Here is a 72089-nt window from a genome sequence, read left to right as displayed (position 1 = left end):
TATTATCCTAATGATGATGCCATATTTGATATGGTTCTCAGTTCATTTTGTAAAATTAATGGATTTTAGAACTTCAAAGGTTTGAACACATGTATCTTGGTATAGCATGTACCATGGAACTCAAAATTTCATGTTTGTTTGACAATTCCCAGCAGGGCCTACTATCAAACGTCGTTACCTCTGATAAGTTCTTGGTTTTTGTTGAATTCTAGCTGCGTTAAGTTGTTGGTACCAAAAAATTATTTGTAAGTTACATTTTTTATTAATTTAATTTTTTGTTAGGACAAAAAATTATGCAACTTTTAATATTTATATGATCTTCTTGTAATTTGTTTTTTACAAATGAAGCAAGTTATGATATTCAACAATGATAGATAGTTTTCTATTTTGTCTTGAATCAAGGTTTTTAGAGACAGAGTTTTCAGGTCATTTGAGACAGAAGTTGAAGTGCCTATCCAGCCAAGCTTATTGAGCTTGTTGGTTTCCTCAAAAGTCTAATAGACCTTGTTATCATAGAAGAAACTTTGTTCAGCTTGCCATTGTTGAATGGTAATCATGTTACTGCTCTAAGAATAAGTTCTTTGTGAATTGTCATTCTCAACATGATGGAATTTCTGATATTAAATTTATTGATTTTTTTTGTTTGTAGACAAATTGATAAATATCAGCCGAAATTTAATCACAAGTTTGTGGGGTTTTGAGTTTGAATATGAGTGAGGATGTTCGGTTTAACAATATCGACATTGTCAAATGATCAATAAAAATTTAACAATCATTATTATAAATTAAACGAAACTCAAAATCGGCGAAACTCAATATCGGCATTGTCTCATCAAACAATGAATTGAGACATAATATGATACAATTATCTTATCATGGCGACCTAATGGACCCTAAAAGATTTTTATAATCTATTTGGTGGTGATGATAGGATATAAAACAAGATAAAGATATAATTTTTAATGCTCATGTGATAAGTTGTTTTTCTATTATACTCTTTTGGTACATGCCTCAATAATACATGATAAAATATATATCATATTTAGATGATAAAAGTACCTCTAAAACAATCACATACTTGTTTTTCTATATTATTAACTTTGTAACATCTCCTTTAAAAAAATAACACTTGTAACATCTGTTAATAGATAGATATAAAACGTCCCACATTATAGGCTAGCTAATAGCGTAGTGACAAATTCAAAGAAAAGAAAAAAGTCCCACATCGGAAACCTTGTGAAATGTTGAAAGTCAGTGATCTATAAAATCAACATATGACGTATTGTATATTTCATGAGTTGGGATAACATGGCTGGATTTTAGATATGAAAATCTGCCACTATAAGGTTAGAACATGGTTTCAAAGAGGAAAACCTGGGTGATGACAAGGTAAATCCTAGGGGGTGACTCAGGTCATATGTGTATAGGAGAAGAGTTTTAGAGAAGAAGAACAACCTTTTTAGTAACAATCCCATGAAATATCAGACCATACAAGGGACAGAAATTTGATTAGGTTCACTTTCCTTTGTTGTCCCAGAATCTATCCAACGTTGGAAAAATATTGGATATCACAGGAATTGAGATAGAGTATCAACTATAATTCTATATATTTCTGAATCAAACACTGTCAGCACCTTAACATGTCCATTTCTGGATGACAGCCAACAAAACATATTAAACTATAAATCTTTAGAGATCACTTCGTAGCTAAAACGAATGTTGGTTCTCATCTCCTCCATTGCTTCTCATGATGGATTTCTGATTGGACTGCGATTAGAATATTATTGAAGCATTTGTTGGTCTAATAGACCTTAAGGGAGTTTTTGAATGGTCCACAACTCAAAAACTAATGTTGCTGCTAATGATTGGATGTTCAAAGTACCGCCGAAGTAGGCTATCGTTTTACAATTCAAAAGATGAAACTGTTCTTATCATGTCACAGTTTTTCCACTGTTAAACATCTACAATTCGAGACGATTGAAAAAATACACTTGATAGAGGTTAAGAATAAATTCAAAAGTGGAATTTCAACTTATCATGTTAATTTTGTTTCGGGGCATTCTATAAGAGTAAAGGGATTTTTGAAATAACATGGTTGAATTGTAACGTGAATGCAGTTTGCCAAGTGTTAGGTACAAAACATGGTATAATCCATTAAGGATCATAATTCAAGTTTAAATTGAATCTTCAATTATAGACAGAGGCTACTTTCATGCAGTCATTACCTCTCATAAATTCTTGGTTTTAGTTACACTCCAGATGAGTTTAGTTCTTGGTTCCAAAAAATTATTTGTAAGTTACATTTTTTGTTAATTTAATTTTTCTTAGGAGAAAAAACTATGCAATTTATAATTTTTATATGATCTTTTATGTATTTCGATTTTTAATAAATGGAGCAAGTGATGATCTTCAACAGTGACAGATTGTTGTTGTCCATTTTGTGTGTTAATCAAGGTTTTTAGAGACAGAACTTGAAGTGCCTGTCCACCCAAGCTTGTTCACCTTATTGGTTTCCTCAGGATTCTGTTAGAACTTGTTATCATACAAGAAACTTTGTTCAGCTTGCTATTGTTGAATGATAATCTTGTTGCTGCTCTAAGAAAGGAGAAAGTTATTTTCAATTGTCATTCTCAACATGAGGGTTTTAAGCTATAGTCCTTATATGTAAATTATGTAAATTGTTTTTAAAGGTATTTCTGATATTAAATTAATTAATTTCCTTGTTTGTAGACCAGTTGATAAATATAAGTTGAAATTTAATGACACAACTAGGAGGTCTTGGATTCGAATATGAATGAGGATGTTGGCCTAACAATATGGTCAATTGAACATTTGAAATTTAACAATTATTATTATAAAATAAAATGAAAGGAACCCAATATCGGTATTGTCTCATCAGACATTGAGTTGAGACACGATATGATACAATTAACTTATTATAGCGACCTAATGGACCATAAAAAAAATTAGAACTTGTTTGATAGTCATGATAGGATATAGAGCCGGATAAAAATGATAAATACAACATATCATGTGTTCGATGCACATGATAACCAGCCAAATAACATTATTTTTTTCTTTTATATTTTTTTGGTAAAACATTATTCGTCCTATTATATTTTTTGGTACATGCCTCATAATTACATGATGAAACATATATCATATTTAGATAGATACAAAATGTCCCAAATGGAAGGATAGTCTATACTTGTAAGTAAGCTTATCGTATGGTGACAATTTAAGAGCAAAAGAAAGAAGTCCCACATCGGAAACTTCTTGAAACATAGAGCGTGACGATGCTATAAAACAAACACATGACTTACATCTAGTAACACATGGCTTCGCTGTTGCATCTCCTCCGGTATGCCTTTTTAATTGTTTTTTGAATTTTTTTGAATTGGAGGTTGAGAATTTATCTTAAGTAGCTCAGTTTTATTTGAAAGTACCTCTTTTTCAAATATTACTGAGTCACTTATGTTGATTTCTTGAACTCCTCATCTTATTATCTCTTCTCTATTCTTAGAGTTAGAGTCATTTTTGGTCTTTATAGACCTTTGTTCATTGAAATGTTTTATTTTTAAATTAAATGTATTCCAAATACATGTCTTTGGAAATTGCTCAACATGTGTTTGAAACAATCTCTTATTATGGAGACAGATAGTAATTCATGGAATTCAATAATATGTCGATTGTTATGTTTTGGTCAACACTTGTTCAATAATCATATGATTTGCCATGCAAGCTAAAGCTTAGGCAGGGTTGAATTACTTATGAAATGCACAGTTTCAAATAAAAAAACAGCAAGTAAAGATAAAAAGGAGTTTATAGTTTCATATGGTTAGAAAAGTTTTAGAATATTCCTCTTAATCTTGAAATCATCATTGAAGCTCGGATTGGACGGCTGATACTTAACTTGGTTCTTCGGGAGTGGTCGGAGAGCAAATTAAGTCGATTTAGCATAGCTTTTGATAACGATATTTTATTGATATTTTGCTTATTTTCTATGTTAAAGTATTTTTAAAAATGGATAAATACAAGTTTTAAACATTTTTCTCGTCATTGTCAATAGTTTTTAAAGTGATCGATATTATACACTCAGATGGAATTTACTTATGATTTATAAATGTAGTGGATTTATTTTAGGGAATAACGTTGTGGATATGAATTAGAAATTTGATTGTATGTAATTCAGCATTGGTTTTGATATGTTGTAAAGTATGGTTTTGAGATGTGTTTTTGGTAAATTTTGATACTAATATGTACTCATTTGGATTTATTGATAATTTAAAAAGTAGTGGATTTTTAGTTGAGTTTTGATTTTACATATTTACACACAAGTTTTGATATTTTGTGAAATATATTTTAGAGATGTGCTTTGAAAGTTAGAGTTGTAATAACGACGATCTAGCTGCATCTAGTTATGTGATTCTCATTTACTTCTATTAAACAAATTTTGAAAAAACTAACTTTCAAACCCGGCACCATCTCAAAACTGCGAGTAATTCCACTATCTATTTCATATGCGCCTGTTTCGATTTTGTTGAACTTTTTTCGTTGATCTTCATTAATAAAAGGCTTTTGCTCAACAAACTGAGAGAGAAAAATTGAACTCTGAAGGGAGACAATTTCTTTACACTTCTCTTCAATCTAAGGGTTAATATGTTCTTCTCTCATCTCTCAAGACATCAATCTTACTTGATATGTCCCTCAAATGATAAAACACATCTCAATCAAGCCTTTGTAACTTGATTCAATAGCTTAGCATTAATAATAAAACAACTTGTCATTTTAATTGAACAGTCTGTGGCATTGACATTAAATAGCTAATCAAACAAGAATTCTTCAATTGGACTATGTTTTAACTTATAAAGCTTGTTTTTCAATGATCAAACAGTTGGATTTACAGAAGGAAAATGATTAAGATTTAGAGGGTCATGTGAATTATTAAGTGAAAATGAGATCAGGGGAATTAAAGGAATGAATGATGTTAATATAATTAAATTATAACATTATTATAAATTAATAAGGAACTAAGCCTAACATTGCACCTGTAGCAAAATCACAGTTTCAAGACAAAAGTACAAGTCCCACATCGGAACTTAGTGAAATATAGTAAGAGTAAAGTTTAGCTATAAAAGCAGCGCATGTCCCTCAGCTTTGTAAATTACTACAAAGTTCCATACGAATTTGGGGTTGACGTTGAGAACTTATTGATGCTGAAACATTTGGCAAATTTGAGAGTAAACAGATTAGGGAATACCTATGTTTCAAATTTGTCATGTTTTAGTGTTAATAACTTCTCGCACGCCACATTTTTTTTCTTCTTCTTTCTCACACTCTTAAATCATGGTAAGTTTTCGTTAGTCTTTCTTCTTCTTTCACGCATCTTAATTTGTGATATTTGGTTCACATGTATCTCAAATGTGGGTCCTTGAAGTGAAGTCTATAGCATAAATATATGATTAAAACTCTATAACATATGCTTATTATTCATTAGTGACTATCTTTTCTGGCTATATAAACTGCATCTATTTGTTATGAATAGATATATAGCAATTTATATATTGAAGTTGAAAACTACCTTTGTTAATAAAAACAACTCTCTCCATAGTGATCAATACCTGAAGTTTTTCGAATACCGGTAACCTATTTGTAATCTGTTCATGTCATCACAATCACAGTTTTCCCATTATGAGACAGCCAGTTATGAAATGGAACTGCAAAGTTCTATGAAATTTTGTTTCTAACGAGACGACATGTTCAAAATAGGAGTTAGAAATAGTTGAACTATATAAGACAATACCGACACATTTTAGTGGGTATGAGTTTTTGGTGATATTTTGAAATTTAGTATGTTAGGCACTGTACAATTTTAGATAGTTGAAAGAGTAGACTTGATAGAGGTTAAGAATAAACTTTAAAAAAGTGAAATTCAAACTTATCATGTTCATTTTGTTTTAGGGCATTCTATATGTTCAGTGGTACTGTTCGAATTGCTTGGTTGAATTATTGTGAAGTGAATGCAATTTGCCAACTTTTAGGTGCAAAATTTGGTATAATCCGTGTTGAATTATACAAGACTTGATGCCTTTTCCGAAGCTAGCACATCATTTTTATCAATTTTATTTGGCATGGAAATTTTGCAATTATTTAATTGACAATATCTGTGTTAGTCTAAAATAACCATTCCTGCTGGAAAAACTAGCCATTGAAAAGTAAATTTACTTGTTTCACCTTCAATATTCCTATTCTATTGCTAGCAATTGAGGGAGTGACTCTTATGACTCACACTCTTAACAACTCAGTTGTAAGATTTATCCCAGAGACTTTTTTGGTCTCATTTTTGTGGTCCAATTTCCTGCTTCTTCTCCTCAACACACAAGAAGGGTTGTCGGGTTGAGAAAGACCTTCAACCACCTCTAAGCTCATAAACTGTTTGAGGAAATGTGTGATAGAAAGAGGAAGTCTCATGGAACGTAATAATTGAAAAATTATGTCGAATTTAGCAGAAATTCTTCAATTTAACCTTTGCCAAAAAAAAAAACTAACAGCATTGCATAGTGACAGTTTGAAAGCAAAGAAGTCCCACATCGGAAACATTATGATGCTTACATAGTAAGTTAGCTATAAAAGCAGCCTATGGCATTCAATATTTGTCATCGGTAGACATCACAAACATTTTGTATTGGGGTTAAGAACTTATCCCCATTAATCTACTTTTCATTTTGAGAGATTTTCTCAAAATGTAAGTAAATAGTGGATGATAATTTCTAACTCCTCAATTTGAGAGTTGAAATTTTAATTTCACATTTCTAATAATTTCAAATTTCTCTTTTATCCAACATGCCTTTTTTTTTTCAGCTCATAAGGAACATTCGATTTTAGGCTTCCATTTTTTAGTTCTAAGATCAAATTGTTGGTTCAAATTTGTTCGTACAAAAACGTATTATATATTAATCAAACGATTTGGAAAGAAATAAAAAGTTAAGTCATTGTGGGTATAAAGGAAAAATATAAGTGTTTTTTTTTTTTGAGCAAGAAAAATATAAGTGTTAAGTCACTAGAACTTTGCTATCTTTTAGCGTTTTGTTGTTCTGCCTACACTTGTTCTTTGTATTTATTTTTATCAATGCTGTCAAACAGAGGTGCTATAACATAACATTGCATTATTTGACCAAATCACTATTGTTCTGCGATTCATTAATTAGTACAAAAAATGTCCAACAGGGGCTATCGCTGCGATATAACACCGTTGCATAACAGAATTTGAAAAAACTCTTATTTTGTGCGATCCAAAATCGGCAACACTGTTTCTGATAATTAGATTTGTTTAGAATGGATAAGATGTCAGAGCAAAGTACAAAAGATAACAATTTCTCCTAGTTACATTCATCTATCTATTATGAGATAGTTGAATCCTATTATTCATGTGTTCGCTTCTCTGCATTGAATTTTACTGCTTGCTTACCTATATGCATTCTATTTTTTGTGTGATAATAATTAGAAATGTGAGCTCATTATTATTTATAGTATAGACCGACTAGTATATTATAATATAAAATACTTAACATTAATGCATGAGAAAATTTAAGGCCTAAATTGTCTTAGTTGTCTAGGCCTTACCACCAGGGCCATGATTTGTAGAATGGTTATATTACTAAAAGAAAAAACATATCATCTAATAATTTAAGCAGAATTCTGTGTTAAAGTTCAAATAGTATAAGATAAATCATATAATTATTATAATCTTTAAATCCATTGTTGGACATGATAATGATCACAGAGAATTTTTTTTAAAGTTTTCAAGGGTTTAGATTTACCTCATATGTAATATGTCTTTTTGCCAGTTGTGGTTGCAATTAAGAAGCAGCAACCATTCTTATGGGGTCACAATTTTTCCGTTGTTTCACAATTAAATGCACTTTGTGTTTTGTCCATCTGTAAAGAAATAAATTGCTCTTGCACAATTTTAATTATCATGTATGTCATTGTTGAATTATTTTTAGCATCAATCTGAATTTCGTTTTCTTCTGCCTTTCTGTTTCTGTACCTACACTCTTAATTCGTATGTTTTTTTTTTCAATGTTGATACCGACGCTATAACATAGGAGAATTTGAATAAATTTCCAGTGTTCTGTTTAGTTAAAAAAGATGTCAAATACTGGTTATAGCGATGCTAAATTTAGCATCATTGGAAGGTATGAGTTGGTCTTGAGATTTTGAAATTTAGCATGTTAATTTCAAAACGTGGAACTTCAACTTATCATGTTAATTTTATTTTCTATAAGTTTAAAGAAATTTTTAAATTAAATTTGTCGAACTATTGTAACGTGAATACAGTTTACCAACTGTAAGGTGCAAAACATGGTATAATCCACGTAAAGATTTAGAATTAGACTAGGGAGTAATAAACTAAGGATCATAATTCAAGTTTAAACTATGGACTATCATATAGACTTAAAAATGAGAGGAAAAACATGCAATGACATCACTAATTGCTGTAATGGTTTTATGTCTGGATCTTATTCATGCAATTAAAATGTAACTCAGGCAAACTATATCCTTATGAAATTCAGTTTCAAAACTGAAGTAAAAGAATGCCTTATATTCTTCTGGTGTATTTATTTAAATATAATAACGAGGCTCAAGTATTGTGTCCTTAATTGTAGCCAGGTATCATGATCACCCACCTCTATAGTATGTGGCATAACCATCCTTGAAGAGTTTTATTAGAATTTTTAGAAATTGATATACTCTTTGAAATCCAATACTTATGTACTTGTAAATGTTAACATTCAACACAACTCGTCTACATGTTCATTATGATGTATTATTTTGGCAAGTCTTGGAGGGGTGATGTTAAATTAATCGGTCCAACAAGTCACTTGTGAGCAAAGCGTCTAATGTTGGACCGATAAATGAACAAATGGTGAACAAAATGCTCGCATTTCCTTGCTTCATTTGTAATAAGATGAGGATGATAATATTTATCTTAATTGAACATAGGTGATGATATACATTAGGAATAGATACATTTATAACAGCTAAAGTTTGTAAAACTGGATATTTCACCATATGGATTTAAGTATAACTGGATATTTCACCTATGGATTTAAGTAATTGAAAAATTGAGTCAAGTATCTCATCTCAGGAATTTTGGCTTGATGTCTTCTGCTTTCTTATTTCACATCTCCATGATAATTGGATTCTCCATAGGGATTTTAAAAACATCTATTGGATGAATTGAGTTATTCTTCCCAGCTCCAGCTAGACATCGATTGGACATATCATTGTTTATATTCAACATTCTTATTCATTTTCTTGGTTGATGTTTTTGGTTATTGCTTGCTCCTTTTCAATACAATACTAGCCTTAACATAAACAACCACTGTTTTTATTTCCATTTTATAGCTAGGGATGCTTCTGACACTTCGTTTTTCATGCTCCTAGGATAAGGCTTTATCTTGGAATATATAGTGCTAATCGCAACTTTGTGCTTGAGTTGTTTGTTGAACCATTTACTGTATCTTTCCATTGTCCTACTCTCAACAAGACAATTGGGAATGATGTGAAATTCGTCAATCGCCACCATTCTGCCAAACTCTTCCATGAGATTGCAAATTTTAAATTTTTCTTAAATTAGAAAAATGTATTTTTTGCCTGCTGTGGCTAACAATTACCCTTTGCATTTGTCGCATACCGCACAAACCAGAAGCATTAATTGAACATATTCAAGGTTGAAATTTTTGAACAAGTTATTACAGAGACTATATCAGCCAAGTGATGAGTCCAAGTTTTTGAATGGTACATACCTCCGAAGTAGGCTATTGTTTTTCAACTGTTAAACATTGAATGAACTGTGTTTTGTCAATGTACAAAGAAATACACTGCTTTTTTTTTTTTGAGGGAAAAGGAAATACACTGCTCTTGCCCAATTTTAATCATCGTGTATTATTTTTAGCATCAACCAGAACTTAATTTGTTGTCTTCTGACTTTCTGTTGTTGTACCTACACTTTTAATTTGTATGTTTTTCATAGTGACCATTTAAGAGCAAAAGAAAAAAGTCCCACATGGGAAACTTTGTGAAATGTAGAGAGTGACTGAACTATAAAACCAACACATGACTTGCTTTCTGTGATATATGGCATCGCTGTTGAGTCAATTGACAGATGCATTATATGTTGCATCTCCTCCAACTTTTCTCAAGTATGCCATTTTATTTTACTTTTTGGGAGTTGGGGGTTGAGAATTTGTCCGGAGGTATTCTACGTCCAATTTGATAGCAGATAAATGAGGGATACCTCTCTTTCAAATTTGACATAGAGTTACTTTGGATAATTTCTTGAACGCCTCATCTTATCATCTCTTCTCTATCTTTGGAGCTAGGGTCATTTTTGGTCTTTATAGACCTTATGCATTGAAATGTTTTATTTTTAAATGTATTGCAAATGTGCATTTCAAAATTGCTCAACATGTGTTTCAAACAATGTCTTAGAAAGACATATATTAATTCATGTAGTTCATTAATCACGAGTTTTGAAAAAGTGTCACGACAATGTTAATCATGGGTTTTTTTTAATCTGAAATTGTACGTATCATAATCTCTAGTAATAACGCTGTCGCAGCTTTAGCTTACATGACAAAACACATGATTGGATAATCAAATCTACTTTTCAAATTGATTGAATAGCCTTTGGCATTGGCCTTAAATAGATCATCAAAGATGATTGGATACAAATTTTAACATATAAACAAGCTTGGATTAAAAATATGCTTGTAAAAAAATACTCCCTCCGTCCCTTAATGTAACCCCCCTTTGCATTTTTCACATTTCTTAAGAAAAGTTGTCAGTGTAATTAATGTGTCTGTTTTGTGTATTAATATTACCAAATTGTCCTTTGTTTGTATGTGTATTAAATTTGACTATTCATATTTCAAGACAAGTTAGTAGTATTAATTAGGGATATGTTTAGGAAAAAAGTAATAAATGCATCTAGTAATTTGAAAAGAGGGTTATATTTAGGGACAAAAATAAAATCAAATGGGTGGTTACATTAAAAGACGGAGGGAGTAAAATGTCAAACAGGGTGTGTTTGATCTACTAAAAACTAAAAGACACAATATAACAATTTCAGTTGTACAATGTTTGACTTGTAAAACTATTTCAAGGACATAAAAAACGAAAGACAAGAGACATGACAAAAATTAAAATTCTTTTCCCTCACTAAACCACATCACAAGTTTTTGTCCTTGTACAAATTGTCTAAATACCAAAAATAACCTTTTGTCTAATAAAAATTGTATAAGACCAATAATTATTCAATAGCATAAAAATTTGTCTTAGGTTGTTCTACCTTATGTTGTGTTATTCTGTCTTGTGTTATTTTATCCGGTACTTATCATTTAAAAGATCAAATGTACATGAAGTCTTACATTCAACCTTTTTTAAGATATCCATGAATCATTTAACTTTTAGCTTAAAAGTTTTTTTTCAATGATCAAACAATTGGCGTGCAAAATAAAATATATACTTCGGTTTAAAAGAATGTAAGATAGATGTTCATTTCTGGGATGGAATACTGTGGTTAAAAGATGATTGCTAAAAATACTCAATTTTCAAGACTCTTTAATAATAACACATTTATTAGGTAAAACTTATATGAGTTCCACCACTTTAAGTCAAATCCATTGCTAAAGTGTAAGATCTACGTTGATTTAATTAAATTAAATAATAAGTGCTAAAACAATGTTAAAAAAATAGTATTTCTAACACTCTTCTGATTATAAATGCATGTCTAGGGGTGTAAGTGGTTCGGATAAAACCAACGAAACCGAAAGTCCAAACCGAACCAAACCAAAAAAATATCCGACATATTGTTTGGTTCGGTTCGAAACCGATCCGAACCAATCAAAACCGATCTAGTTTGGTTTGGTTCATGGTTTTTCATTTCGAGATCCGTGAAACCGATGAACCAATCCGATGATAACCACACTCCTTATTTTACTAATATTATCCTACGTCACACAAACTTATGGTTAAACCCAAAATTAAACATAAAATATTTTTTAATCCATTCATTTTCTCTCATCTTCATCTCATCACATCAGTCAGACTCTTTCATTTCTACTAAAAAAGAAACCTTAGCCGCCAACCACACCAAACTCATTGTTCATCGCCACCGGTCACCGCAGGGATCATTCATCTCTTGGTTAGATTTATCATGTTTATGCCATTGATTTATACTCATTACATTTCATTATTTTCCATGTTCATTTTTTATGCCATTGATTTATACACGTTACGTTATATTTCATTGTTGATGAATGATGCATGTATGCATCACGAAAGATTGAAATATTTGAGTTTGATGAAGTTGTTTTGAAGAATGATGGATGAATGAATCTTGAAATATTGAGGAAGGTTAGTTATAAAAAGTTGTTTAGAACTATGAAATATTGAGTAAGGTTAGTTATAAAAAAGTTATTTAGAAAATAGAGAACATGAAAAAACAAAATATGAAATACAATTATACAAAGTTCTATGAAATATCTTGTGACAATATGAATTTTTTTAATTGTATTTTAAAATAAACCGATCAACCGAACCAATCCAAACCGAACCAAACCGATTTGTTTGGTTCGGATTCTTTTTTGAAAAAGTGTGAAAACCGAACCAATCCAAACCGATGAAGATTTCATCGGTTCGGACATTTTTTTGACTGAAAACCAATCCAAACCGAACCGTTACACCCCTGCATGTCACATTATTAATAGCTTCAAACAAAATCTCTTTTTTTTTTTTGAGTGGACAAACAAAGTCACTTAATGTTTGATTAAAATTTAACAATTATCTTGTACCAAATTTTTTTTTTTTAACAATTATCATTATAAAATAAAAATAGAAAGGAACTTAACAATTAAAATTTAACATGTATTAATAGCATCGTCACACTCACGATTTGAAAACAATAATTTTAGGAAAAGATAAATGATATTGTACAGTAATTTTAGGATAACTTCTTAACAACTTTCTTTCTTATATTCTTACTGTATCCTTATTTTATCTCTCTTTTTTCTCTATTATTTTTCTATCTTTTTTTCTCTGTTATTTTTCTACTAACAAGAAGAGAGAAGAAGAAGGTTGTCCCAAATGAGTATATTTTTTAGCTTGTAATCATTTCTTTTAATTTAAAAAATAATTAAATTTGTTGAAGTAATTTTAGAAAAATGAAAGATGACATCGCTGACATGTATATATGAGTTACATGTCCATCTCACTTAAGGGTCCGTTTGATTCAACGAAGGGGAGGGAGGAGAGGGGTTTTATTGGAAGGGAGGGAAAGAGAGGGAAGGGAAGGGGAGATATTTCAATTAAATATAAGTGTCCGTTTGTGAACCAAACATATTTGATTAAAATCCCTCCCCTCCCCTTGTGAACCAAACATATTTGATTAAAATCCCTCCCCTCCCCTTCCCTCCCATCATTTGAACCAAACAAGGGGATGAGAGGGAAGGGGAGGGGAGGGATTTTAATCAAATATGTTTGGTTCACAAGGGGAGGGGAGGGATTTTAAAACTATATTACTTTTTTATCCCTCTAATATTAAAATAGTATCACGATTTTTAAATTATTCACTTCATAAAAAATTAAACATGAAAACTCAGTAACCGAAAACTCCATAAATAATCATACACAAAACTTCTGACAATATATTGGGTATTCACAAATATTAGAGCACTGATTTATAAAATATATTTATAAAATAATCTAGGAAAATATAAAAATATTTATAAAAAAATTATTGTTAGAACTGATTTATAAAATATATTTAAAAAAAATCCAGCACAAAATTTGTTGATAATGTTTTAATATATAATACAATTAAAAAATATTAAATAAAACAAATGAGAACAACGTTAGTACAAAAAAATAATATTAGAAGAGAAGAATAAGTGGTTCTACTTTAAAAAAAAAAAAAAAAAGAAGAAGAAGAAAAAAATGATATAGGCACGTTAAGAAAAAAAGGGTAATAAGCAATATATTGAAAACACTTAAATTTTAAATAAGGACGATTTTGTCATTTAAAAATAAATATGAGAATAATTATGTCAATGTAATTAAAATTACATTAACTCATTTATCTTTCCCTTCCCTCCCCTCCAAAAAACTCCAATTTGAGGGGGAGCAATAAATGAGCTTATGAGGGATTTTGCTCCGCTTCCTCTCCCTCCTCTCCCCTCTTAAAAATTGAACAAAACACAACAAATTTAAAATATTCCCTCCCCTCCCCTCCCAATCAAAAGCCACGAACCAAACGGACCCTAAATGTTTGCCACGTATACAAAGATTGAGGGTCAAACTCAACAAAGGGACTAAATGTATGAGATTTTTAAAATAGGCGACTAAAATTGCAGATTCATTTATATAGAGGGAGCAAAACTGCATTTAAACCAAAAAGAAAAGAACGATTGATATAAATTTACTTAAAATTTTAAAAATTATTATTATCTATACTATATATAAAGAAAACTACTTCTTTCAGCACTTTTGGGTTGAATTTTTCTTTTCAAAAATACCCTTAATTTTTAATACAAATAACAAATGTAACAAATAGATAAGAATCAATTTAAATGTAACAAATAGAAAAAAATAAATTTAAATATTAAAATAAATGTAACAAACACGATATGAATATATATTTTTTTGCTTTTTTTTTCTTTATCATTTAAAAAGTGTAACAAAGTAGATGGGTATATTTACACTTACTTTTTCATCATTCCAATTATACACTTAAACAACTTTATCTATAATAAAATTGTTATTGGTGTCATTAAAAAAATAATTTAGATTATATTTTTTTGTTATATTGAATTATTGTCGGCGTCGTTGAAATAGATAATAATGGTTAGTTTGATTTTTTTGAACTTGAAAGCAACAACCATTTATATTTTTTTAACATTTAATCAAAATCAAAATTACATAAAAAAAACACCGTTCATAATTTTCAAACATTAGCGCAAAAAAAGAGCGGAAAAGACGGGGTACTCACGTGCCCGTATTTTCGCTAGTATTTATAAAATAGAATAAAAGGAATGAAGTCCACATGGAATAATATCATTCCATAGTTATAGGCTGTAAATTAAACGAGTTCCACGTCGGAAATCTTGTGAAATGTAGAGAGTGGGTGTGTTATAAACTTATAAAACAAACGTATGACAACCTTACTTTACGACATTGCTTGGCTGATGAGTTAGTAATTGCATTCAATGCTACATTTTTTTTTTTTGAGGTAAGCATTCAATGCTACATATCTTCCTGCCATTGGGGGTTGATAAATTATTAGCAGAGACTGTTAGTAAATTAAACAAGGGAATACCTTTGTTGGTAAATTAAACAAGGGAATACGTTTGTTTGAAGTTTACGATACAGTCTCTTCTAATAACTTGTTTAACGCTTCAATTTTGGTCTCTATTTTCAGACCCTATAACATTATCTTTAATTTTTGTGATTCAATTTCAATGTTGTTTTTGAACTCCTCTACAAAATATTTTGGTGACGCCTACAAAGATAGATCATGGTAAGACCACACAAACCAGAAGCTAACAATTAAACATCTTTAAGGTCAAAGTTTTTGAACAAGTGATAGGATTCGGTTTTGATGGCATTAGAATTTAGAAGCGAAATTTTGTAAATGGCCTGCAACTCAAAAAACTAGCGTTGCTTCTAACCATTGGAAATTCAGAAGTACCGTGAAAGCATGCCATGATTTACAATTCAGAAGCACTTTACTATCTTTTGGCTCTGTTTCTGTACCTACACTTGTTATTTGTAATTTTTTTTATCAATGTTGTTAAACAGAGGCACTATAGCATAGAAGAATTTGATCGATGTAAGCCATTGTTTGATTTGAATATATAAGAGAATACAGAGATTGAGGAGGAGATGTTTGTTACATAGGGAAAAAAATTTGTGCTTGACATAATCTGAAATTGAGGCACTGGCTGATATTATTGATCAGAGACTATTCCCTTGTTGTCACAATAGATCCTCCTACATGTCTGAATTCTTCATTTTCTTCAAACAAGCACATATCTTGCGAAGGTTAGTCTCCACCGCGACATATTTCAATCATGGCCACTGACCTCACAAATTATAAAAATTGATTATTTTGATTTTGCTCACAGTTTTAAGAACATTTGTCAGCAAGCATAAGGAAGAGGTGCTTAGCCATGGTTGGTTATAACCTTGTCTCGATAAACAGCTTAGGAAAAATGTTCATTATCATATCTTTAATGCCCCGCATAATTTCTGATTTTCAATTCAGATTTCTTTTTATAAGTATAAACTATCATATTAAAATGTTGGGTGAATGCGTCGTGGGTAGCCAATTTTCTTCATGGTCGATGAGCACAAATTGTAAAAGCGTTGTGCTAACATCGTGTCTCTTGGTGTTTATGTTGCTTGGTTGTGAAATCAAATTTGTTGGATTTATTTAACCATGATCAATTGTTAAGTTGTTGCCACTACCACTTTTAGCTCGTTGTTATATGTTCTTTATGATTCCTTCCCACATGTTTATTAAGATGTATTATTTTGACAAGCCTTTTTGATGCTGGTGTTAAATTAATCAGTGCAGCAAGTGCAGAGATGTATTAAAAAAATTAATTTATATTAATTTCATTAAAAATTTAACGATTATAATTATTAAAAAAATAAAAGGAATAAAGCATGGAAGGATATAATTCTGTACTTGTAGATAGCTAATAGCATAGTGACAATTTGAAAACAAAAAAGAAGTGCCACATCGGAACTTTGTGAAATGTAGTGAGTGAGTTTTGTTATAAAACCAACGTATGACTTCCTTCACCGCAACATATCTTAGCTGTTGAGTTGACGGTAAATAATGTCCTCTAGCCTTGTTCATTAGAATGCCGTTTACTTTTTTTGTTGGGGTTTAAGAACTTATAAGGGAGCATTTTTTGAGTTGAATTAAAGAAAAACCTTTAATTTAAACTCGATCAAGTTCTCTTATAACTTCTTGTTCACCTCATCTTCATCAGTAGTAAGATTATCCCATTTTACTTTTATGAGACATTATTGTTTTCGTTATCCTTAAACATGGGTTGTGTATTGCAAAGGCGAGTCCTTGAAAAATGTTCACTGGTGTTTGTAACAATAATCATAGGTTTTGAAGAGAAAGATCGAGCCTGTTATGTCACAAACCACATGATGAAAATGTTTTCACTGCCTTTGTTGTCTTCGAATTGAATCCAACATTGGAAAAATACTGGAAATAAACCTTTCTATGTTGGTGTTTGGGTTGGAATTGGCTTACAGAGGTAGCTGAAAGCAACGCCGAGCTTCAAATAACTTTAGGAAAATGCTTAGGCCTTGAAACTGTTTGAGAAGCGAGGTTTCATGGAATTTAATGACTGATTCTTTCTTATGAACAGGTTTGAGACTATGATACTGTTTTGAAAATGTAATCTGGTGAGTATGTTACACGATACATTGGTATATATATACTGTTCAAATACTTACCCACTCTAGTAATTCAGAAATTTTCCTATCTTTTATTTTTTTTACTGAAGGAGGTTATTATCTCTGAGTTCATCTTATTTGTTTCCTATCTTTTGTTTCTTGCTCAAAATTTTGATTGCTAAATGGTGTGAATTGTTAGTTATATTTAAGATCTTTAGATAAATATAGAACGTATTTTCACTCTTCAAGACGGAGTGCTAAAAAGATTTTCGAGATAAATATATCACTTGATGATTGATGTGCTTAAATTGTTAAGTATAGGTGTATTTGAATTGATTTATTTGAGCTTATAATCTACGAAGGGTAACTTATAATCGAAAATTTTGATGTAAATCTAAATATTATAATGTGTGAAGTAGAACCAGTAAATGGTGAAGAAGCACTTAAAGTTTGATAGAGTTTTTCATACTAAAAACGTGTAGAGAAAGTGAGGGTTCAATCCTTAATATTTGTTACCACATGATAGACATGTGACCATTTTCAACCTCATCAAAAGTTGTATCATAAGCCACCTTTGATTCAACATATTTTATTCTTCTAACTTAACAATGGCAACCTGGCACGTCGTTGTCGAGCGGTTTCCAGTCCGAAATGTGACAAGAATGTTGTTATCATGTGGGTAACACTTGAAGTTGAAAACTACATTTGATAATCGAAGCAACTCTCACCATAATAATCCATGTAGTTTGAAGTTGAAAAAGTATAGTATTTCCATTGAAATGAAAACATGACATTGAAACTCTTTTAGGTGATATTTTTCAAATAACAGCACATCCTCTTAGGATGTTCTTTTCTAAATCTAACTTGAAAGGCTTATATACTTTCCTAATTGTTCTGTATCATCCCTTCAAGTTGGGAATACGAAAACAATTAATATTTAGCTAACAAATAATAAGTAACATAACACCTTGAGTCCTAACATTTCATTTCTTAAACCTCAATTGCTAAAAACCAGCCTGAACTATTGACAATGTTGAGAATTAGAAGTATGGTAGAGTCCAATGTTGAGATTAAACAAAGCTTATGGGATGTCTATGTTTTAAATTAGCAGAAAGTCTTTTTGATAACTTCTCACACATCTCATTTGAGGGAGTGACTCTTATGACTCACTCTCTTAAAAACTCAGTTGTAAGATTTATCTCAGAGACTTGTTTGGTCTCTATTTTTGTGGTTGAATTTCCTCCTTCTTCTCCTCAACACACAAGAAGGGTGTTGTGTGAATGTGTGAGTTATATCCAACATTGGCCTTAAGTGGCCTTAAGATTTTGGGATTTTGGGATGTCTCTCACTTGTGTGGTTGCTATGGCGTAGATGTGATGCAAAAAATAATTTTGTTTTGTTTTACTTCACTTTGTTTTACAAATGAGATTGATTTCCACATGAACCATTACTTTATCTTGTTTGTTTTATGTTGAATTGTAGGGCGTGTCTTTTGCACGATATATGATATGTTTTACGTTAAACAAGACTGTACTTAAGGAATTGAAATATATTAGACCATACCGACACGTAGAAAGATCAAGCCAGTCGTGTCACAAAAACAAAGCCTTAAAATGTTATTAGGTTCACTGCCTTTGTCGTCCTTCAAATTTTGGAAAAATACTTAACATCACAGGAATTGAGTCAGACCTTCAAATTTTAGAACTCAATAAATGGTTTACTTGATTTGGAAATATGGAAATGACAAATTGCAACTACTTTAGGACTATAATCCATTGGATGATTATAATTTGGTGAGTTACTCTCCAACTAGTTACATTTTCTTATTTTCACATTCACAACATTTTCTTTCAAATATGGTCAATGGAAATGACAAGGCACTCCTATCCTATCTATGTATTATAAAGCCAAAAATTAGCGAGTCGTTTGTGACAAAAAGCTGTCTTAAAAAAATTGATCCATTTAACTTTTTAATACAATATTTATTTCTTTTCCAATTATAATTTTAATCAATACTATTTTCATTACTCTCAATTCAATATATTCTATTTTACATTTATGTTAATGAGGAATTCACCAATACTTGACAATACATTCAAAACTATTTCTCTTTCTCGTTCACTTATACACATTTTCTTATTATATGTGAAATGAACAAAAAGTTCACTTATAATTGGACGGAGGGAGTAATAATCTTAAGGTTTTGATAACGAGTGTCTCTATGACACTCTTTAAATATTCTAATTTGATTCATCATTCTTTAAAAAAGTTAAACACTTCAATTTTCAATGCATTGAAAATAGAGATTTTCATAGAAATTTATCACTTAAAGGTCCTTAAAAGGTGTCCTGATGACACTCGTTAGCATATTCAATAATCGTAATCATCATTTACTATCTTATTGTGTCTCTCGACAATAAATAATCAATGTTGCTTTTATATTTCAAAATAATAACTACTCACTCTTTCCCTTAATGTAACCACCCTTTGCATTTTTCACATTTCTTAAGAAAAGTTGTCAGTGTAATTAATGTGTCTGTTTTGTGTATTAATATTACCAAATTGTCCTTTGTTTGTATGTGTTTTAAATTTGACTATTCATATTTCAAGACAAATTAGTAGTATTAATTAGGGGTATGTTTAGGAAAAAAGTAATAAATGCATCTAGTAATTTGAAAAGGAGGTTACATTTAGGGACAAAAATAAAATCAAATGGGTGGTTACATTAAGGGACGGAGGGAGTAAATACAAACAAAATGTTCTTGCAGCAAGTTATGTATAACAAGGCTTCATCTAATAATGAAGCATATTGTTTTCTTATCATAAAAAAGTAGATTGTTTTTAAAGGAATAAAATATCTATTTTTTTTTCTTTCAAAAATCTTAGTTTAACAGATAAAATTATTGAAATTTCAAGGTCAGATGCCAGGATCTGGATTCAAACCCTGACTCTTCCACTTATGTGTGAGTTTCCAATAACTATTGTCATTTTGTGTGCAAGACATCAAAAGTTTCATTTGAATTTTGAACCCACATAGGGAGGGTTCGAGTTGACATACGTGTGCATTACTTCATCTAAAGAGTTTATTCTATACTTGCCACCGATAACATAGTCACAATAGATAAAAAGTCCCACACTGAAAACTTTATAAAGTATAGAGAGTAAGTTGCCTATAAAAGCAGCGCATGACAACCATAACGTGCATTACTTCTCTAAGACTCTAACATGTTGATAAGCGAATGAGAACTTATAAATCGGCTTTGATATGGTTGATATGAAATTTGAAATTAGGGGAATACCTACGTTAATTTCAAATCTACCATGCAATGTTTATTTATAACTTCTATAATAAATAAGAAAAATTACGCAAATGTTGATATTAGTACCTGGTTTCGTAATTTTTGTTTGTGCCTTCAAATATTTATAGGCCTAAAAACTGTTTGACAAAATGCGTGACAGGAGGAGTAAGGTTTCTTGGAATGTAACGACAAACATATCCACGAATTTGCACGACCACACACACATTTCCTTTTGTTGCAACTAGCATGGTGTAATTTTTTATATTTTTACTGGTATATTTCTTTTTAAAAATCAAAGATAAACTTGTCAATAAAAAAAAAAATCAAAGATAACCAAAATGGAAACCGCTGCGTAATTGTTTCTGCGGCATCCCGAGTAGCCATCACCTTCTCATCATCTGTACAAACAGCAAGCAATGTCGTTGTTGTCGTAATCACCACGGTTGCCGCCACGACTATGATCACAACGCCACCGGAATTTTCTCTATTGATAACTTCTCACACATCTCATTTTTTTTATCTCTATTGAGAGAGTGACTCTTATGACGCACTCTGCTAACAACTCAGTTGTTAGATTTATCCCATCCATAAGAAAGACCTTCAACCACATATAAGATCATAAACTGTTTGAGGAAATGTGTGATGGAAAGAGCATGTCTCATGGAACGTAATGTTTGATTCTTTCTTATGCGCAGGTTGAAGAGTATGATGTTGTTTTGAAAATGTAATTTGATGTGCAACACTCGCTTGGTTCATATGCATTGCAAACAAGGTGTTTCTTTGAAAGAATGTCTTATAGAGAGAGAGAGAGATGTGAATTGAATAATCATGTTTTCCTGTTTGAATTTTTGGCTTAATATATCTGCTCTGAACCTATTTAGATTCAATTTTCATGAAGACTGAAACAATCACTGATTTTTTTGTCATTTCATAGTTAGGGATAAGGCTTAGTCTTGGAATATATAGTGCTAATCGCAACTTTGTGCTTGGGTTGTTTTTTGAACCTACTACATCATCTTTCCTTTGTCCTACTTTCAACAAGACAATTGGGAATGGTGTGAAATTCCTCAATCTCCACCTTTCTGCCAAACTCTTCCATGACCAGGAGAGTTTACATCCACTTCTCGAATTCCGAGGAATTCACAATTACAATGGAAAGGTATCTATTTCTTGGCTACTATATAGCTTTGCTAGGTTTGGCTGGTTTTTACTTATTATTGCCTACTACACATTCTCTTAAAAGCTATAGTTTTTAATGTTTGATTTTAGAACTTATTGCTCTGCATAGAGAAAGCAAATTGCTGGTTTTTGTAAGGTTCACTTATTTATAATGATCAATTTATACTTGTTCAAACTTACTGACTAGTTTTAGAGGTTCACTTGTTTATTTAGCAGTAACTACTAGTCCATTACACAATCAATCTTTTTGGCCTGCTGTGACTAACAATTGGCCTTTGAATTTGTCACAAACCAGAAGGTTTAACTGAACAAGTTATTACAGAGACAATATCCAGCCAAGTGAAGAGTGCAAGTTATGATTGCAGTATATAAGGGAATTTGTGAATAGCCTGCAACTCAAATACTTGTGTTGCTGCTAACCAATACAATTCAAAAGCTGAAACTATCCTTATGATGTCACAGTTTTTCCACTGTTAAACATTAAATGCACTGTGAATGTTTTTTTTTTTTTTTTTTTTTGAAACGGCAAAATATTATTAACCGACAAGCCCGTGCGAGAAGCACTAATAGACTCGGGTGGAGAAAAAAATACAAAAAGGGGAAATCGGTTGCCATACAATCACCAGGCTCGAACAAAAACCCCTTTAAAAACCACCCAAATACAAAAGGATCAACCCAAAGAGTAATGACGCAAGAGTATACATTTGACAAAACACGTGCATACCCCTGCATCAACACCAGAAAACCTCCCTAACTAAAGAAAACTAGGTGATCCTCTGCTAAACCTCAGCCGCTGTAGCTCCAAAAACCCTCCCAACACAGCAAAACAGCACACAAGTCTGATACTGAACCAAAAAACCAGCAGCCCTTCTGCCACAGACCGAAAACAGCAGATGCTGATAACACCTACCAGCAGGCAAAAACCACAGCTGAACAGCAAAAAACCAGCAAGCCACAAGCCCCCAAAAACCAATAAACCAACAACCGAACAGCACCAAAACGGCTTAGAACAAACGCTTAAGGCATTCTTGTGGATTCCAACACCATTCATAGAACATACACGGAGCCATTTGGATTCTTTCCAACGACCACCGCCAAGTCAACACCTTGATATCGTCCACAATTTCCCAAACCTCCGGGTTCCGATTATTAAAAATCTTATCATTCCTAGCTTTCCACAAAACCCAAATCGTCGAGTGCCAAATTAATCTAAGCCCCTGACGCAATTGCTTATTCCTCTCATCTCCACACCAACACTCCCATAACACAAATAAATTAGGCGAAATTAACACCGTCTTCTCCCACCACCCCATAATGCCTTTCCAAACCCTTCCGGCAACCTCGCAATGGAGGAAAAGATGAATCGACGATTCGTCCACTGTCTCACACAAAGTACAAACCCGAGTAGCATCCGTTGGTAAGACATTCCTCACCGATAAATTCACCCTAGTTGGAATTCGATCATAAAGTAGCTTCCACGAAAACGCTACAACCTTAGAAGGTGCCGGGCTCTTCCATAACTTAGCAAAAACGCCCTTCTCCTCCACACTCCAAAGCTCTTCCCTCATCACTATCGCCTCTAACTTCCCATATGAAGATTTAACCGAAAAGACTCCGGTCTCTTCCAACCCCCACCTCCACCTATCCTCCTCTTGAGACCACGCCATATTTTCCAAATCCATCAAAAGGTTCGCAAAAAGTTGCTCCTCCCAATCGAAGAAATCCCTTCTCCACTCGAAATGCCATTCCGTTGAAGATCCAACCACTTCCCCTATCTCTCCCACACAACAATCCTTTTGGTTGGAAATAGAGTAAAGTCTAGGGTATTTATTCCTAAACTTCCGATCACCACGCCATTTGACATTCCAAAAACTCGAGTTCATTCCATTGCCAACCATTCTAGATAACTCCGAACTAAACCACCCTTCAGCACCATAATTGTCCAAGTTGACTACATCCCTCCACCACGTCGATGCACTCCTCCAATGAAGTGGCACCGCACCTTGCACTGTGAATGTTGATACCGGCGCTATAGCATTTGAGAATTTGAAGAAATTGCCATTGGTCTGTGATACGCTATTTAGTACAAAATGATGTCAAATACAACGGCTATAGCGATGCTAGATTTAGCAGCATTGGAAGCTTGGGAGCTGATAAAATAGAAGCCGATGTTTCCAATATGGTAATGAATATGGCTACCTTAACAGGAACAACTAATTGAGTGAGGATTAAAACTTGTCAGATATGAGTTGGTCTTGAGATTTTGAAATTTAGCATGTTCGGCACTCTACAATTCGAGACAGTTGAAAGAATATTTATAGGTCAATGAAGAAAGTTATGATCTTCAACAGTGACAGATTGTTGTCCATTTTGTGCTTAGAGACAGAATTTACAGGTCTTCTGAGACAGATTGTTATCATAGAAGAAACTTTGTTCAGCTTGCTATTGTTAAATGATAATCTTGCCGCTCCTCTAAGAATAAGTTCTTTGTCAACTGTCATTCTCAACTTTAGTCCTTATGCTTTGTTTGTGCAAACCAATTGGGGCTGTTGTCCCCCCCAATCCTTTTAGTTATCCTTTTTCTTTTTAAATAGTACTTTTCTGGCTTTATAAAAAAAATAAAATTAAGCGAGTTATATGTAACAAGCTTCCTCTAATAATTATGTAAATTGTTTTAAAGTTCTTCAAAAAAAAATGTAAATTGTTTTTAAAGGAATATCTGATATTAAATTAATTATTTTTTTTGGTTGTAGACCAATTGATAAGTATCAGTTGAAACTTAGTGATACAACTAGAAGGTATTGGCTTCGAATATGAATGAGGATGTCGGTCTAACAATATGGTCAATCAAACATTTAAAATTTAACAATTATTACAATTATTATTATAAAATGAAATAAACTCAATATCGGTATTGTCTCATCAAACATTGAATTTAGACATAATACAATTATCTTACTGTGACAATTTGAAAGGAAAGAAAGAAGTCCCACATCGGAAACTTTGTTAAATGTATAGAGTGACTGAGCTATAAAACCAGCGCATGACTTGCATTTAGCGATATATGGCTTCGCTGTTGCATCAACAGACAGATGCATTATATGTTGCATCTACTCCAGCTGTGTTCTCTAGTATGCCATTTTATTTTATTTTTTGTGAATTGAGGGATGAGAATTTATCCGACCTAGTTATTGGGATCTGATAAAGACACCTCTGCTTCAAATTTGACTTAGTAATTACTTTGGATAATTTCTTGAACGTCTCATCTTATTATCTCTTCTCTATCTTTGGAGTGAGAGTCATTTTTGGTCTTGATAGACCTTATGCATTGAATTGTTTTATTTTTCTTTTAAATATATTGCAAATGCGTGTCGAAATTGCTCAACAGGTGTTTGACTACAATAGCTTATAGAGATAGATATGTTCTGAAAGTGTCACAAGAATGTTCAACGTGATGTTTTGGTCAACATTGTTCAATAATCATGTGTTTTTCCATGTAAGCTATAGTTGAGGCAGTTGGTTACTTGTGAAATGTAGAGATTGTGAAATGCACCGTATCAGATTAAAAAAAAACATGATTGGATAATCAAATCTACTTGTCAACCTGATTGAATAGCCTTTGCATTGGCATTTAATAGCTCATCAAATATGATTGGATACAAATTTTAACATATAAACATGTTTGTCAAAAAGTTAAATGTAAAATAGGGTGCACTTCATCTAATAGAAAGTATAAAAGATATGATATGACAACTTCAGTTGTATAATGTTTAATTTGTAAAAGTGTTTCAAGCATATGAAAAATGAAGACAAGAAACTTGACAAAAATTAAAATTCTTGTCCCTCACTAAACCACATCACAGCTTTTTGTCCTCGTACAAGTTGTCTAAAATACCATTTTATCATGGTGTAGATTTGAAATTTGAAATTTGTGGAAATACATGTTTTAGATTTACCATAGTTTTTTCATATATAACTTCTGTAATGCCTTTGATAAAAAGAAAAATTACTTCTGGAACGCCTGAATGTTGATATCATTCACTGCCTGTTAATATACACGAAGTAACGTTAAAAATAAAAATATATACGAAGTGACATTATTTTATTCTATGGGTTAATTGTTCAAATTGACCCAGTAATATTCACGAAGTCTGGAAAATGACCATATAAAAATAAAAACACATTTTATAACCATGTAATTTGAGATTCTTCTTATTTTTAACCCTTTAATATACGAGTAATCCAGAAAAGTGACTTCGAAGTTGAATTTTTTCATGATTTCTTGCAAGCATGTTTACGATGTTAAGACACGACGTTCCACAAACAGTTATAACTTTCCGAAAAGAGACCAATTAATCATAAATTTTTAAAGTGCAAAAAATTCAAAAATAAAAACAACAGAAATCTCGACCTAGAAATTGAATTTTTAGCTGACTATTTGTAGAGACTTCTTTAAAAATACTTAGAAAGGATCATCAAAATTTTATAGCATTTAGAATAAGCCTCAATTTACTTGATTTTTTAACCAAAACTTGTAAAATTGCAATTTTGTTCTGAGTAAGCATATATTCAAGGGTTAAATTTTGTTCTCTAAATTTGTAGGTATGGTTAGAACATCACAAAAACCTTCATCAAAAAATTTTAGATTTTTTAAATGAGGGATGAATTAATTATGAATTGTTTAAGAAATTCATAATTATGGGAACGAAAATTCATAATTAATTATTTTCTTGTCGAAAAATTCTAATTTATTTGTCGAAAACCGTAGTTTAATGTCCCAAACATTCATGCAAAAAATATGAATAAATTCAACCACTAAGTCACTTTTCTAGACTTCGCATATATTAGAGGGTTAAAAATAGGAAGAATCTCAAATTGCATGGTTATAATATGTGTTTTTATTTTTACAGGGTTATGTTTTAGACTTCATATATATTACGGGGTCAATTTTAACAATTAACCCTTATTCTATTATGTTTTTTTTTCATGCCTCATAATCAAATGATTAGATAAATATCATATCTTTTTGTCAAAAAAGATATATATCATATTTAGATGATAAAAGTACCCTCCTAAAACAATAACATATTTGTTTTTCTATAAGTTATTAACTTCTTTTGAGGATATATATATTAATTTTTTTTTTCTTCAGGGAGGAGGTATACTAATTAGTTATTAACTTATACATCTATTATTAGTCAATACTTAATAGAAACATACAAAACGTCCTACATGATGGGTACACCTTTATACTTGAAGGCTAGATAATAGCTAGTGTCAATTTCAATTTGAAAGGAAAGAAAGAAGTCGCACATCGGAAACTTTGTGAAATGTAGAGATTGAGTGAGCTATAAAACCAATGTATGACTTCTTTTTAAGACATTCATTGCCTCGCTGTTGAGTTTGTCAGTTGTGGGTTGAGAACTTATAAATGGAGATTCCTTCGACAAAGTTATTAACTTTGTTAAAGTTGACATAATTATTGCTATAATTGCTCCAATATTTAGTTAGTTTTCTGCCGAGATTGTTAGTTGTCCCTACCGAGAAGGCCTATGGAAGCAAGGAGTAGCCATCAAATTTTTCAAGGCTAAGTAAGCATGTTGTATTATACTTGCTCGTTTTTTACCATCTGAAAGTTTGTCTACTTGATTATTGAGATGGTGATTTTTCATGTTCTGTTAGCCTTGTCCAAAAGCAAGCTACTACTACTTAAGCCTCAAGGAATATTGGGTTTTTATGTCATTTTCAATATAAAAACAATATTTGCTAGGCAAATTAGTAGGGACTGGAAAGGTAAATTTACTTGTTTCATCTTCAGTATTCCTCTGAAACTATTCTTATCATGTCACAATTTTTTTCAGTGTTAAACATCTAAATACACTTTGTTCTTTGTCAATGTGAAAAGAAATACATTGTTGAATTATTTTAGCATTGACCAGAACTTCTTTTGGCATTCTGTTGTTGTGCCTACACTTGTTAATTATTTGTTAATGTTGTTAAATGGAGGTGCTATAACATATCAGACTTTGAACAAATCGTTGTTGTTCCGCGATACGTTAGTATAAAAAGATGTCAAATAGCGGCTATAGCACTGCCATAATCCTGCTGCGTAATGGAATTGAACAAATCTGCTATTTTGCACAATCCACAATTGACAACACTGTTTATGATAATTGGATATTTTTAGAATGGATACAATTTTACAAGCAAGTTGAATCGAAATTGCTATCTAGACTTGTACAATCGTAAAATTTTACAAGTTAACTTGCGATTTTAGCTACTTTGACAAATACCATATATTAAAAGTGTATGTACAATAGAAAATCAGAACTCAACATTTACAAACATTACGACGTGTAATTCTTAGACTCGGTAGATTTGGACACAACGTATTTTAAAAGTGATTTATTGGAGATCAATTTATCTCATAAATATTATATGATTCTTTAGTTTCTACTTGCTGCTATCAAATAGTTGAAGAGGGTGAGGAAAACAACAAACATTATCAACTATTCTTCCAGTTTTTATATTTTAATATTTTGTTTTGTTTTCTGACTCTGTAAAAAATATCTCTTTTATATATGAGATGAAACAATCATTCATAAAACGGTAGAGTGAGGAAGAAAGTCATGGGTTTGCAAAAATGAAATATACTTAGTTCAAATCTTTGTTATATATGATAAAGGAATATTTAGAATTTGAAAAATGGCAATCACATTGTGTCCCACTTAGAAGGATACCGAATATTATTCTATACTGAATATTATTCTATACTCCCTCTATCACATAATGAGTGATCTAACTTGACTATATTCACACATAACATACTTTGATCATATGTTTTAACTAATATTTAAAGACAAATGGTAGCCTATAAGATGTTGTCTAATTTGCCTAGATTAATATTTTCAAAATTTTAACTTATTATAGTTTTTGTTAATAGATAATTAAATATATTAAATGTAATTATACATTAACATATGTGAAACAGACAGTTCAATCACTTGTTGTGGAACTCCATAGTAGCTAATTGGATACACCGACACTTTGAAAGCAAACATGTCCCACATTGGAAACATTGTGATATATTTAGAGAGTAAGTTAGCTATAAAAGCATCCAGTGGCATCCATAGTTGTTCACTACGCTCTTTTCAGCGAATTGGGGCTGAGAAATTGAAATTGGTCATTCATATCGGTAATTTGAGAGATGAATATTTTTATTTCAAATTTCGATATGGATGTCTGTTTACAACTTCTGCCACCCCTCAAATTTTAAAGGCAAATTTTTTTCTGTACAACGTCTTTTTTATATAACGATACTCTCTATGATGAAAGGCCATTTGAGGTTCATGTTCCTGATTTAGGTATTGGGTTAGATATTGTTTTTTGTGCTTGCTTTTAGTTGTGTTGAACAAATTGTATTTCAGATTTACAAATGAGATTAATTTTCACATGAGCCATTACTTTATTTTGTTTGTAGCCATGTTTTTTTACGCGCCATTACTTTATTTTGTTTGTAGCCATTACAAATGAAATTTACAAATGGTATTGGACATGGAACTTATATACACATAGCAGCCATGCATCTTTTATTTATTTTTTAAATTACTTCAAACAAATTTAATTATTTTTGAAATTAAAAGAAATCATTAAAAGCTAAAATTTATACTCATTTTATGACAATTTTTTAGACAACCTTCTCTCTTATAAGAAAATGCCTTCAAACATCTATAGAAACTGTCTGACAAAATGCGTGAAAGAAGGAGCAAGTTGGTTTCATGGAATGTAGTCATTACTTCTTTCTTATGCACATGTTGGAGTGTATGTTACTGTTTTGAAATTTCTTGTTGTATGATATGGAACACTTGTTTGATTACCTTGTCCCTATGGTGAAGGTTGAGAAATTTGTCCCTGATTCTACTTATGTTGTTAATAATGCTTATGAATTATTAGTGATAATTTGCACTTTCACAGCAATAGGCGGCCCATTTTCAATTCACAGTTCTGTTTTTCTATATTTATCTTTTGTTCTGCTCTATTATCGTACTGCTATTAATTCAAGTGCTTCCAGTTCAAGGCATTGTTTTTTCAGTATTCCATTGGCCAGTTACAATGATCGAAGTTGGTCTGTTGTTTTTGTTGCTTATTGTTTATGGATTAGCAGCATACTTTTTCACTTCTTTACCATCTCTCGCTGCATCAAAGCTATACTTATTTCTTTGAAGAGTATCCATTGATTTATTTCTGATTTTTCTTGCTGCTGGTCTTGAATAATTTTGTTACACTGACATGTAGATCTAATTCCTTGTTCTGCATCATTGCATTTTCTTCTTTTTGCATCACAAAGATTGGTTTTCTTGATTAAATTTTCATTATATATAGAAGAGATTGATTAAATTTTATCCAAGTTTCTGGTTGATGCATTAAGCTGTTGTTACCAACAAAAGGATTTTTGAAATAACTTGGTTGAACAACTATTGTGAAGTGAATGTAGTTTGCAAACTGTTAGGCGCTAAACATGGTATAATCCACGTAAAGATGTAGAATTAGATTTTGGAGTAATAAATTAAGGATCATAATTCATGTTTAAACTGAATCTTCAATTGTAGACTGGCTGTGTATAGAAACTTTTGAGCCTTATGTAGGATTATCATATAGACTTAAAAAGTGGCTGAAGCTCGGCTTGTGTTGTTATTGTCGTAATGATGCCATATGTAGTCTGGTTCTTAGTTCATTTTGTAAAGTTAATGCATTTTGGAATTCCAAAGGTTTGAACATATGTATCATGGTACTCAAAATTTCATGTTTGTTTCACAATTCCCAACAAGACCTGCTTTCATGCAGTCATTACCTCATAAGTTCTTGGTTTTAGTTAAGCTGTTGGTACAAAAAATTATGCAATTTGTAATTTATATGTGATTCGTTTTTTATAAATGAACCTAGTCAATGAAGCAAATGATGATCCTCAGGAGTGACAGATTATTGTTCATTCTGTGCTTAGAGAGAGAATTTACAGGTCTTTTGCAACTGAATTTGAAGCGCCTGTTCAGCCAAAGCTTGTTTAGCTTATTGGTTTCCTCACAAGTCTTTAAGAACTTGCTATTGCTGAATGACAATCTTGTTGCTGCTCTAAGAATAACTTCTTTGTCAACTGTGATTCTCAAGGGTTAATAACTTTAGTAGTTATGGTTTTTTTGTGTAAACCACGTTTTTGCTATTTCCATCTCTTTTCTTTGTTTCTCTTGCTTTATTTGATTTTGGCAGTTGTCTCCCCAATCCTCTTTGTTATCCTTTTTCTTTTTAAATAGTACTTTTTTTGGCTCTATAAAATAAAATAAGTGAGTTATATGTAACAAGCATTCCTCTAGTAATTATGTAAATTGTTTTTAAAGGTATTTTTCATATTAAAGTAATTAATTATTTTTATTTATGCACCAATTGATAAATATAAGTTGAAACTTAATGACACAACTAGGAGGTCTCAGGTTCTAATACGAAAGAGTATGTCGGTACAACAATATGGTCAATTGAACATTTAAACTTTAACAGTTATTAATTATTATTATAAAATGAAAGAAATCCAATATCGGTATTGTCTCATTAAATATTGAAGTGAGACATGATATGATACAATTATCTTATTATGGCGACCAATTGCACCATAAAAATATTTAGAGAGTGAAATGTGTTATAAAAGAGTCCCATATCGGAAATCTTGTGAATGTAGAGAGTGAGTGTGTTATAAAAGAAACGTATGACAACCATATTTACGACATTGCTTGGATGATGAGTTAGTATAATTGCATTCAATGCTACATTTCCTCCAGCCATTGGGCGTTCATAAATTATTAGCAGAGATAATGTCATCGTAAATTAAATAAGGGAATACCTTTGTTTGAAGTTTACGATACAGTCTCTTCTAATAACTTGTTTAACGCCTCAATTTTGGTCTCTATCTGCAGACCCTATAAACATTATCTTTAATTTTTGTGATTCGATTTCAATGTTGTTTTTTAACTCCTCTTCAAAATATTTTGGTGACGCCTACAAAGATAGATCATGGTAAGACCACACAAACCAGAAGCTAACAATTAAACATCTTCAAGGTCAAAGTTTTTGAAAAAGTGATAGGATTCGTTTTTTATGGCATTAGAATAGAGATTTTGTGAATGGCCCGCAACTCAAAAAACTAGTGTTGAATTATTTTTGCTTTGACCAACACTTTGCTATCATCCCAAGATTTTAAAGCTCTTGCTCCACAAACTAAACCCCACCGCGTCACACCATCAAATATGGAGCGAAAAATTTGAACACATAAGAGAGAAAAAATTTATACGCTTCTCTTCAATCCAAGGGTTAATAATATATGTTCTTCCCTCATCTCTTACAATAAGACAATACTCTCAGTTGATACCAAGCTCAAATGATAAATTACAACACTTAACAAAAATGCTGTGGTAAAATTTATTCAATACCTTTGGAACTTTGTGAAATATAGTGAGTAAGTTTAGCCATAAAAGCAACATATGGGTTCATTCATAGTTACATTGCTTAGCTGTTTACTAGAATGCCGTTTTGTTTATTCATACTAAACCAATAAGGGATACCTTTCTTTCAAATTTTTCATCTAAGAACTCTTATAACTTCTTGCTCGCCTCATCTTGATTAGTGTAAGATTTATCCCATTTACTTTTGTGAGCCATTTTTGGTTTTTTTTATCTTAATTTGTTGTGGTTTAATTTCCTGCTTCTCCTCACACGCAAGAAGGGTTTGGGTTTGCAATGATAATGAACGTTGAAATGTTATCTACAAATGTAGGTCCATGGAAAAGGCTCACAGCTGTTGGAAACAATAATCATAGGTTTTGAAGAGAAAGATCAAGCCTGTTATGTCACAAACCACAGGTTGAAAATGTTTTCACTGCCTTTGTCATCCTATAATTTTTTTTGAACAGCCAATATATTAAGCAAGGAAAGCACAAAGAGTACTTACCCGCATAGGAGGAAAAAGAGTTACAATAATACAAACAAGAGCCTAAAACCAGCAAAAGCTCGACACCAAACAACAACTCAATAAAAAACCCCCTACAAACCAAACCAACACGGAAAGGCTAACCAAAACCAAAACAGCCGAAGCTGCCTGCTACACCAGAAAGCACGGTACACATACAAGCACCACCCACCAAGCAAAACATTTACAGCAGAAGCACAAAAAACACCCCCACCGAAAACAGCAGCATTAAACCGACCAGAGGCAGCCCCAACAGCAAAACAAAACACACAGACCTGTCTTAATGCTATGCAAAACATGGCAGATAGCAGAACAGAAGCGCCTCAAACCTCTAATGCCGCACCAAAACAGCACCAGCAGATAACAAACACTCAGACCAGCTACTGATAAACCACCAACAGCAGCAAGCAAACCAACAAGACTGCCAACCTGCACACAACATCAGAACCAGGCCAGGCAGCCCAAGCATATCATCCACCAAGACAAAACCGTGGATTCCAGCACCATTCATAGAACAAACAAGTTACAATTTTCAATCTAGACAAGCTCCATTGCCATGACAGCACCTTGATTTGATCCACCATTTCATCCACCCTGAAAATTTTATTATTAAAGATCCTATCATTCCTCGCCTTCCAAACCACCCAAACCGCCGCATGCCAAATCAACCAAGCTCCCTTTCTTAGTTTCTTCGAATACACGGCACGAGACTTGTCATTGAAGCTGGGTACGGATTGGAAAATGGCTCACAAATGGAAAATGGAGCCGTTAGGAAGAGGATATTTTTCACTTTACCCCTTTGAAAGACTAGGCTCACCACTTCATCATTTTGGTGTTCAAAAGCTGAAATGTTGCTTCTTTCTTATCTACGTCTCCACATGTTAAAAGTTTCTGTTTTGAAAGACTTGTCCCAAAATGAGTATATATTTTATCTTGTAATCATTTCTTTTAATTTAAAAAATAATTAAATTTGTTTGAAGTAATTTTAGAAAAATGTAAGATGACATGGTGGACATGTATATATTAGTTAGATGTCCATCTCACTTAAATGTGTGCTACGTCTACAAAGATTGAGGGTCAAACTCAACGGAGTGGGGATTAAATGTATGAGATTTTTAAAACAGAGTACCAAACCTGCATTTGTAACGCCCCGTTTTTGGCACCAAATATTGTGCGTCTGTTTTTTTTTTTATTAGGAACGAAAGAATAAATAAAACCTTTATAAATTCAAGTCATAGACTTTTATTAACAAAATAAAATAAAGGTTTCTCTTCAAAAATGAACATCAGAGTTATATAGAGCTTTGTTTGGCAACGGAATAATTTACAAGACATAGGTACATCCCTACGCAGAGGGAGAATTTCCTATCAAAAGTATTCACTAAAATAAAAAGGATCCTAAGCTGATCTTTAACTATAAAAATATAAAGTTGGGTACTGGACCCACCTATGACATCAAGCTTAAGGTTTGCTCCCTATCGACTATGTGAATGGTATCGAGTTCGTCTCTCGGTGAACGACATCTATCCTGCGGTTGGGTCGAATCATTAAGACGAAATAGTCCACTCATCTGGGGAGGTGGAATCGTCATCTTCCGCCGTGGTAGCTCGGCTCCATTTGGATTCGTCATAATCTAATGGCGTATAGCCCACACATCCACTGAAAGGGTCACCAATCCAAAAATAACAAATATACAAGAAGCATAAACAGAGAAAACATTATACGTGGATTGAAGATCTCATTTCAACCCACGTATGGAAACAAGTAGAAATTAAGATTAATCAAAATTATTTAGACTCGATTCCTAATGCAATGCAGACTCTACATGAGTGTGAAGCCAATCACAGGACATCACATGCATATGATTCCGGAATTAATACACCTCTGCAGAGGGTTGTGGCAACTCCACATAAGGAGATGAGTATCTACCCATCTATCAGACTCAATGATCCACTACGGGATAAGGTGGTCTTCAACGCACCCCGTGCCACCTCTCCGGTGTGCACCTCGTGACTCCTTTCTGGTGGTCACGTTTACTATGAAATGCATGAGCATACGATTCCCCTTATATGCTAAGCATTTCTAAACATATGCAATATATTAATTATATCATCATCATCATATGTAATTCATTAATATCAAGAATATAATTTTCATATGTAAACATTTACTCACTTTGACAATTAGGCATTCTCAAACACGTAGTCAAATACAGAGCAATTACAAACATAAATATCATTTCTTTTTTTATTGGAAAATATTTAAAAATAGAAAGGTGCCCTTACCTCGACTAGCTTTTTATCCAAACAAATTTGACCTTGTCCCTTCAACGTGACTTAATGAAATGATATCCAATCCACTTTGTAGGGGTAAACAAATTATATTTTGCAGAAATTCCCTCTCTTAAACAATAATTCTATATTGCAAGCATGAAGTGTTTAAAGTTTTGAACCTTAGACTTTTTATATAACACCAGGGCAAAATAAAGTTGGTTACTAACATCTTCTGACGATATATACGAAGTTCATAAATATGAGTGAACGACTTTCCCCCTACAATTGTTCCATCTATGCAACTTTCTTTACCTCTCTCACTCACTAAGTTCCTATAAGACCGAACACCAATGGATACCTTACCACATAAGTGCTACAAGGGCTTGTTTTAGTTAAGAAAAGATCAACTAAAGGAAACATAACTTGCTTCACCAAAGGGAAAAAGTCAAGAGTGCAACAAGACTCCAAAAATTTCTCCCACTAAACTCGACTATTGATCAGCTTAGGACAGACGACTCAAAGACTCTAAGAAAAGTCAACCAAAGCTCTGATACCACAATGTAACGCCCTTGGATCATAAAATGTTGATGCCGTACGTGTGAGAAAGATAAGGGGAGAAGATATTTTCTTTCACAAGCCAATATTCATTTGACTATACTAGTTACAATTGGTTCTTATGAGAGAGAATTTTTGATAGGAAAAATATTTTTATTGCATAAATCTATCATAAATAATTTTATGAGTCTATAAAAAAAATTTCGTACAAAACGGAGTTTGTTTTAAAAATTAAGCGCGGTAAAATTTTCCGTCTGTGGAAGAGACTGAAAATTAAATTCTCGAGAAATTTTCTGAAAATTTTATCATGAGTCGCTATCGTGATAAAAACCACAAAATATTCCAGTACCGATAAAAATTCATCGTCAAAGGTATTATTTATTTTTATTTAATCATAAACTAAAATAAATGAGGTAGCATAATATTATATTATTAACATTTATTTATTCTTAAAATTACGGGTCTTACAGCATTTAAACAAAAAAAGAACGATTGATATTAATTTAATCAAAATTTAAAAAATTATTATTATATTTATAAAATGAAATAAAAGGAACTAAGCCCACATGAAAGAAAGTTGATCCTAATGTACAAGTAGGGGTGGCAATTGGATCCATGAAATTCATATTCATCCGATCCATCCACTACAAAATCCATCCAATCCATCCATAAAACATTTTTATTTTTTAATGGATTGTATCCAATCCATCCATTAAAAAATATGGATGGATCTAGTCCATCCAATTAATTTAAAGATCCAATGGATCACTTTTTATTGTTTATTTTTATCCAATGGATCATTTGATTAAAAAAATAACAAATTAAAACAAAAAAATTAAACAAATTAAAAAAATTAAAAGCTAAATAGTGAATAGCTTATTTCTTCCCCAATTAAAAACTCAACCCTAATTTCTTCCCCAAATTAAAAATTGAACCCTAATTTCTTCCCCAAATTTCTCTTCAAATCAGGAATTGGTTCAGAGTGCACCTATGTAGCAAATTCCGGCGACGATTCTTCTTCCTCTTCTGTTCAAATCTGAAATCTAAAATCGATTCTTCCTCTTCAAATTTGAAATCGATTCTTCTTCCTCTTCTGTTCCTATTGATTCAAATTCCGGCGAAGATTCCGACGATTCTTCTGACGATACGATTCTTCTGTGCCTTTGTGAGTCTCTATTATATTGTAATGTGATTTTGTTGCGTTTTCTGAATTGGGTTATCTGAGATTATTGTTGTTTGTGTTTGCTCTGAAGAACTTCTGTGCCTTTGTGATTTTGTTTGTGTTTGGGTTTTCACTCACTTTTTTTTTGCCATTGTACATGTTAATAGCTTGGTGAAGTTGCATAAGTTTTGAGAGAATTAACTGTGAACCAAGTTAGGATTTATCCAAGTTAATAGCATGTTTGGTTAGACCTTTTGCCATTTATTTTTTACTTTACCATGTAAAAGTGATTAACTTCGATAAATCATCAATCTATGGCTGTTTAGTTTATAATTGCATTGATGAGGGAAAATCTCTGCACTGTCATTAGGTTAGTTTAATCTCAATCGTGTATCATGTAGTGTGATTTACATATTCTCTTGGTACCTTTGTAGTTTCTATGCCCCAATATATATTCTTTTTGGTTAATTGATGACCTCTGTATGATCCTCCAATATTGAGTGTTGTATTGTATGATACAAGTTGTTAAATATTTATTTTGTAGTGTTATATAGTTAAAATTTGCTTATCATTTTTAAAATGGATAGTGGTTTAGTGAGGTAACAGGCTATGAGACTATTCCTCATGGTTCTCTCTTTGAATCAGGATAAGTTAATAATTTGCCAAAATAAATTTCGAAAAATGGAGAAAAACAATATTTGGTCTTTAACCAAACATGCTATAGAGAAAAGTTACATGATTAATCATCACATTGTCATATAGATTTTGTAGTCACATGAGGTACTATTCCTGGTTTTGTGTTTCTGAATTATTGGAATTCCTTTGTTTTTAAGTTGTTGAAAAAATTATCATCTACTTCTGAAACATGGCTGCACCTGCCATCACAAAGATAAGCAAATTTACAACCTGTATCTTTGAAATCAATATTTAACTCGTGTTAAACTCTGTTATAGGAAATATGTCTAATGTAGAAGATGTTGAAGATGTTCCTGATGAAGATGAGGAAAGTGTAATTCCTAGTACAAAAAGAACAAGAAGATCACTAGTTTGGGATTACTTTGAGAAGTATTTTGATGAGAGAGGACTGCCAAGGGCAATAAGTATTTTTGATCCATCCATTAGGATCCAAATCCATATCCATCCAATCCATCCATTTTGCCACCCCTATGTACAAGTGTTCACTTCTCTACATCAAAATTTCCCGCTCGTATGCCTACATGGGATTTATTTTTCTGTCTCCCGTTTATTCTTATATGACTGTTCTATATTAGTTTATTTGTTTCTTATTCTTACTTTATCACAGTTCATTTTAATGCTGAAGAGATGCAGTGCTCTGATAGTGGGAAAGATGAAATTTGTTAATTTTTGTTTCTTTCTCATCTCAGTCTGTGATATCATAACTTCTGTTTGTTTTTTAATGTTGATGTTTGAGATAGGCAGAGGACAAGGCTAATGTGTAAACTTACCAAGGTTATTAATTTTTTTAGAGATATGAAAGATGGAATTTTGTACTGAAAATCATTTGATATCACAATCCGGTTTTTCAGATATTCACAAGAACTTCAGTTCTCCAGAGTTAAGCACTCAATTAAGTGCTTACAAAATAAAATAGCTGCTATAGCGTAGTGGAATGTGAACAAACCGGTATTATTCTTCGCGATAAGCTAGCTAATACAAAATGTTTAGAGTATCCGCTATGCTATAGCACTGTTGGATATGAGAATTTCAACATTCTGCTATTTTCTGCTATCCTCTATTGACAGCATTAGCCAAATGACAAAACAAGCAAACTGTGTTTAACTACTAGTTACCAACAATGGTTTATAATTGCTTCTTTCCCGTTTATTTTTATAATTGATGTTGGGTTGAAGTTCAGAGCCACAAAGATCACAATTTTTATATCACCTTGTTCTGGTTTTTGAAACTTTATTTAACATGATAGTGTTTTGCTTTTTATCAAAATTGCTGCCTAGACTTGTAGAATCGTACAATTTTACAAGTTAACTAGTGATTTTAATAACTTTGACAAAAGTTTAGGGAATAAGCATTTTAACTAAATCTGATACCAATTGCAACTACTTGAAGTATTTTACAACTTTGAGAATAAGCATTTTAACCATTGCAACTACTTTAGGACTGTAATCAATTGTATGATTATAGTTTGGTTAGTTACTCTCCATCTAGCTAGCAGTAGTTACATTTTCTTATTTTCGAATTCACAACCTTGTATTTCAAATACAAAATTCACATCTATAAATTACTTTAATTTTATTAATGGCGCCCTCTCAAAATTGAAAATTTTGTGTGATGGTATCTAATTGTACGCCCATACTAAACTTATCTAGAATATTTAGCATGTGCGTTAAATTTAGTACTGGATACATTAAAATTACAACATAATTTCGACCAAATGAATATATACATTAATATAAGTTCGTACATCTGATAAAATATCAATGGCCAAATTCATATATCTGATAAGTATTCGAATACATATAATTTCTTCATCTGGTACGAAACGAGCTCTTGACGATAATCCCTTCGACTGCATATCTACCTCCTCTTGATACGAGCCACCTGCTAATTTGTAAAATAAATAAATGGTTTGGGGTGAGACATAATGTCTCAGTGAGTTCCACCTATCCTAGGCTGTAGGCAATCTCAGGAAACCTAGGATCGCCATCTGTCTCTAAACTCAACCCTTTTTGGGTTTATACAGTTTATCATACATAACTGAGCGATCGGGGGATAACTAGATCGCTTTCTCTGAATTACTAATATGATTCTGATACTAATGCCAAAATCATAATCATAATCATAATGTCTGTCATATTATGTTAGAAATGTTAGCGTTGAACAAACAATATTATCTGAGTTGATTTTACGGAATAAACTCAGGTGGAGTAACCCCGAAATTTATTCCACTCTGACCGGTAATAATTCTAACTGACGGGAACCCAACTGACGGGGATACCGGACTCCTCTGATTATTGTGGGGTCATCCTCACGGATAATGCCCGTTCCAACTGGCGGGAACCTTTCGTATCCAACTGGCGGGATAGCGAAAGCCACATCTTAAACATGTTTTAATATTATAACTTGGACTGATTTTCTGATAACTGAGTTAATCCTCAACTCCACTACTGACGGGGAGCTAGAGAGGAATAACTTATCTTAACTGATTTCCTTGCAGTAACAACATTCTGAGTCTAATAATAAAGACGTAGTAATTTCGACTTTATTCTGAAATTAATTCTGATACTAACCTATTCAGGTTCTAGGCATATCGTTGTCATATGCCATTCTTAAAAGGTTATAAAATTTTCCCCATATCCTGATAAATTAAATTCGACTAATTACGCCGAACTTCCATACTTAGAATTCTTTACTTTCCAATGATTTGAAATCTAACCATGAATAATTTGTTTCAATGGCTAATTTACTCTAAACATTCTTTTACACAAATAAATATACATTATGGTAGTATATGATTAGAGGATATTCATAATACAATTTCGGCTACATATTCGATAAAAATGAGAATTTAGAGTCTTAGCCAAACCAAACCATCATGTCACTTTAAAAGTATAATTTATATTAGCTAAGAGTCGAAATAAAGTAATAAAATCCAACAATTCTCACCTTCCGAAATGTTAGCCGAAATTGCATATTTATTCATACTCACGTAAAACTTATCATAATAATTTTCCTCTAACTCCTACATTACCATAAGCATATTTATCAACATAAAAACTATTTTAGAGTACACTAGCAAGGGTGTGAACCTTAAATCATAATGTCACTAAATTATGTTCTAATGTACCAAATTATATTCAATTATTCTAAAGGCATTATTTAACTACCCAAAGGGAAGTTTTCTAACTAAAGGAACTCACCTCAAATCATTTGAAATAGCATAGGCTCATCTCAATCAACTTATCAATCGTTTGTCCATTTCCGTCAAGCCTCTACGTTCTTTAATCACTTCCTCAAAACCACTTAACTGTAGATTATGGCTTTTACTTCTCACTTTTGCATTTCTAACTTCAACCAAAGTCACGCTCAACCTTGTAAGTATCCATAATATACCTGAAATCATTTTTAACAAATTTAACTTCACTTTGTAGCTCATTTCGGAAAAATCCATGTCAAACCCGTAAGCCATTTTTCAGCAGAATTTTACAAACTTTAAATACGTTTTCTGAATCCGTCCCTAATCCGAAACATACAAAATTTATATCCAAACTGAAGGGAATCCAGTGTAGTATTCAAAAATCCAATAATTACTCGATTATGGGTTACACGGCAGCATATACGGGCCAAAGAAAACCATACAAATTTTAACCCAATTCCATATCAATTTCTTTAATCCAATTCTAACTTCTCTAGTTATCATAAACAATAATAACATATACACAATACCACATCAGCCATCTATAATTTCTGTCCTAAGCTCAATTCCACCTTACTCAAGAACTTACCTCATTGAGAAATATTTTCTTCATCTTCTTTGAAATTGCACCCCCACCATTCCAATTTTGTGCTCTTGGATACAAATTATCTACATGTAATTTGTCAAACAACCAAAATTACTAATAAAATCACATAAGCCCCAATTTGGGATTAGGGTTTTGCCAAGGGAAAAGAGAAGAGGAATACACTTATCTTTGATCCTTTACTCCTCCAACATGAAGGATTCCCAATGATTCTCTACATGTAAGCCATCCATCACTTGAGTTGAGAGAAAATTGAAATTAGGAAGGAAAGGTTTCGTTTGGCCACTTCAAACAAGGGAAAGGACTATGTTTTGCTTCATTGAACTTAAGTGGATGATTTAAGGTACAAAGAAAAGATATGCAAGCTTGAAATGATGTCACAATGGAACATTTTGAGGTTGGGGGCGGTGGAAAAAGGCTTCAGCCGAGAGAGAGGTTAAGAGGGAGAGAATTGAATGTTTTTCTTCCCATTATGTCCAAAAATATCTTCTATAGGATCCTTGCATTACCATTCTACTATTCTTATTCCTTGTAATTACATTACTACCATTGGTGAATAAAATGACTCTTTTATCATCTCATTTAATTAGAAAATGATCAAATTGTCCTTTCTCGATTATTTCTTCTCAAGCACGATAAAATGATACTGCATTCTGCATGGGATTAAGCGGGATATTACACTAATAGTTCACATAATCCATGTATTTTGTGTGATGGCCAATATTATGTTTGATTTCTTGGTTTGTGATTTTATACATGTTTCATAATCCATGCACTAAATAAAATAATCAAACTGTTCTGTTGGCTCGTAAAATTGCTATTTTCGCATTCCACCTCTCTCTCACACATTTTGACCGGGAAACATTTTCGTATCACCCCCTTCCTGTTCAGTGTTAGCAAAAATCCCATCCTGTTCTTAAGTCATCGACTGCGATGTGGGCGTTATTGACCAAGTTGTTGGCGTTTCTCAGGGTTTTGTTTCTTCTTTTTATATGCATTGGCCATCGTAAGTTTTCATATTGAAGGGAAGGTACAAGAAAGGAAGGACATGGAGAGTGGTGGATATAATCTATAATGACCTAGGAAAGAAAACAACTCAGATTTTCATAATGTTTGATTAACTCTAACTAATAGTAGTCATGTTAATGATAATTTTTGCATTGAAATTGTTACTAATTTGATTTTATTATAATATAATGTTTTCAAACCTTTAATTTGATTTATTCAATTTATTATCTTATAGTGTTAAAGTTTATGATAATGTTTGCATAAACTTGTTACTTAAATTGTTTTTGTTACCTGTCTTCTAAACCAACATAATCATACTAACTGCAGAAGTAAATATAAATAACGTATTAATTTCAATTTACATGAAAGATCATATTTATATTTATCTCAAGTATTATATAAAATTCTCTTATACAGTGAGTCAACACTGCTATCAAGGAACCCATTTGGAATTGGCCTAGTGGTTGGCTTGGGATCTTGGAGTTTGCTCCTCTCAAGGTCTCAAGTTCGATTCTCTCTAGTGCCAATTTCGGTGGGCTAATCTATACAAAGCTTTGCTGGCTTTAAATGGGATCCCCCGCAAATGGGCGGTGGGATTGATCCCCTCTGATTAGTCGGTCATTGGATCGGATACCGAATTTTCAAAACACTGCTATTAAGGGATATAGATACCAATGTTTTAATACGAAACTGTGCTAAACCATTAACTTCCTAAGTTATTTTATTCATTCTTGCCTAGTAGCCGTATCAGTTTAATGTATGATTTTCTATTGATGAAACATGTATGAAAATGGTAGAATACTCCACAGTGAGTGATAATTGAGAAGTCGCGATGTGTTCTAAATTTTTAATAATATTTTTTCCGTGACACCCCAAAAATATACATGAAAAAAATTTATTTTTTTCTAAGTTATTTTGTCACAATGATGGGGCCAAACTAAGAAGTATAACGCCGACCCGTGCAACGCACGGGTCTCACGGGCCGGAATAATTTGATACATAATAAAACGAATAATTAATAAAGTTTTTAGTCCCTATAAATATATCAAATTTAGTTTTTAGTCCTCGTAAATTTTTTTGATAGATTTTGGTTTCTATAAAAAATTTCAGCACGTAGTTTAGTCCCTATTAAATTAAAATTTATTTAATTATGCTTAAAATTTTAAATTTTTTAATGATCTGTTACATACTTGTTTAAAACATTATAAAATGTTCCTTCGCTTAAACACATACTAAGCAAAGGCAAGCATACTAACTTGATTTTATCAATCTGTACTTTTAATTTAACATGTGAATGCGTGGGATCTAGTTACTCAAGCCAAATCAGTATTGGGTTTTCTTCATCAAGCATACCAACTTGGTGAATGACTATCTAACATTCAGAAAAATATTAACACCTTCCGGAGGTAAATCTAAAAATAAATTTCGTACATTTAGAGGTCGAAGCGCTAATAAAAGACAATGATAATAAATTGTTGAATTAATACTTATGGCAATGAATAAATTTATTTAGGTGGACTGGAAAAAGTTTCCTTAGCTAAGTAAATATAGCCGACACAGCAACTTGAAGAAAATTAAAAACCAAACTGTAAAAAACAAAAGGAAAAAACACAGATTATTTAATGTCTGATTTATGCAGATTGAAGGAATTCGATAACAAAGCAAACGGCTCTAGCATTCGAGCAAGCTAAACATCTTTGTCGTCCTTGTGCTCAATTTTGACACGAACAACTCTGGTAGGTTTTGTGGCCGACGTCTGGCCAGCTTCATCATCATCAACAGCCACATAGTCAATGCTATTAGAGGACCTCTTAGCACCTGTTTTGGTGGTTGGTGTGTCAATCACACATGTATTGCTGCATGAGTCCTCAGCCTCTGGTACATCCTGCAGACATTGGCGGCAAACAATTTGATCAATTGTGTTACGGATTAAACCTTTACGGACTCATGAAAGATTAATGTAATAATTACCATCTGAACATTTGAATTGTTTGGCGCAGCACAATCCACACTAAGCTCAACAACAGATCCATCGTTGGAGTTATTAATTGTATTTGTTTCTCTACTGACTTTAGTCTCGTAGAGCTAACGTGCCTGCATGCACCTTCCATTCCACCGTAAAGACTCATCGCCACTGTATCAGAACACTTTTCACCACTGTTGGCTCCATCCATTCCTCACCGAACAGATCAGTTACCATACATTGATTGATTAGTAACTAATTTAGTAAGGGAACCATAGTTTCAATTATAAAATTAAAAAAGTATACCAAAAATTATATTAGGAGAATACCAACACACAGATTTGTTAGAAAACAAATGAATAGTCACGCAACCGTTTAAAATTCCAGAGTAAACTTAAAAATGTCGTGATTTTATAGGAACTAAACATATTTATTTATAAACATAAAATTTCATTAGATATAGATAAAGAAACTATAAATTGTAATAAGTTAAATATAAAGTATGTAAATAAATTAAAAATTAAAAATATAATTATGTCTATATATACTATATTTTATTACCGTGTTTTTTAAATTCGTTTAAATATTATTTTAATTAATGGTTAAGAAAAGGGAAAATTTCTTATACGATATTTAGTCTGACAATAACAATAGTTAAATATCATAGTAATATGAAATCATGAATATAAATATGATAAAGGGCGACAACGGATTATACCCATGTTGGAGAATCGACTTAAACTAAACAATTTTAGAAGCTACTATGCATGTGTTTGATTATGCGGTGACCAAAATTGAGTTTGATTGAATTGATTTTATATATTTTTTTTGAAAAATAAAAGAAGGATTATATTAATTGGAAATGAATCCCAAATTTCTTTTGGATTTTCTTCTACCCAAATCTTATTTAAAAGACTTAAACGCACTTTTGGCCCCTAACTTTATCATAATTGCAATTTTGGTCCCCTATTAAAAAAACCACTTTTTAACCCCCTAAGTTTACCCTTTTTTTTCAACTTTAAGGCCCCCTTAATCTTGACTCTATCAACGCCCACGTGGCTCATCACTTAAGTGAGTTGGACGCCACATGCATTATTTTTCAATTAAATTTAAAAGAAAAAGCCACATGTGTATATTATAATTAAAGAAACAAAAAAGAAAAAGGTAATGGGAAGGGGCGCACGTCTAAAACACAAACAACGATGTCAGCAGTTCAACATCTTACAACATGAACAACAACAAACCACTTATTATCAAAAGAAAAAAAAACTATGGTCCTCTTTAGAAAGAATTTATCAGGCCACACTCATGCTTTCTCATCTACCATTTCTTCTTCTTTTTCATGGATAAGAAAATTCAAGGATGAAGGTGACATTCACAGCCATGGTCATGTGTATATATAGTTATACCGTATGAAAGAAAAAAGTAACAAACAACACCTTTGTGTTCTTAGTATAATTGTATTGTTCAATTATAGACTATGTGATTCTTCTATTTCTCTCTTGTTTCACACAAGTTTTGTTTCACAGGGAGACGACGGTGACGATAACAGTGGCAACGTTAACGGCGTTTTAGAGAGAATATGAACCTTTTTTGTTGCTGTCGGATCTGATGCGAAGGTGAATCAGACTTTGAAGGAGGAGGTAACCAATTCCCCAACTTACTTCTCTGATTTACTTCACTCTGTATGTTATTTGTGTGAAAACCGGTCCCCTGAGCACTTTGATTTTCCCGCGTTCTGCTATCTCTTGGTTTGGTGTTATTTGGATTGATAGGAAATTGAATGCATGCAGTTATGGCCTTTACTTTTTATATTTGTTTGTGCTATTGAGTACATTTTCCATAATCTCTAAAATAGTAGAGTCCTTATCTTCAAAAACCTTAAGATTCCTAGCTAGCCAAATAGAATCTGTGATAGCACAAACCAAATTCAGACTTTGTTTATCTGCTACCTGAAGCATATATTTGAGCCACTCAGAAAACTCTAGTTCTGGGCAATGACTAAAATTGATCTGGGGAGGAGAGCTAAACCACACCCTTTTAACTACATCACACCCTTTAAAACTCACTTTTTGGCTTAGAGTTTTTTTTTTTTTTTTTTTTTTTTTTTTTTTTTTTAGGAAAGAGTAAAAGTGAGTTGAATGTTAAGTTATAAGTGATTTGTATGAAAAACGTTGTTTGGATACTTTATGTCAGAATTGCTTTTGAATGCATAATTGACAAAAACGTGTTTTTACATGTGTGTATATATTTGTGGATCAATTTCTAATTATGTTTTAGATAGTTATTTAAATATATGGTACAATTATTTGAAATAATTTTTCTTTACTTATTTTAAAAAAAGTACAAATTTTACCGAAATATTTACCCCAATTTTTAATTCAATTTTTCTTTCATTTCTTCTAAATAATGCATTGTAATGAGAATAATTGTTTTTTCATTGCAGTTAACATTTCAAAACTTTATAATTCTGTAGAATCAAACTATTTAAAGTATGAAATTAACTTAAAAATTTCAATCACATTGTAATGGCACCAAATGATGGAGACATAATAGTGAAAGAAAAGGGCAATTAAGGCGATGATGTTGGAAATGTAGTATGACAAAAACATGTCAGATATACAGAAGCAATCCAGATTTGCCTTAATTAAGTTACTAATAGAGCTAGTCCTAGAATTTCAAGTATTGGTTGGAATTGATAACTCAATGATGGAAAAAGTGTTCATGAACCAATTGCTAACTATGGATAACCTTTATTTTCATTTCGATCATGAATCTGCATATAGCAATATGCCTTGTTGATTATCTAATTTTATCCCATTTTTATTTTGCCTAGGATTAACTCTAGATCTGCTAACAGGGTTGTACATCGAAATTTGGGTGTTAGTACTCGCTGAATCGTGAGCCTAATGAAAGTCTAAGATGTCATTCGTAGCTCTGGAGACAACAACTTCCTCAGGTATGTCTTTTTCTTCAAAAATCATCTGGTTTCTCACATGCGAAATGCTGTAAATAATAGCCAATATTTTGATCGAAATCTCATTAGACATCGCGGCAATGATGTTAATAACCCAGACAAAAAACTCCCTTATGGTTATTCCTTATTCTAATTATTTGCTTGGATGATTGCATATGTCGAGTTAATATAGAGTATATTTAATTTAGTTTTCCTTTATAATTGATAGATAGATAGATAGACAAAGGAAAACTTCCCTTAATTGTATCTTTTTGTAACTTAATAAGTTTTTGTAATGAAAAAAATGATAGGCAGATAATTAAATGCCCTGCAATTTGTCCCAAACATTCTTAGATGCAATGTTTTTTTTTTTACCAATATGGTGTTTAGCAAATATAGGAGTTTGTTGATATCAGAAGTTCTGGTGGTAACTTTCCTTGTTCTTCATTTTGGATGAATTTATATTTGTTCAACCATAAGAAAATGTCATTTATTTGTTTATTTTGTGAGAGAATACATTAAATATAACACACTCATATTCACATCCCCTCAAAAAAAAAAAATACTCATATTCACATATTGATTTTCAATACCATGTCCATTGATTCATTGCGAAAGCAGAACTAATAAAATGAAATAAAACCAACACAACTTACCACATGACCGACACCCAAAACAATCACACATAGTTACCACAAAGATACAAAATGAGTATTGCCAACATGAATTGAAGTGAAACTAAAATACTCCACGAATACAAAATAGAACTCGGACCAGTGCTCCGCACAGGTCACAACGAAGCTTTAAAAATTAACAAAAAATATGAAAACTTGTAATAGACCACTCAACACTAAGGAAAAAGTTTAGATTAAAAGATAGAGTATTACATAAGTCATACAAAGAGATGGACTATAACATTGTTAATTCAAACAAAAGACACAATTTAGGATATATTACGAAAAACTTCTCTATAGACCACATTAGACGTTACATCCGTCTCTTCACCATCATCGTTGGTTACTAATATCTTCAAACCATCTCTTGAAGTCACCCTTGACAATGCCACATACAATTGACCATGAGAAAAGACAGGCGATGGTAAATATACTCCCACATGCTTTAGAGACTGGCCTTGACTTTTATTGATAGTCATCGCGAAAGAAACAGCTATCGGAAATTGCCTTCTTTGAAACTTGAAAGGAATTCTGATATCAGACGGGATTAAAGATAATCTTGGAATAAACACTTTGTCACCTATATTACTGCCGGATATCACCTGTCCTTCAAGCACAAATCTACCCATCCTTGTAATGATCAACCTCGTTCCGTTGCACAATCCCAAACTCTGATCTATATTTCTTAATAACATGACTGGAACTCCTACTTTCAGACGCAACTTATGATTTGGAAGTCCCGAAGCAACAATTGTGTTGAGAAATTCAGGCGTATGAACATCATCCACAATATCGGCACCTGTCTTACTTGTTTCCGGGGTATCATAACTCAAATATATTCTTTCTTCTCTTGGCAACAAATCCAATACATAGTCATTGACTTTTTCAACAATCAGATTTTTTGGAGTTAATATAGCTCTATCTTGGAAGTAGTCCATATTATGCATATCTCCTAACAAATTAGGATAAGTGCTATTAACAATGGAAGCAATAGGATCACCTGAAGTTGTAATCAGTAAATCAGGCGGAATAGTAATTGAGATATCTACCTCGTTGCATTCTCCAACCGTACCATCACCGATACTCAATATCCAATCCGAAAAAAGCTTTCTTTCTTCAATTTCTGATTCAGATGCACCATGGAGAATCCTCATGTTTTTAGTTAGAGTAAGTACCTCACAAAACCTCCAAAGTGGTGAAGAATTAATTGTCGCATGTACAACTTCAGGTCTAGGGGCTCTGGGTACTACAGGCAAAATCTGTCTAAAGTCTCCACCAAATACAACAACCTTGCCACCGAATGGAATATACTTGTTTTGAGGGTCAATTTTTTTAAGAATATCTCTAAACGTTCGATCCACAGCTTCAAAACAATACCTGTGCATCATCGGTGCTTCATCCCAGATTATAAGCTTTGCCTTAGCAATCAAGGTTGTCAGTGGTGAATTTGGTTCAATTGTACAGGTTGAACACTCGTCGATAGTGAAAGGAATGCAAAACCTTGAATGTGCAGTTCTTCCACCTGGTATGAGCAATGCAGCTATTCCACTTGATGCAACAACCAAAACAATTTCACCTTTAGATCTCAATGCAGCGCACATAGCCCTCCAGATAAATGTCTTCCCTGTGCCACCGTAACCGTAAAGAAAGAATAAACCATGCCTACCCTCGTCAACCCTTGCCATTATTCTATCATAAACTGTTCGCTGTTCTGCAGTCATGGTTGACATCATTCTCTTGTGTTCTTCTAACAAAACAGGCCTATTATAATTCATCTCTTCATGTACAATTCTATTTTGCACGTCCGGAACTAAAGAAGGATCGGCTGTTGGCATTGGAGGATATTTAGATAAACTTTTCCCACAACTTTGTAACAACATCTGAATTTTTGCTAGAGCGTATGCTTTCAACTAATCATCACTTAACACCAACTCTGAAAGACATATGCATATAAGACACATGAAATCAAAAATTAAAAGTTGTGGTAGAATTATTAACAAATACATATTAATACAGAATAAAAAATACTTAGCAATATAAAATACTTAAAATCACATAATTTTGTATATCAATCGATATATTTATTTTGCCAAACTGTTATATTCACAACAATACTAATAAATGGTTATCACAGTTAATTAACATAATGATATTAGCATAAGGAAAGCTGACTATAATTGCAGGCTGTGGGGCTTCAAACACAATAGTTAAGCAAAAAAAAGTCATACATTAATCTGGTACAATAATTAGCCGATTTATTAGTTATATTTCATAATCAAATAATAGGACTTGTCTTCAGGAAAAAAACAAAACAAAGTCAATATTAGACGTACACTTAGGTATAATGGCATCCACAAAATTTGGCCTAAATTATAGTTCCCTTGTTAACTAAATAAGAGGCGTTATACAATCCAAATTTAATATATAATCCGTAAAAAAGAAGTTCTAATATGATTGAAATAACATGTCATTTGAGGCAAACAATAGGTATGCATTTCAGTTTTCATAACATAACAGAAGTCTTATTTAATTAGATTTTAACAAATAAAACATCAATTCTGAGATATTTATTCAGATATAAATAATTTGCGTTTATTTTGAAGATGAGCGAATTTAACTTACCAGGGACATTGAGGACTCGTCTCTGTTTATGCAAAATGTCTTCAATTAAATTAGTCGAAGTCCTATTCCAAACATTTTCTGGCCTAGATAGCTGATCAGAACCCATCAACGCTGAAAAAAGTCTGCGCAAATAAGTACCGGTGCCCCATAGACTTGCCTCTATTATGGCGTCAATGAATTCCCTATCATCGTCCAATAGACCCCTCGCAAAGCAAGCATCTTTGAAGCTGTTGTATGTTACATTGTCCACTGTTTTTAAGTCTTTGAAAGATGTAGGACCCTTGACATAATTAAGTAGAGTTCTCAAGTGAAACTTTTCACCTGAACCCGGAGGCGCAAAATGTACTCTTCCAATTGAATAACCAAACTTCCTAGGAGTCCATTCACGATCAGCAGCTTTCCAAACAAATTTCAAAGGAAACTCGTTGTATGTCAAAGTCCTTGCCTCGGGATATTTTTCGTTTGCTTTCATCCATGCTAAAAACTTTGTAGTTTTCCCTTGTGCTTTTTCAATAACCTCTTCAATATTTTCGTGATCTTCATACATAATAGATTGCTCGTTTTCCAAATGATAGTTTAACCTCTCAACCGAAGGTTCTCTGAAATGTATGTCAAATGAATATATTCTCCAGGCAGCCTCGCACGCAGACAAATAGCGACAATCATAGTACATTTTTATCTCATCAAAACATGTAGTTGTGCCATCTGCCTTTCCACCACCATAAAAATTTGCAGTGATGCGGTCATTACCTTTGTTTACATACTTAAAAAGGTATTTGATAGACCTAGTTTGGTTGCACCATTCGACGTTGATATGTGCATTGTACTTTAATAACAATACTTTGTTATAAGGCACAACAAACCTGTTATCAGCAAAACTTTCACCTTTTTTAACAGATACACCATTATCCCTCCGTCTATAAACTGGAAATCCATCTTGATCAATCACTGTATGCTCTACAAACTTCTTTGGAAAGTGTTTCGTACACTTTTTTTTTCTTATCCATGCACGGAGAACCCTCGTTTTGTGGACCACATGGACCATGAATCATTAATGAAGTAACTATATTGTATAACTCAGGCTCGATGTCTTTGTCTGGAATTTCAGCAGATATAATTTTGTCTATCTGTTCAGCTTTAACGCATCGATACTTTGATTTAAGGAAAACCAAAATGTGTGCATGTGGTAATCCACGCTTCTGAAATTCAATGGTGTATATCACTGCAGAATTTAAAAAATTTATAAATGACCATGACATTAATACAATATACGAAATGATTAAATGGTGATTGCAAAAAATAATTATACAGTTAATGTTCACTGAAAAAAGATACTTACTTGCTTTGACTTCGCCGAATATTTCGCCCTTCTTTATCTCTTTTATTAAATGATCCAGCTTGAGCTTGAGCTTGAAAATTCTACATGACAGATCCGGTCTATCTACTGGACTAATGTTATGCAACTTTAGAAAATCAACTATCTCGGGCCATTTATGATTGCATGTAAACGTTATAAATAAATCCGGGTACCCAAGATATCCACATATAGCCATTGCATCCTGGTAATTCCGAATCATATACCGCGGACCACCGACAAATGTTGACGGTAAGACTATTCTTTTACCCGTACAACTCGGATCAGTCTCCCCTCTCAACACTGCTTCAGTCAGACCTTTATACATATGAGACCTTAGTTCTTTCTGATGATCCCTTGCCCATCTTAACCTAGCATACTCGATCATACTGTATGAGTCACATAAAAATTGATGAAGTAGGCGCCTTGAAAACACAATCGTCGAGCAATCTCTCTCGCGTTGTTGAATTCTATAAGCTATCCATTCTTTAAGTGTAACAAAGAGTCTCTTGATAGCAGCTTTTCTGTCACTTATTTGGTATTCTATGTCTTTCCTATAGCCATCCTCCCCTAATGGGAATAATAATGGATATTGCAATGGAAAATAGGAAGGTTCAACAATAGATATCCGCTTCAAAAACCCAGTCCGCTCTTCAACAGCAATGTCTCGATCAAAATCTGATGAGTCGAAATCACCTACTATCAAAGCTGCTACTTCAGAGGCTGTTGGCATATTGTATGTCCTACCATCACGGTTTCTCTTGCCCAATATTCTCAACTTGACTGTAGGGTGGTTGTTCTCATTTAATTTATCCCTTGCTGTTCTATAAGTCTTTACGTATGAATTACAGACATCAAGTGACTGCCTCAACTCTTCCACTATTGATGATCTGATTGAATTACGATCGTCTACCATTCTACAATAAAAACTCAACCAGTATAAGCATATATAAGTTTAAACAAACTTATAATTCAATATAAACATATCGCACAAACCACTATAAACTAAATTGCAAAAAGAGTATGCAAAAAATACCACTCACCCGACAGATGCCATCCTGTTCTTTATTTCATTGTCCGTGTCATAGATGTATAATTGAGCAAACTTTGGTTGGTTTCCTGGTTGCGGCAGCAAACTCCCACCTGATGATAATTCTCACCATTCAACACAAACGTTGGTGGAGCACCTCCTTTGTTCATGGATGAGTCAATATTAGCACCCATTGATGTGAAGGCAAACATACTGTTAAATGAACGGATATTTTCCATAAAAAACTTGCTTCTTCGATCATTCTTGTAATACAAATCTTTCAAAATTTCCGGCAAGGGAGGATATGCAATCTTAACCGTCCCTTGTTTACAACACATAGAAAAATCTGGTACAATCGGGGTTCTATCCTTTTCAGTCCTTTCATCATACCACATTTTTGCTCCACACTTAATGCATTCACAATCAGGCATGCCAAAGTTCACATAATCTATACGCGTATCTGTTGAAGAGGACGTTAATGTAAGTCCATAATTATACGATAGTGTATATTAATTGATGTGCAAAATTAGTTAGGTGATTGACTGTGTACACCGGTGGAAACAAATAAGTGATGAAAGAAAAATACCTGAATGAGTACCGATCATTCCATTTGAACACACATCATCAGGTACATGATACACTGTGACTTCTTCATCATCAATAGGCGTATAAAATTCTGTAAAACAAAGCAAAAATAATTTAAAAGAGGTATAATGAAATAGAAATTATACAAATGAAAAATTTAAAATGGAAGTTAAAAAACAGTCCTATAGCCTTTCTTGTACAATTATGTCAACTAAATTAAGCATCATTTTTACCAAAACCTTGAATACTATAAGTTATAAACAATAACATGTACTTTTTTATATACCATAGTTTGAACAATTAACAGACTTACCTGTATTTAGCGGTATATCAGTATCCTCTTGATTTTCAAGGCAGTTCACTACTATATCCTCATTAGAAACACATGCAGTCCCACCTTCATCTATATTTGAGTTGTTGACAAAAAAAATGAATTCTTTATATTAAGAATAGCTTGATTGATCAACTGCATCAATGTACAATGCGCAAGAAAATAATAGTTAACTAAACTCCTAGTAGTGAACTATGCAAATATAAAGTTTAATAATCTGAAAATAAGAGACAAAGTGTGTTGCCGTGTATAATTTACTAAATAGAAACGATTAGGTGACGTATGAAAACAAAGCTAATAACATTAGACCTATTTACCATAACGATTGATTTAATCGCCAAAATCCGCCACAAATATGTTAGGCAACATGATAGCACACCAAAAAGAAACATTTAAAATAGTATACGAAACAATCATAGTGCATAGATACATTGATGATTCTGCCACGTTTAAAACCGTAAGACAATACCATGATATGCGTAATTAACTAACCTGGACTTTTCATTATTGCAGAATCATCAATGTTCTCGTCACAGTTAAAGTTCTCTCCTACTTTTGTGCTGGTAGTGCGCAGCTTCTTATTACTTATAAAATGTTTACCAGGTGCAAGTCGTTTAAGTTCTTCCATGACATTACTGCCGCGTTTGGGCACTGAAAAATCTGTTTATAATCAGAACACTTTTTAACGTGTAAAGAAGTAGGCACTTTTTGATGTGTAAAAAAGTAGGTAAAACAGCTGAAATTGAAAGCTATACTTACTGTTTGCGTGAGTTGCCATAGGAAAGCAATCTACTGTAATGCTGCGTTTTTCTTGAGCTTGTATATGACCGTCATATTCAGATTGCGCATCTAGTTTTAAGTGAATTGATAACAAATTTCGGATTTAAGTGAATTGATAACAAATTTCGGATATGGCCAAAATTATAGCAAAACAAATTTCGGATTTAAGTAAATTGATAACAAATTTCGGATATGGCCAAAATTATAGCAAAACAAATTTCGGATTTAAGTGAATTGATAACAAATTTCAGATATGGCCAAAATTATAGCAAACTTGACAACTAAAATTTTAGTTTGTTGGAACCTACACCGTTAAACCTCTTGTTATCTTTGAAATTTATCAGCCATTTTGCAAGCCTAATACGTAGGAAAAGATATGAGCATGAAGACTATATAAGCCTTAAAAAGTGGACTATTTGAGAAAACTATATTATCAATAATTAATGATGGCAAACTCCAGTGAGGTTTTCCAATATGTCCCAAAGACAATGTGCACGTAAAAATTGCATACAACAATAACAATGAAGTCTTATCACACTAAGTGGAACACATGAAAATTTTATATTGAGAATATTTTATACTTTATTTACAAAAACTAAAATCATCAAATGATGAAAGTAGCAAACTTGCATCCATTCTCTCCTGGTCTTCAAATTCATGTTCCCTCAATACTACATTTGATAGAAAGAAACGTGCTAATTCTTTATCACGATCTTTGTAGGATCTATTAAATTTTGTTAAACACTAATCATAGTGAACTTCAAAATTCAAAAATTATTACTTTTTTACTAAAATGAAAGTTAGAACAAAATAATGTAAGCTTTTTTTTGACACAAAAATAGTATAAGCTAGAACTTCAATTCATGTATAATTGAGGAAGGAAAATAATCTGGTTCTAAACTTGGTGGTATTCAAACAGTGCACGGTCTCAATCTCAACTACGATTTTGCTATTCTACGTGTGACAAAAAATCAAGATTAGGATAAGGAAACAATAGTTTTTATAAACAAAATGACACCAAAATCGAACTACAGTAGCCATAAATATGACAATAAAAAATAGTTGTGAAGCAAAGAACACAGTATAATATTAAAATTGATTGTAGTCAAACAACATAAAGTAAACTCACCTACTTTGATCAGATCTCTAATGAAAATATGGAAACATATAAAATCAAAAATTAAAACTCCATTTTTAAAATTCAGTCAGTTGTCCATAGTACCGCATTTACTTTTATTTAGCTGTGTCATTTAGCTCTGTCTCTCGCCCTCTACGTGTGTTGTGTATCATGATTTTAATGTCATGAATAAGCTTATTTTTCTAAATGTTTCACACTATGCACAGGTTCAACGTACATGTGGTTGTTCAGAAACAATATCAAGAAACTATATTAATTATTATTTAGTCTCTATGCTGATAATATCAAGAAACTGAAGCATCGAATGTTTGATTCAACAACGGAAAATAATAAGTCTTCAGAAACAATCATACCAGGGAGAGTCTAAAATTAAAAGACAAAATATCAAGTCAAGACCAACAATGGTCGAAAAACACAAAGGATTAAAACATATATGAATCAGAACTATATCTCCATCAATCACTTTTCCTCTTGTTCAATTTTCACACGGACCAATTTATTCGGTTTGGTGATAGAAGCCGATCCACTCTCTAGCTCGACAACATCAGCACCATCTCCACCATCAGAACCCCTCTTCACACCCCTTTTGTTATTTGGAGTTGCAACCATCTCACCATTGCTACATGAATCCTCACATTCAATTCCTTCCTATTTTACCGACAACAAATAAAATCAATCATACGACAGAGATGGACAAATCTCATAATAAAACGATAAAAACGTCAAAAAACGACGACACACTTACATTTGGATCAACATTCTTTGCAGATAAATCATCTTGACCAACTATAACATCATCCTCAACATAAACCTATTGCAGACACAACCATAAACATAGGAGCCATTAGATTATGTACTTTTGTGCATATATACCCAATAAAAAAATTGGTAAAGCTAATGTTGAAATAAAGTACAACCTTCAGTTTATGCTTCTCTACAAATTGTTGAATAATGTTATCATCAGAAGTGACCTTCTTCACTGTATAGTTCCTCCACCCATAGTTGACGTTACCTCTGCTGACTTCCACCTTGAAAAGCATCTGCTTGTCCAACAACACGTCAAGATCAGCTGGGTACTCTCTTGAACCATTTTCCTGCGTTAATAATGTATAATAATTGGTCATTAGTCGTTGTAATTTGTGATTTCTTGAAAATGGGATCACCAGGATTAGAGTCGAATAAAACAACCACAAAATATAATTTGAAAAGGTCATATAGACTACGATGGGGCATAAAATATATCAATTAATTTTCATCAGACTTATATGCTGAATCTGAATATGAAATAGTGACTTAATGGAAGTAATTAACTAATGTGAAATATTCCATTCAACTAAAACTACAAATACGATGTGCAATAGTATATACCTCAATCAAATCATTGACAGTCCGACCAATAAACTGGGACACAATTTTGTCAAACAATACAAAGGTGGTTGATCCAGTTTCATCCATAACAACCACATGTACCTTGAACCTGTGCATAGTGTGAAACATAAAAAAAATCCATCAGCTGTTCATGAAAATATATCAACTATTCCGACAACAGGACCAATATCCTACCTAAGCACATCACACTTGCATTCAGTGCATCTCTTGCAACTTAGCTTCCCATCGACAACAGTCGCCAATGAAGCACATTGGGTGCATGATCTGAAATACCATTTCGCTCCAGATTCAATTTCACATACGGTTGCAAGCACTGATCCAAGACACGCCTGCAAATAATTAACATTGCGTTACATGACAACGATCCCACACAGTTAATACAAATAACATTTTAAATATCTAAATTATCATTATACACACGATCCTTGCCTCGGTTGAATCTACCAGATCCTCGATTGTCATCCTTTTAGTGTTTAGCAAATCATCAGTCAATGGGATGCTATTGTGGCCTGACATTTGAATGACACCATGCGCAATTGACCCAGCTGCATTTCCCATACTATAGAAGAAGGCAACAAAAATAGCTAGGTCACATTAACTATAAAAAAACAGCACAAAGAGTCAACACTTGTTCACACAAAATGACTAATTTAAAGATACTACCTTGTTTTATAGGCACTAAACTCCGGATAATTGCCGTTGATTACAACTTTTGTTCCGAAAAATGAGCTTGATACTCCCATTGCCCCTGACACATAATTGATATTAATTTAAGTCCTAAACAAACAGTTCAAATACAAAACTATAAGAAAGGATGCATCAACATACCCATATACTTCCTCTGTTTGCAGAATTGCATAATTAGTATTACAGGAGATCTTGCGTCATGGGAATCAAAGAAACTAACAATTTGATCAGCAAATTCACCCCATAGCGAACAATGTATTCTATGTTGTCTGAAATAACAAAAAATTAGATATCTCATCATAATGGCCGATCGCAACAATAACGTAGATTACGAACTGATTGTTATAAATTATATAACTAAGGAAACCATACTCCAAGTCCTCTAGTGTCAAGTCAACGACCCTGCTCTTCCTCCCATTTTTTTCAGTTTCCCTTAGGGAGGACCTCTCCGTCACATGACCTATCACATCTGCAATACGACATCAAAACATTATAACGACACAAAGTGGTTAATGGGGTCAGATATAAATGGAAATGACATGAGTGCATTACCAACTGTCTAATCTTCTACTGTCGACTCCAAAATAGATGCAAAAGATACAAAACCAAAGCTGTTGAGCGGTATTTTGTCCGCATTAGTTATTCTTTTAAATTTCGATGCTTGTGTCATGCTGACCTTGTACTTGTGTGATGTAATCTTAAAAGGTCCCTCATTGAATCCAACCATCACATTTTTTATCTCATAGACCTGCCCCTCTTCAACCTTTGACTTAATATCATTCACGAAAGCTTTTTTGACAGTCGCGTGAATCTTGTCGGCCTATCAAATATGCATAAAACAACATTAGATAAACTATGCAGATAGTTATAAAATTACAGCATTAAGAGATATAAAAAAGTGGATGCTTAAAAAAACTGAAGCAGAGATAAACAAAATGCGATTATGGCTTAAATTCAAAAATTGATACCTCCTAACATTGATAATTCCAAAAAAATAATAGAGATGCATCATGCCATAAATAAACAAACAGACGTGGAGCACATCAAACTTCATAATACAAAAACCACAAAATTATGTGCGAAATAGATATATAACTTATAACAACCTACATGTTTTTGCGCATGAACACAATGTAGAGTGACGAATGAATAATTGCATACCTTTTCATCCACCAGAAGCAGATTCATACAACTGATCTCATCTGGCTGATCTTTTTCATGAATGCACCAAATATGTGCGACTCTTGTCTTTAGTTTCAGGTCCTTCCTCCCTCCAGATACTGCGGAAATTGGAGTGCAAAAAGCAGCCATAACACCTTGCACATCAACATGAGCAATAAATTAAGAGTGATACATCAACTATATGTGCTACATAAAGACAATATAATAATACAAAATTTGTAGTCAAAATTCATAGTGAGCTACTGAAGACAACTGATAGGATGAGAAGAACAAAAAAGCAACATAGGCAAGGTCTCTTCAGAAGTTAAAAACCAAATAAGAGCTTGCTATATATTTCAAAACTGTAATTCCCTAATACAACTATTAACTCGACGATATTACACTTAACATGACAATATTAAAGGATGTTTGAAATCTCATAAATAAAAAGGATGTAAATCTACACTAACAACCTCTCCTAACACAAATAGGGCTGTGCCAATTTGATATTACGGTCCATATTATACAGTAGGTTTATTATGCAACGATATGAAAGGGATGAAATACCTTGGATTAATTCGATGAGAGGATTTATATTCTCGATTCGATGAGAGGACTTATATTCTCGAGAGCACTTGAGTTGCAGCAAATACGTTTTTGTTAGTGAATATAAGTTGGTAACTTAAATAGGGCTGTGACGTAACAAACATTATACGATAAGTGACCATCAATTTTGGATCATTAGTTTTTCATTTTAATTAGCTAAGTTTCCCTATTTTTTGTTACTTGTTGTTAGATGAATTTTTTGTTACTTGTTGTTAGATGAATGAAGCATTGTGGCTGTGCCGTAACAAACATTAAAGGATAAGTGACCATCAATTTTGGATCGTTAGTTTTTCATTTTAATTAGCTTAAGTTTCCTTATTTTTTGTTACTTGTTGTTAGATGAATGAAGCATTGTCTAAAGGGCTATGCCGTAACAAACATTAAAGGATAAGTGACCATCAATTTTGGATCGTTAGTTTTTCATTTTAATTAGCTAAGTTTCCTTATTTTTTTGTTACTTGTTGTTAGATGAATAAAGCATTATCTGGAGGGGTGTGCCGTAACAAACATTATACGATAAGTGACCGTCAATTTTGGATCGTTAGTTTTTCATTTAATTTAATTAGCTAAGTTTCCTTATTTTTTCATTTAGTTTGTGAACCGATTTGTTATATCTTTGTTTTTTTTTGTTAAGCGTTATAGCTTAATAAAAACAAAATTTCGTTATTTTTTTCATTTAGTTTGTGAACCGATTTATTATATTTTTGTTTTTTTGTCAAGTGTTATAGCTTAATAAAAACAAAAAATAGATGAGGGAAGGTGTGTATAGTCCAACAAAATAGGAAAATTAGTGGAAAACAAACTAAGTTATTAAGAAGAAAAGAAAAACAAAATACCTAGCAGTTTATGAACCGATTTGTTTGTTTAGCTTTTTTTTTTTGGTCAAGTGTTATTGCCTTTTTAAGAATTAAAAAAATCAGTTTTAACTTTTACGAGTGTGCATCCAATTGTTACAATTTGCAACAAATATTAGAATCTAAACAAATTGCAAGATAAAAAATAGGGACTCTTGCTAGTGGTGTGATTATTCAAACACCTACTTTCTAATGTCAAATTTCAAGGAATACCAAAATAGGAATAACAAAACACACAAAATAAAATCGTAACTTCAATTGCCCACAACACCAGCATTCAATCCTTAATTGTTATGCACCATTTATTTAGCATAATATATAACACTAAACTTTGCAACCTTAAAATCAGAATAGTAAACTTTACACGATTTAATTGGTGCCGAAAACACTAAACCAAAACAATGAAGTATCAATCCTTAATTGGTGCTGAAATCACTAAACCAAAAAAACTAAATTAAATGAAAGCAAATAAATGACCACTACATTAAAGAAAACTCCATCATGCTTGAACAACTTGTTTATGCATCACAGTAACGTAAATAGTGTGGTTGCCTCCAGCCAATGGGCCACCAATCCTCAACATCACACCTTCATGAATGTTGCGAGCTTGAACAAAACGCTTCCATCCGCCACCTATCTTGATGTGTTCATAAGGAATAGAGCCATAAGTCATCACACATTCCCAAATGTTCCCACAATCATCAACCATGTTAACTGTTGTGGAAGCTTTGTGAAATATCTGCTCACATCGTCCCTCATACCTCAGCTTCTACATGAGTAAAAAACATTTAATAGATCACTCATTAGAATATGAAAAAAAAAATCAGAATTGAATCAAAATTAACAAAAAACATATGTATATTCATACCAAAAACCCCTTGTTCACATCATTTTCAGTCAACTTTTTCACAAAATCAATTTGAAGATTGGTCAAATTGTGGCAATAAGATAGAGCATAGGTAACGGGGGGGAGATCGTTGTCAAAAACTGGATTGACATCAGACATATCAATCACAAAACGCATGGGAGGATCAAAATAAGGACACCTAATAACCTTCCCAAACCGGTCTTTTATAACCATTTCGAACCGACCTGAAGCAACAAACACCAAATTCACCCATGCACCTAATCCTAGCCCATAAAATTCACCAATTGCCTTCCATCCTTTGGTGAGAAAAAAAGAACCAGAAATCCTATCAACCAAAACATGAAACTTATTGTTCTTTCCGTCGACCAGGTTGACCAACCGATTAATTTTGTCTCCGAAATCAGCTGCAAACATGTTTGGTAACTTGACAGCACCCTAAAATAAAACAGAAACGACAACTTAGAAAGGAAAACGACAACTTAACATGTTTTGTGCCCTAAAAAATAAAATATTAGGAAGAAGTTAGGAAGACAGCACCCTAAATCCACTATATTTTCATTTTATAGAAAACATAGTTCAACTGTCCTTAGATTTTTTTTAGTTCAATTGTTGTCAAGCGAAAATTTTATTTTTTCTTTTAATTTACGGCTTGTAGACCATAATGGTTGCTTAGTGGTTCATATTTGAGGTTCACTACATCATGCTCTAAATATCATGTGCTCTAAATATCAAGTGCAAGTTATAACACTTATGCAACATCTAAAGCAGGAAGAATATAATCTTTGCATAAAACACAAACACGCAATGGTCAAAACATATTTGAGGATTACTACATCAGGATCTAAAATTTCTACGCACTAAGAAGTTAGGAAGACAGCACACTAAAATTGTTAACTATAATAATTGAGAGAAGCAAATTTATATTAAACAATGGAAAACAAAAAAAGAGGAAGAAGTTAGGAAGGAAAACGACAAATTACATCTTCTGTGTCGTACTCAACTATGTATGTTCTGTACTTCAATTGAAGTTTGGTGATAGTCTCGTCCATCTCAGTAACAGGATGAGTCATCAAAGGACCTACCAAATCAATGGAAAAGAACATGTTACAAAAAGTATGACAATTGTATAATTCAAAAAACACTAATAATAACAATCCAAAAAATGGAAGAAAAAAAATTCAGAATTGAATCAAAGTTACCGGTTAAGGAGTAGTATGAGAGGAAAGTTGTAAGGTCACGTCGTTCCATTTGCAAACCTCTAAATATCAAAATATATGATTTTTGTGTTGTGTGTGAAATTTACCACGGTTTAGGGTTTATTTTTATTGAGAGAAACAGGTTTAGGGCTTCGTATATATAACCAAAATATTTGCTTCATAAAAAAAAAGGCAAGAGGATAACAATAAAATTTGTGCGATGCATTTTTTTAGATGGAATTTGTTATGTTAAATTGCAATCGTAAAAGCGTAGAAAATATTTGTTTCAAAAAAAAAAGGACGATACGAATGAAATTTGTTAGGTTAATTTTTTTTTTTTTTGAAAGGGAAATTTGTTAGGTTAATTAATAAATAAGGATTCGGATGGCCAAAACTATAGGAAAACAAATTTCGGATTTAAGTGAATTGATAACAAACTTCGGATATGACCAAAATTATAATTAGAGATAAATATGAAATAGTTGTTTCGGAAAATAGAAGAGATAAATACGAAATAGTTGTTTCGGAAAATAGAAGAGATAAATATAATATGATCAATGGCTAAAATTGAATGGCGCCTAAATGCGCAAGATCCAATGGCTTAGAAAAGTGGATGAAAAAATGGGGGGAAAAAATTAGGTTTAGGGTTAGCTTTACGGATTAAGCATTTACCACGGTTTAGGGTTTATTTTTATCGAGAGAAACAGGTTTAAGGCTTCGTATATATAACCAAAATATTTGCTTCATAAAAAAAAGGTGAGGATAAGAATAAAATTTGTGCGATGCATTTTTTTAGATGGAATTTGTTGGCAAAAGTTATGGTGCATAAGCCATAACTTATGCATCATACATAAGTACTTGTCAACCATCAGATCATGCTTAATCTAACGGTTCACAGCTCACATCTCACACCCACACTTTGATTGCAAAAAATCATTCTTGCTCGCACGCGTTTTCGCAATCAACTGCTCCGAAGTTACCTTGCTTGCCCTGACCCTTGCTCCGACGTCGTTTTCCGGCTAGGTCACGGCGACTCAATTGCTCCGACTTGATTCCTCCGACGTTGCTCTCTTGCTCGCGCTGGAACTTGCTCCGACATGGTTTTCCGGCTAGGTCACGGCGTGACTCAACTGCTCCGACGTTCCTCCGACTCAACTGCTCCGACGTTCCTCCGACTCAATTGCTCTGATTTCACCGGCATTCACCCTTGCTCGCCGCTCCGGTTAGCTTTCAATTATATATTTATTGCGTTCATCTTCTATTATGAAATTGATTCTGGTGGTTTTGAATTAATTCTGAGATGTTTTGGTTGCTTACAGAATTGATTCTTACGCACAAATTTGTAGCTTTTGATTTTTATGCACAAATTTATAGTTCAACTCACTTTTAACCAGAATCAATTCACTCAAAATCAATTTTTGTCACCCAAGAACCAAACATACCTATGTGAGAGAATTATGGATTGTAGCATTGAAAACACTTGAATTGACCAGTCTTTAGTATAAGCACTTTAGCATTGTAGTGTATTGAAAACACTTGAATTGACTCAATTACCTTTATAATTAAAATCAATGGAGGAGTGCCTCATCGCTGTCATCATCATAAGGATAACGTTATTAATTTGTTCAGTTATTGTTGTACAAACATAAGTAATGAGAATAAGTTGATTGAACTATTGTTCATGTGTTTCAGGATTTTTGCTACTATGCCAATACAATCTCTTTGGTTTACCTTCTTTTTTATCCAAAGAATGAGAAGTTTTTTTTGGTCTGCTTTTCATTTGCTGAGGTGAGCATTTTATCCTTAGTAATTTGACATCCTAGCACAAGAATGGTTCATTGGTCGAATGTGTGATTTATTTAAGTGCGGTTTTAGGGTCCATTAGCATGGGCATTGATTGTTTGGCGTTGCAGTTTGGTGTTCAGTTCGCTTGACAAAATCGTTAGTGTTCTTATCCATCTTTTACCAGGTATGTTCTACCTACAATTTTTAATATTCATTTTTTCAACAAGATAATAACCTTTTGCAAAATCATTGGCTTCTACTATGGTCTTTGTAGAATACGCATTTGATTCAATATTGGACATATCTGTGAAACAAAAGCATATAATATCTCTGATGGAATGTATTTTACTTGCTGTGTTCAAGTTCTACTATCATGATTTTCGTGGTATCTAGCATTGGCCTTAGCTTAGTCCATTAATTTTTGTTCACATAGATATAGATATTTGTTATCCCACGAAGGTAGCTTGGTTGGTGAGTTAAGCGACACCAAATAATTTTTAAGAAGGAGGTCCAGGGTCCAAACCCTGGAAACTAATATATAAATCTACTAACATTTTTCTACATAAACAAAAGTAACATTACTATTCAAGAGATTCATGCTAGACAAGGAGACCTTAAGTTTAGTAGTAAATGTCCGTATACGTGATCAACTTTGAAAATTGTTCACTGATGACAAAAATAAGCTTTCTTGATCATAAGTTTTGAAGCTGGAAAATTTTGTAGATGTGTGCTTTATTCTATTTGTGTAGATCTCACAATTCGCACTTAAAAGTTTATAAGGACCTTCTGTGTGTTTATGTGTAACATTATACTCTGTTATTTTCTTCTATTTATGCTGGTCAATAGAGCTGCAATTTTGCTGCCCCACAAAAAACATCACCAATACACTGGTAGTTTTCATTTCTTTGATGTTGATTTCAACCATGGTAGTAGTCATGGTTGTCATTGTCAAACTCTTGAGTTTGCGGTGGTCACGAAAATGACTAAACACACATGTAAACTCTCTTTTTGATACAAAATTACATGCTCGAGTAAACTCTGATAACATGGTAAATTCTCGATTTTACTAGCAAATTTACAATTTTACATTGGTTTGGCCTTAAAATGGAAAATTTTGATCAATGTTATTCAGTATCTGGTTTAGTTATTTACGTGTTGCAATATATTTGGTATCTGGTTTGGCCTACTACTAGTTGTTGAACCAAATCCTATTGGATGTTTTCTTTTCTTCATCTCTACACCCTTGCATTACTACTTATCTGTCAGATGTAAAACCATTTAGGGGTCTTAACAATATTGTATTAACTCCCCATGTTTCATGTTGTACAATTAGTATAAAAGTGATTTTTGTATTTGTTTATATGACGAGCTGTAACTTCTACCTAAGCATGACAATATTTGATAGATGTTACCATTGGAATGGATTTGTGATAGACATGTCATTGTCACCTTTACGTTACTTTATGCATCCATTTATAATATTCATCATACCTTAATGGATTTTTTTCTCCAGGATTGGTTTTCTTTACTATTCGATGGTGGAATCCTGAGACCTTAGAAGCTATACGACCAGAGGGAGCTGCCGCAAGAGTTACATGGCCTTATATCGAAGATAAATCCTATCTATGTACATGGCTGTTTCTGGTTCCCTTAGTAGTTTACACCTTGTGGCAGGTTCTATACTACCTTACTGTCAATTTCTTACGCCGACAACGGTTTTTAAGAGATCCTGAAGTCATGACTTCCTATAGGTAATCATCTCTTCTCATTCGGTTTAGCCAGTTATGTTTGCTTTAGACCAATAGAGTTTCAAAAGGTGGTCCACAATCGTGATTGGAACCACACTAGCTGTAGTTGGCCGCTTTTCTCTACAATATCAAGGGTCACAATGTACTTGACTATTATTTATCATTGCTTCAAGTGGCACTAGCGATCGTTTTGCAACTGTCGTCCCTTGAGGTTATAAGATCAAGCTCTTACAACTGAGCTGAACTCATGGACACCTGACTATTATTTAAAACCTTCCTTCAGACTGTTTTTGTACAGTATGTGTTTTAGAGTGGTAGAGCATTCTTTGACGCTAAACATTTTATTAATCTTACATTTTTTAGGGAACTGTCTAAAAAAGCTCAGAAAGCAAATAACATGTGGTGGCGCTTAAGTGGCTTGCTCGGGGATCAAAACCGCTTGTTAATGTTCATTCTTCTTCAAGGAATGTTTACGGTGGCAACGATGGCGCTGACTGTTCCGATATTCTTGTCCTATAAATTGTCTGTGGTTTTCCAAATACTGAAGGATTCTGCATCAGTGTGGAATGGATCAAGCTTTCTGTTAGAGGTTATGCCTAGGTAGGTTATTCTCAAGGAGAAAAAGAAATCAGAGATGCAAATTGTTCCAATACTAAATGATCAATCATAGATGATGATAAAGTTAAAATGATAGGAAGTTCAACAAATCTGTTGTGATAGATATCTCCGAGTCCCAACATGGATTAATTTCCATAGTATGACCGAACTAATCATACTTGTTGTGAAGCACTTGTTATTGGAAATTATAACATTCACATTCTTTGTTGTTACGTATTCATGATTATATGTTGTTACAAAACCATTAGGCAGTTAGTTTGGTTTCGCATAGAACACTAGCAAAACCAACCATGCTTATGGTTTCAGTAATTGTTTTTATTTAAAACCATTTATCAATAATAATTTTCACTATTCTTTTATTTTATTTACCATTTGACAATTATTTAATAGTTTATGAGTGTGTACTATTAAGTGGTTACTTAATAATGATTTTAATGTTTATCACATTTTTTTTTATTACAAAACCATTAGACAATTATTTTGGTTTCACATTGAAAACTATTAAAATGTGTACTATTAAATGGTTACATTGAAAACTAATTTTAATAAAATTGAACATTCTTGGGCCAAAAATTAAATAAAATGAACGGTATACTATGATAGATACTATAAAAAGACAATCAACTGATTATGTCACTTTTCGTAGAAACTCGAGAGGTTTAACACGAAAAACAAACATAAAATAAAGCAAAAGTATGTTTTCTTTTTCTATAAGATAAATTGTTTAAAACAAATTAATAATTTCATTTAAAACCATTAGGCAGTTATTTTGGTTTCACATAGAACACTATCAAAACCATTTAACCGTACTTATGGTTTCAGTATTCCATGCCCCTAATTTTAGTAAAATTAAATTAAATTGAACATTATTGGGCCAAAAATTAAATAAGATGAATAGTATAATATGATAGATACTATAAAAATACACACCTAACTATCAAAACCATTAAACCATACTCATGGTTTTAGTATTCCATACCCCTAAGTTTGTTTCACCATAAACTTTATACAAATCCAAAAATTCATAAACTTGATACAAACATTAACAAGAAACTTAACACTAATCTAGAAATCCAGAAATTCAATAAAAAAAAAAACATTAACATGCTAGCTTTTGAATCAATTCTTCATCAGCTGAACTTCCTTCATCAGAATCTTGTGCAACATGTTGCTGTTTCTTTATTTGATGCTTCTTTTCTTTACCCTTTGGACTTTCTTGTTTTCTGCTCCATCTTTTTACCACCATCAGATGATGAAGTTGTGTCATTCCTTTCCTCCTCATCCATTTCTGTTAGCCCAAAACTGAATGATGGCAATGGCTCTAGCTTTTTAGTTTTTTTTCACCTGCATGATCAAAGAAAACCATAAAATACATCTAATGGTTTTGGAGTACAACTCACCAAAACCATTTCCACAGCACAATGATTTTAGCATAGTTTTTAGAGTTAACCAAGTTCTAACAAAGTGCATTGTGGTGTATGGCTTCTAAATCTCTATGTCCATATTACATCTTATTTTCACTTATATTTCTGGCTCTTGTGTATTTTTTCCTAACAAAAATAACAATAATGAATTTTTTGTTATATTCAAATAATTCATACTCACATAAAATAAAACCAAACATATTAGTGTCAGGCTTCATAAGGATGGAGCAAGTAATTGAAATGTGGCAAAAGCATTGAAAGAAAACCAGTGCATCGGTCATTTGATCTCAGTTTATATGATCCCAAGTGCATCGGCAAAAGAATTGAAAGAAAAACATTTGATCTTAGTTTATATGATATCCAACTGTTGAGTTGGATCATGTGCCATTGGATTTTCAATAAATCTAAGACAGTAAATTCATGTGCTGACCAAAACAAAATCACAAGCACATGATCAGAAACTTGCAGCTAGATCCTTTCAAATATTGTATTTGTGAGTGACAGAACTAAAAAGAGCGATAAATTTAACCGGTCAATGGTTAGAATGCATTTAAAGTGGTATATAGTAAGCGTCATATCATAAACACTAAAATTCTACCAATCTTAGACTTGATAACAAGAGTTTAAACACAAAATTGAAAGCTAATTATGGCAGAGTTTCAAGCACAGATAAGCAAAGAAGTTGAGACATACGTATCTATCTGCAACAGAACATATAAATATGCTACAATTTTTACCAAAGATTTATCATGCTACCATTTTGGTGTATATAAATGCATTGTATATCAGATTCCTTAATTTTGTTATGTATTCTCAACTATAACAATTATCATTTGCATATAAAACAGATCTACAAATGTTTAGGAAAAGAACCAAAGTAAAACCATTTACACAGCAAAATAGTTTCAGAGTAAAACTTGCAAAAACCATTTACACAGCATATTGGTTTTGGCATAAATTTTAAACAAAAATACTATAATAAGCACATTTAAACACTCAAAAACCATTTATTGGTTTTTGCAGTGGTGGAAGTTTGCGACGTGATTGTTACCGTTTCCGACGTGATTTTCAGTGGTGATGAATGCGGTTTTCGACGTGAATGCGGTTATGGTGAATGCACCACTGTAACATATGACTTACGGTATAAATAAGGCAAACATGAAATTGAACTGATCAGATTTGAAAATCTACACAAAAATTAAACTGTGAAGTGGTTACAGCTATAAGCTTATTATTTACCCAAAGAATAATCTTTAGTTCTTCTCTGAAGATCCTTAACAGTAGAAATGTGCTCCACAGGAACCACTAAGTAATGCCTAAAATTTGCTAAGTTCAAATTGATCACCTTAATAAGTCGATTTTGAATACACAGATTATTTTGCAGCTTATGGCATAAGCGCTTATGAATAAGTCATTTCTATAACACTAATTAAAATTGAAAATGATGAAATTGATACAGAAACCTATGATTATGAATTGGAAATACCTGAAAGCAGATGGATTAATGTCCCGAAAAGCAACAACCTTATCATCCTGCAATTTGGGATTTGGAAAGTTAGAGAGAAAAGAGGAAACAGAAACAACGAAAATTGAAGATAAACACGCGACTAACAGAGTGGAGAATGGTAGTATTGGAGTTGGACGACGGTGGTGAATGCGGTGGTGAACGACGGTGTTGTTGAGTTGAACGACGGTGACGAGTTGAACGACGGTCACGAAGACGGTTTTCGGTGGTGAAAGTTTGTTACCGGTGGTGGTTGAAGTTGGAAATGGAGAGAAAACGCGTTTCGACGGTGGTGGAGATTGAGCGACGGTGGTGGAGATTGAGTTTCGACGGTGGTGGAGATTGGAGTTAACGCATTTGTGTTTCTGCTTTTTGGCCAGTTTTCTTTTGTTTTCGGGTTTGTGGGGTGTAGGAATCAATTCTATTGGGCTACAAGTTAATGGACTGGACTTATGCATGGTGCATAAGGATTTTCCTTATGCACCATAACCACACCCGAATTTGTTATGTTAAATTGCAATCGTAAAAGTGTAGAAAATATTTGTTTCAAAAAAAAAAAAAGGAGGATACGAATGAAATTTGTTAGGTTAATTTTTTTTTTTTTGAAAGGGAAATTTGTTAGGTTAATTAATAAATAAGGATTCGGATGGCCAAAACTATAGGAAAACAAATTTCGGATTTAAGTGAATTGATAACAAATTTCGGATATGACCAAAATTATAATTAGAGATAAATATGAAATAGTTGTTTCAGAAAATAGAAGAGATAAATACGAAATAGTTGTTTCGGAAAATAGAAGAGATAAATATAATATGATCAATGGCTAAAATTGAATGGCGCCTAAATGCGCAAGATCCAATGGCTTAGAAAAGTGGATGAAAAAATAGGGGGAAAAAATTAGGTTTAGGGTTAGCTTTACGGGTTAAGCTTTAGTAAATAAGATTATGTGTTAACACACTTAATTTCCTGTCAATCAATGGATAAAATTTAACTTACGCTCGTCAAAGTCATAGTGTTATAACTAATATTCCAACTGAGTCTTTTCTTTGAATAGAAAAATATGAATTGTAAAATTTCTCAGCAAGACTACAAATGTTTTGATGCTTCTTGCCTTGTTTTATATTTACTTGCTTAAAAGGTTTTTAATTGTAGAAATTTAAGTGTTCAATACCCAATATATTGAATAAAACAGAGCCATTATACAATATTATCTAAAGTTTATAGTAAAAAAATACAACAACATACTGATATATTTTATATATACGGTTTTGCTAGAAGCCACCCATGAAGGTATCTTTTAGCAACCCACACCTCAAGGTGTGATTTCCACTTTTTAGTTATAATTTTGCTAAAAGACACCTTCATAAAAATTAGTTGGTGTCTTTTCTCAAATGCTCATAGAATAACTTGCTAAAAGACACCTTCATAAAAGGTGTTTTCTAACAAAACCCATATATATATATATATATATATATATATATATATATATATATATATATATATATATATTAGGGGAAACCGTGACCTCTACTTGTCCCTTTTTTAGCTCCACCAGCTAATAACAAACAAGCCCCACATTGGGACTTTGTAAAATATAGTGAGAGTAAGTTTTGCTATAAAACCAGCTGTGTGTTCTCTGCTTTGTTCATCAAGGCTTTTTGAGTATGAGGTTGAGGATTTATCTAGCTGGAGCGGTGAGTAGATTTGATATCGAACAAATTAGGTAATACCTATATATGTTTCAAATTTGCCATTGATTCCCGTTAGATAACTTCTCGCATGCCTCATTTTGTTATCTATGGAGTTTGTGACTCTCATTCTCTTTCCACTAGTGGGAAGATGTTGAGAGTCACTTTTGGTCTCTATTTGCAGACCCAATGCACTCGTTAATATTTCCCTAAATTTTTTAGTTAAATTTCCTGCTTCTCCTCAAGGGTTTGCTAATATATTATTGGTTATAGTTAAACTTTTAAGCCGAGAGTAAAGCTGCAGTGAGCTTCAAATAACTTACGGAAAATGTCTTCAAACATCTATAGTCCCATAAACTGTTTTAGAAAATGTATGAAAGGAGGAGCGAGGTTCCATCTGTTCCATGGAATGTATTGGCATATACTATACTTCAATGCAATGTAGATAATTTTATACTTTATGCATTCGCAAATACTGTTCAAAATGAATTATCATTTCAAGGGAGGAGTTAGAAAAGATTCTGATAGTGAAGATATGAAATGAATGAATTATTTTGCAAATAAGTGACTTGCTTGTTGAAAATTGTTTTTTTTATATGGTTCGTCACCACTAGAGAAATTGTTGCAAATAGGTGACTTGCTTGTTGGAAATTGATACTAAAG

The 72089-nt window shown here is 32.6% G+C and overlaps 1 protein-coding gene, 3 long non-coding RNA genes and 1 pseudogene across 5 annotated transcripts; 1 reads left to right on the top strand and 4 right to left on the bottom strand.

The window, feature by feature from the left end:
- Positions 1-39319: 39319 nt before the first annotated feature.
- On the bottom strand, positions 39320-41998 carry LOC146905141 (uncharacterized). Its single transcript, XR_015019559.1, has 2 exons — positions 41443-41998; positions 39320-41050 (listed from the first exon to the last, which is right to left on the bottom strand). It is a non-coding gene; the product is annotated as an uncharacterized LOC146905141 (long non-coding RNA).
- Positions 41999-43872: 1874 nt separating this feature from the next.
- Positions 43873-45022, bottom strand: LOC146905140 (uncharacterized). The gene is made up of 2 exons (XR_015018554.1): positions 44437-45022; positions 43873-44350 (listed from the first exon to the last, which is right to left on the bottom strand). It is a non-coding gene; the product is annotated as an uncharacterized LOC146905140 (long non-coding RNA).
- Positions 45023-48222: 3200 nt separating this feature from the next.
- Positions 48223-63122, bottom strand: LOC146905139 (uncharacterized; annotated as a pseudogene). The gene is made up of 5 exons (XR_015018803.1): positions 62444-63122; positions 61464-61898; positions 61182-61364; positions 53071-53309; positions 48223-52089 (listed from the first exon to the last, which is right to left on the bottom strand). The product of XR_015018803.1 is annotated as an uncharacterized LOC146905139 (transcript).
- Positions 63123-64230: 1108 nt separating this feature from the next.
- LOC146905138 (glycerophosphocholine acyltransferase 1-like) lies at positions 64231-66796 on the top strand. The gene is made up of 5 exons (XM_085728449.1): positions 64231-64251; positions 64352-64447; positions 64535-64628; positions 65958-66195; positions 66556-66796. Exons 1-5 carry the CDS (start codon positions 64231-64233, stop codon positions 66794-66796), a joined length of 690 nt encoding a protein of 229 aa, XP_085584575.1.
- A 2438-nt stretch (positions 66797-69234) lies between these two features.
- Positions 69235-70024, bottom strand: LOC146905137 (uncharacterized). Its single transcript, XR_015020498.1, has 3 exons — positions 69847-70024; positions 69721-69767; positions 69235-69550 (listed from the first exon to the last, which is right to left on the bottom strand). It is a non-coding gene; the product is annotated as an uncharacterized LOC146905137 (long non-coding RNA).
- Positions 70025-72089: the final 2065 nt, after the last annotated feature.

Source organism: Medicago sativa, chromosome 7, assembly GCF_051527215.1.
Source record: "Medicago sativa cultivar Bolivia chromosome 7, Bolivia_mono, whole genome shotgun sequence".
NCBI lineage: Eukaryota > Viridiplantae > Streptophyta > Magnoliopsida > Fabales > Fabaceae > Medicago > Medicago sativa.
Note: the sequence above shows the minus strand (reverse complement) of the source record. Positions and strands in the feature narration are given on the sequence as shown.

Bases quoted from the DNA above. Each gene is read 5' to 3' on its own strand.
- LOC146905138 (XM_085728449.1), top strand. From the start codon at position 64,231: ATGGAGGAGTGCCTCATCGCT. The intron at 64,252-64,351 runs GTCATCATCATA...CATGTGTTTCAG, and splicing joins TGGAGGAGTGCCTCATCGCT to GATTTTTGCTACTATGCCAA. The intron at 64,448-64,534 runs GTGAGCATTTTA...GTGCGGTTTTAG, and splicing joins TCTGCTTTTCATTTGCTGAG to GGTCCATTAGCATGGGCATT.